The following is a 65,128-nucleotide window of genomic DNA, read 5'->3' as shown; positions in this document are numbered from 1 at the left end:
CAAAAATTTGGATGACATAGGTGTATTTTTTTGCTGCATAATTCGGTGACTTACTTAGTAATTATTTGGGGAGAAATAAGGTGTAATATTGTGTTTGAATTACTACTAATTAGTGAATTAAAAATGGGTAATTGAATACACCATGAAGTCCATTTAGAGGTGATTTGAATGGGGAGTTACCAAACTTTTGAAATGGTTTATGGTTTGACTATATTGTTACTAATATTGCATGTACAATGTTGTTTAAAATATAATACTTTAAATATTTAAGGTTTTTAAACACTTCTACTATACATTTTACTGCATTAACATATTAATTTATAATAACCTCTTGTATGGTCTTGTATGGATTCAAATTTGAGTATTTAAATACTATGTTTAATTTCTTGAATATATTAGACTTAGATTAATTTATCCCCATTTGTTTACATATTTTAATTTAAGCTTTAATTAAATATTACTCTAAAGAACTTATTTACTAACTTAGCTCTAATTAATTAAATAAATCCCAAAGGCCTTCTTTTTCTTTAAATTAAATTATTCTTTGACTTAATTTAAATTTAGGAATATTTTCTTATTATTAATCTTATCTCTAATCTCCAAACTCCAGTCCGACATCGCGTATTTATCCTGAAAAGATAAAAACTAAACATCTACCTTTAAAATAAATAATCATGATTTAAAATTATTAAAATAAATCAAACACTTCATATATTTATATAAAATATTCATTTTTAATTTAAATAGTAGCAATTATGCATGGCTTATACGTAATCTGATTTTCGGGTCTACACTTCTAGTGATTCTTAAGAGGAAGAAAAGGTGACGTAGGAGTTGATAATTTCCTAACATTGAGAAACAAATTTATCTCTATTTATTTACTTATCATTTATACTATTTTAAGGCGTATCGTCGAAACATATTATGTATATTTTAAATATCAAAATATTGCATATCAATTGTTAGATAAAAATGCTTCAACCAAAATGTTTTTTTTTACTTATTCAACTTGCATATATTTTAAATACTTTACAAAATATTCGATCAGTTTATACGAAGGATTATTTTGAGTGTCTTTCGCTTGGTTTTAAACCAAACTCGATTTAATTCATCGATATTCATTTTCAAGAAAATAGTTATTGTAGCTCAATGATTATCCCTAAATATGTCAGTTGAAATAATTGATTATCCAAGTTTTTTCATCATAAAAAAAGATGATATTGTTGGATTGAGAAACACAAGTAATATTGATTTTGATGATAACAAAACTTATTATTATGTTTCTAACATATTTACTTAAGTGTGAAGTTACACATATACATCCACATGCAACAGTGAAAATACTTTTACTTAAAATAACTTTTCATGAACATAAACTTTAACATTTCCTTTGAACATATCATATCATATTTTCTTTCATCATATACGTATAAGTTTTCCTTTTTATTGAATTCAGATCCTCAATTGTGACTTTCGTATTAGCTAGGTCGACGGATCCATCTACGTATTATCACGGTACCGGGCGGCGGGGAAATCAGCAATACTCTCACCCGTCAATTGAGTCTTGGCCTTGCATATCATCGTATCATCATATTAATCACAATCAATTCACCTCCTTCAACTTTTCATATTTCCATCACTTATAAAAATTCATGCATATATAAATCATTTTTCTTTTAAACCAATCATGGAACATGTCTTTTAGCATTAACGTTTCATTATAAAATTTCATAAACATTTAAAATAAATATATTAACATTATTTATAGCATTCAGTGCACTGTCAGGACGTCTAACATTTTTCAAGTGTAAAATGTCTGTTTTACTCGTGAAACCCTAACTTTCCATAATTATACTTAGACCTTAAAACGACAATCCAAATCATTCCAAACTTATCTTATCACCTTAAAATACACTCATAAATATTTCTTAGACGTAATCTTACGTTTCTCAACTAATTTCCCAATTCGTTTTTAAACTTAAACATACATCCCGGATTTTGACTCGTATTGACTCAAAACTTAACCAAACTTCACCAAATTTCAACCAAAGCTTATTAACACATAACTAAACCTTATACAACCCAATTCAAGCCCATTAAAGCCTTTGAACAACCTAGGACAGCTACTGAACACTTTGCCCCTATTTTCAAAACCCTAGTCTATATGGCCATGCAAGCTTTGACCCTAGCCCTCAAGCAACCCGACCAGCACCTAGTTGACCACCCTAGGACCCTAAATTAAAAATTTATAAATAATTATTTAATAAAAATATTTTCCTTTATATGGTCCCCAGTCTCCATTCCTCGACCGTGTCTCAAATAACCTTTAAAACACAGTTTTATGCATTCTAACAGAAGACCATATTTTCAACGTGTAATCATGTGCATCATAATTAATTCATACCGTTAAAACCATTTAATTAGCTATTTTCCATTTTCCTTATATTTGCATGCTGTTGGATTACGTTATCGTATTTTTGGACCTTATAGATAAGTTCGGCAATACAAATGAAACAATATAGTATGTGTTACGAAGCTAAGACGATGATATACAAACTATATTCACAAGTCAAAGTCTGAAGCGAAGTGTAAGATGCTGATAAATGACAATTAAGATACGAGTTTTGTGCAGACTGAAATAAGCAAGTCTGATATCATCATACAACCTACACGAAGAAATGAGCTGGAATGAAAGCAAACCCAATGTGTGAGGATATATTTGAGATATAAATACGGTGTAATGGATTAAATCCTCACACAATCACTTACATTGAAACGTCCACTACTCGTTTTCTTAAAACGTGCTAATTTTTTTTCTCCTTAATCTCGATAATTCGAAATATACATATATATACTTTAAAATACATTGACACCATTTTAAAAATAAAACAACCAACTAACATTTGAAAATCAAAGAAAAATAGTTGGAATCATATAATCGTAAAACGTTTTACCAAACCTAAAAACATTATTTGAAAAGTATAGCTCATACTATAACCTCTCAAAACCACTCATAAACATAATGAAAGTCAGAAAATATCCTTAACATAATCTTGAAATCATAAATCATAACTAGTGTGGAAAACTAGCGTCGGTCCTCGAGTTATGTACACCTTCAGTCCAGCAAAGTCAACCATCAAGACCTCCATTATTATTAATATCATAATCACCTGCATCAATCACACCTAGTGTCTAAAGACTCAACACACCATAATCTTGATAACAAGTATTACATATACAGATCACATGCACCGTAAAAATACTTGTACTTAAAATCATTTTCATGAAGAAGCATAAACCTTAAATAAAAATATTTTCTTAATGATGCATCATCTTTTTCATAAATATTTTCGTAAACATGGTCATATCAACATAAACATATACATATTCATCATAAACATATGCATATTCATATTTATATCCATATACATATTCATATTCGTATCAACATATTCATATTCATATTCGTTTTCGTTGAATTCAGATCGTTAATTGTGACTTTCGTATTTGGCGATGGATTCATCTACATGTAACCACATTACTAGGTGGCGGGGACATCAGCGACACTCTCACCGTCAACTGAGCCTTGGCCTTACATATTAACATGTCATGTAATTGGAAATACGATCGTCGGGCTTCTTCTGGGGCCTTTTACCAGAAACGGGCTCCCTATGAGGGCATTTTCCCTCACGATATCTCCATTCGTATCATCGTATTCGTATCAATAAAAATACGATCGTCGGGCTCTCACTGAGATCTTCGCCCTCACAATATCTCCAATATATCATCGTATTAGTCACAATTACTTCACTTCCTTCAACGTTTCGTATTCTCATCAATTTATAAAATTAAACATCCATATAACGTTTTTCTTTTAAATCAAGCATGCAGCATGTCTTTTAATGTTATCGTTTCATCAAAAATTTCATAAACAATTAAAATAAACATTTGACATAAAAATCCCTAAAAATTTTAAAATAAATATTTTATCATATAAAAATTCAAAAACATTTAAAATAAACATTTTAACATATTAACTCATAAAAATCCGTAAACATTTAAAATTAACATTTTAACATATTAAATCATAAACATTTAAAATAAACATTTTTTAACATATAAAAATTCATTAACATTTAAAATAATCATATTAGCATAACATTCAGGACACTGTCATGACGTTTACTAATTTTCTAAGTGAAAAATTACTGTTTTACCTCTATACGTAAAAATCCTCGAATTTGATTTTTTATTAATTTCATTGACTCTAACATGTTCCAAATAATTATTTAAGCTTAAATTAAATTTTCCATAATTTTATTCCGCATAAAACTAGGCGTTTTAATTAATTCTTTAATTAGCATTTCGTGCGGCGATTAAATCCCGGATAAATCCAAAACTCATTATTTTCTTCCAAATTTTAAACATAACATTTTTATTATTTATTCAACCCTTGTGAGCCATGAACCACACCCGTGACCCATGGTTTCAATTTTAGTCTTATTATTTTTGAAATTGACCCTTATAGGAAACACACCGAGGCATCTCCCAAAATACTCGAGCCACGCTCGAGCCAAACCCAAGCCAACCCACCTAGGAACCCTACTGACCAAGCCCAGCCCATAGAAGTAGCCCTGGTCTGACCAAAAACCCCTTTCTCCTAAGCCCGATTGCGTGCATATGTGTATGAGTGTATCCTAGTTGCACTAGGACTCCTAGTTAGCCTAGGGCTCTACCAGCCGTGCCCCCACCAATCCAACCTATGTAGTGACCCGTTCCAGAATCACCTACTAATCAGAACTTAAGCATGCAAAATTTAACATTAAAACTGAATCAGGTAAACAGCGGAAAAACAGTAATACAACCCAATCGAATCTGAAAGTACAAAAATACTTAAACAACCAGATCGAACTAAATTCAAGAACAAATACTGACAACTACAAGTCAACCTCTGCCAGCTCCCTGTCCACTCCCTCCTGGACCGCCCAACCTGAGACCTGCCCCATCGAATAGGGTGTCCAAAACAGAGATAAACCGAGGACGTGAGCATAAAACGCTCAGCACCGAAAGCATGAGTATACAAGACTATGACATGCATGTATGCAAAATGTACTGGATACCAGGATCTGGGTATAACGAAATACTGCTCAGGTAAATGACGTCAAGGTATGTAGCACTCTGCGCCGTCGCACCAGGAGGTGGCTCCCATACCAAAAATAAACCTGTGGATATACCGGTGACCTGACCACCGTCGGCCAACGGGGTCCAACCATCCACAACAAACGAGGGCTGAGCACCCTCTCAACAGGCTATCTCAAAGATAATCAGGCTCAACATGATTATGCAAATGCCGCATAATAAACCATGCATCATATGACAGATAATAATGCAACATATAAACATGCAACACATAGTAAAGCATACTCAATCCTGCTATCTCGGATAGTACTTTCGTACCTCAAATCAGTAGATCCCAGCAATCAGCCCTAGAATCAAGCCTGCGTCCGTAGTCAGCCCACTGATGCCGCTAGCTCCCAACTAGAGCACAGCTCCGCTACAAGACTAGTAGCTCCCCGCTAGTGCCTAAACCTCGGGAAAAGACTAGAAACCCATCAGAAACGACTAAAACGCTCTGGAACACTCGGAATTGGCGAGTAAAAAGTGAAACCTCGCGCCTCTATTTATAGACAACGATCGGAAGATCCGATCCACTTCGGAAGATCCGATCCGGCACACTTCGGACGATCCGAACTCTGATCGGACGATCCGAACCTTGCATGTCTTCCATGTGTCCAGACACCTGTCTTCGGACGATCCGAACCCTGATCGGACGATCCGAACTCTGCATGTCTTCCACGTGTCCAGACACCTGTCTTCGGACGATTCGAACCCTCTTCGGACGATCCGAACCCGCTTCGGACGATCCGAACTCTGTTCGGTCCTTCCGATCCCACCGAAATATAATTAATCCAATAATTAACTCAAATTAGGCAACGGGATACTACATTCTCCCCCCCTAAAAAGGATTTCGTCCGCGAAATCGAGTCTGAAGAATGACAATTCTGAACAACAATACATTCAACTTAAGAATGAATTACAACTGAAAGCACAACTGAAATTACAATCATAATTGAAAATACTACAACTAGAACAACTCTGGATGCTCTGACCGCATGCGACTCTCTAGTTCCCAAGTAGCTTCTTCAGTACCTCGGCGCTGCCACTGCACTAAGACAAGAGAAATAGTCTTATTCCGCAGTACCTTATCCTTCCGGTCTAAGATCGAATCCGGTCTTTCCACAAAAGACAAATCCGGATTCAGCTGAACTTCTGTCGGATGCAAAACATGAGACTCATCCGCTACGTATCGTCTCAACAAGGACACATGAAACACATTGTGAACACTAGATAGATACGGTGGCAAAGCTAATCTGTAGGCCAAATCTCCCACACATTCTAAGATCTCAAAAGGACCAATGAATCTCGGAGATAGCTTACCCTTGAGTCCAAATCTCAGAATCCTCCGAAAAGGTGATACCTTGAGAAACACTTTCTCGCCTGCATCAAAATGAAGAGGTCTGCGCTTGGTGTTCGCATAACTCGCTTGTCGATCCTGAGCAGTCTTAATCCGCTGTTTGATCACAAGAACTTTGTCCATGGCCTGCTGAATCAATTCTGGACCCTCGACCTGTCGTTCTCCGACTTCTTCCCAGAACAGAGGAGTACGACAACGTCGACCATACAATGCTTCAAACGGAGACATACCAATACTCCTATGAAAACTGTTGTTGTATGCAAACTCTATCAGCGGCAGATGATCCTGCCAAGCTGGCCCGAAATCCATCACACAAGATCTCAACATATCCTCAAGAGTACGAATAGTCCTCTCTGACTGACCGTCAGTCTCTGGGTGATATGCAGTACTCAAACTCAAGGTAGTGCCCAAAGCTTGCTGAAAGCTGCCCCAAAATCTAGATGTAAATCGAGGATCTCTGTCACTAACGATACTCACGGGCACACCATGAAACCGTACAATCTCTTGAATGTACAACCGTGCCATCCGATCGAAAGTGAAATCTCTGTTATACGGAAGAAAATGGGCAGACTTAGTAAGTCGATCCAATACCACCCAGATAGCATCTCTATTCCCCACAGACATAGGCAAGTGAGTCACGAAGTCCATCGTGATATGCTCCCACTTCCACTCCGGAATAGGAAGATTCTGTAACAAACCTCCGGGTCGTCGATACTCAGCCTTCACCTGCTGACAGACTAGGCACTTGGAGACATATTGATAAACATTACGTTTCATACCTTTCCACCAAAATCGAGTCCTCAAATCTTTATACATCTTGTTGCTCCCCGGATGAACACTCAACTTGCTACGATGAGCTTGGGACAAAATCTCCTCCCTCAAAGTGTCATCTTCCGGTACAACAACACGACCAGATAAGCACAAAAGACCCTCGGACTGATAGTGGAATCCAGAAGTATTATCTCTATCAGCCAACCGAGCTAATTTCTGAACCTTAGAATCAGACATCTGAGCATCTCTAATCCGAGAATACAAAACTGGCTCGGACAAAATAGTAGCTATACGGATACTCTCTGTTCCCTTCCGATGCTTACAATTGAATCCCATCGAACAGAAATCCTGAATAATCCCAGATACAGCACAAGTCTGAAGAGCAGATAACCTCACCTTGCGACTAAGAGCATCGGCCGTGAGATTCGCAGATCCTGGATGATACTTGATCTCACAATCGTAATCCTTGAGTAGATCCATCCAACGACGCTGACGCATGTTCAACTCAGCCTGAGTGAACAGATACTTCAAACTCTTATGATCAGTGAAGATCTCAAATCGCTCACCATACAGATAATGGCGCCAGATTTTCAAAGCAAAAACGATCGCTGCTAATTCCAGATCATGAACAGGATAGTTTTCTTCATGAGGCTTTAACTGTCTCGACGCATAAGCAATCACATGCTCATTCTGCATCAGAACACACCCTAGTCCCTGTAAAGAGGCATCGGTGTAAACACTGAAACCACCAGATCCAGACGGTAAAGCCAAAACAGGCGCAGATGTCAAACGTCTGCGAAGTTCCAAGAAACTCTCTTCGCACTCTGATGTCCACTCAAATGAAACATCTTTCCGAGTGAGTTGAGTGAGTGGCTTAGCAATCTGAGAGAAGTTGACAATGAAACGGCGATAATACCCAGCCAATCCCAGAAAACTGCGGATCTCGGCTACTGTCGTCGGACGCGACCAGTTCAATACCGCTTCCACCTTGCTTGGGTCAACTGAAACTCCCTCGCTAGAAATGACATGACCAAGGAATACAACCCTGTCAATCCAAAACTCACATTTACTCAACTTCGCATAAAGCTGATTCTCGCGAAGTGTCTGTAAAATAATCCTTAAGTGTTGTACGTGTTCTTGCTGATCATGCGAATAGATTAAGATATCATCTATAAACACCACAACAAACTTATCCAAGAAATCCCGAAATACCCGATTCATCAGGTCCATAAAAACTGCTGGTGCATTCGTCACCCCAAAAGGCATAACCAGAAACTCATAATGCCCATACCGGGTCCTGAATGCAGTCTTCGATATATCTCCCTGATGAACTCGAAGCTGATGATAACCAGACCTTAAATCAATCTTGGAATACACAGAGGTACCTTGCAGTTGATCAAATAAATCATCAATCCGTGGCAACGGATACTTATTCTTTATCGTCGCACGATTCAACTGTCGATAATCTATGCAGAGCCGCATAGAACCATCCTTCTTTTTGACAAAAAGAACTGGTGCTCCCCACGGGGACACACTGGGTCGAATATACCCCTTGTCAAGAAGATCCTGCAACTGCTGTTTCAATTCTTGCATTTCCGATGGAGCTAAACGATAAGGAGCTCTAGAGATTGGTGCCGTGCCTGGCAAAATCAATGCCGAAATCTACTTCCCGAACGGGAGGAAAACCAGGAATCTCCTCGGGAAAAACATCCGGAAAATCGCAAACCACTGGAATGTCACTGATACCGACACTATCTGCGGACGAATCAATAGCATAGATAAGGTAGCCTTCCCCGCCCGACTCTAAAGCACGACAGGCTTTCAGAGCAGAAACCACAGGCATCGGGGGTCGCGCTCCCTCTCCATAGAAAAACCAACTGTCGCCCTCAACTGGACGAAACTGCACAAACTTCTGATAACAGTCCACAGTAGCTCTAAACACAGTCAGCACATCTATTCCCAGAATGCAATCAAAATCCTCCATCACAAGAATCATCAAATTAGCAGTTAAAACATTACCCTCAAACTCTAGAGGACAACCCAAAACTAGACGTTTAGCTAGCACCGAATGACCCATCGGCGTGGAAACAGATACCACCACGTCCAAAGAAGTGAAAGGTAACTTATGACGCTTAGCAAATCTCGCAGATATGAATGAATGAGATGCACCAGTGTCAATGAGAACGTAAGCAGGTAATCCACATAATAAAAACACACCTGCGATAACTCTCTCGTTCTCCTCAGCCGCCTGATCCTAGTTAAGAGCAAAGACCTGCCCTTGAGTACGCGGTCGGAGGTTAGAACCCTGAGTAGACTGTCCCTGCTGTGGCCTCTGATGAACTGAAGCCTGAGAACCAGATCCTGATCCTCCGCCCGTCTGTGGACAATCTCTCTTCATGTGGCCCATCTCACCGCACTTGTAACAAGCACCCTGCAACCTTGCGACAACGCTCCGTCGGATGATCCTTCCCGCAATGCTGACACGGGCCCTTCTTCTTCCCAAAATGGTGAATTCCTCCAGATCCAGAGGAAGAAGAAGTAGATCCAGCCTTCTTGAATGCTTGGGCGCGGGGACCCAAAGAACTAGTAGGACGAGCAGACTGCATGGCTCGACCTCTCAGCAAACTGCCCTCAGCCTGGCGACAACGATTCACAAGACCCTCATACGATGTCGGATCATCGCAGACAACAACCCGATCATAAATCTCCTGATTGAGGCCCTGAAGAAAATGGTTATACTTGGCCATAGCATTGTCACTGACATGCGGAACATACGGAAGCAACTCAAAGAACTTCTGCTGATACTCATCAACAGACAAACTTCCCTGCTTCAGATTGATCAACTCAATCGCCTTGGTCTGCAGAAGAGCTGGCGGAAAGTAAAGCAGCATGAAAGCGGCTCGGAAATCGGCCCAAAGAACTCGACCCTGTCGCTGAACTATCGGTGCAGAGGTAGACCTCCACCACTTGCGCGCACCACCCTCCAGCAAGAAATCAAGGGTATCAATCTGCTGCTCCGCCGAGCACTGAAAAGTCTTGAAACAGCTCTCCATCCTCTCGAGCCAGTTCTCCGCAACATCCGGAGTCTCACCGCCCGAAAGAGGTTTCGGCCCCATCTGCAAGAACCGATGCATACTAAAACTCCGAGGCTCATCACGACGGTGTTGACGACGTTCTCGATGCTCTCGGCGGCGCTCCCGATCGTCGCGGTCTCCCCAGCGTCCAATGCTGCCATGACTACTAGCATCGTCGTCAAAACCAGACATCGCTAGCTACACAAGTTACTAGAGATTAAACCCAAAAGAACAGTTCCTAATCCCAAAATCTTAATGCATGCTCTGATACCATAAATGTAGTGACCCGTTCCAGAATCACCTACTAATCAGAACTTAAGCATGCAAAATTTAACATTAAAACTGAATCAGGTAAACAGCGGAAAAACAGTAATACAACCCAATCGAATCTGAAAGTACAAAAATACTTAAACAACCAGATCGAACTAAATTCAAGAACAAATACTGACAACTACAAGTCAACCTCTGCCAGCTCCCTGTCCACTCCCTCCTGGACCGCCCAACCTGAGACCTGCCCCATCGAATAGGGTGTCCAAAACAGAGATAAACCGAGGACGTGAGCATAAAACGCTCAGCACCGAAAGCATGAGTATACAAGACTATGACATGCATGTATGCAAAATGTACTGGATACCAGGATCTGGGTATAACGAAATACTGCTCAGGTAAATGACGTCAAGGTATGTAGCACTCTGCGCCGTCGCACCAGGAGGTGGCTCCCATACCAAAAATAAACCTGTGGATATACCGGTGACCTGACCACCGTCGGCCAACGGGGTCCAACCATCCACAACAAACGAGGGCTGAGCACCCTCTCAACAGGCTATCTCAAAGATAATCAGGCTCAACATGATTATGCAAATGCCGCATAATAAACCATGCATCATATGACAGATAATAATGCAACATATAAACATGCAACACATAGTAAAGCATACTCAATCCTGCTATCTCGGATAGTACTTTCGTACCTCAAATCAGTAGATCCCAGCAATCAGCCCTAGAATCAAGCCTGCGTCCGTAGTCAGCCCACTGATGCCGCTAGCTCCCAACTAGAGCACAGCTCCGCTACAAGACTAGTAGCTCCCCGCTAGTGCCTAAACCTCGGGAAAAGACTAGAAACCCATCAGAAACGACTAAAACGCTCTGGAACACTCGGAATTGGCGAGTAAAAAGTGAAACCTCGCGCCTCTATTTATAGACAACGATCGGAAGATTCGATCCACTTCGGAAGATCCGATCCGGCACACTTCGGACGATCCGAACTCTGATCGGACGATCCGAACCTTGCATGTCTTCCATGTGTCCAGACACCTGTCTTCGGACGATCCGAACCCTGATCGGACGATCCGAACTCTGCATGTCTTCCACGTGTCCAGACACCTGTCTTCGGACGATTCGAACCCTCTTCGGACGATCCGAACCCGCTTCGGACGATCCGAACTCTGTTCGGTCCTTCCGATCCCACCGAAATATAATTAATCCAATAATTAACTCAAATTAGGCATCGGGATACTACAACCTAACACTAAGCATCCCTGGACCATGTAAAGACCCAACCAAGCCCAGCCCAGCCCCTGAAACCGAGCACCGAGCCACCTGAATAAAGAAACATCTTGCACGTGACTCCATGGTGCCTCCCTCACGTTTTCTGTGTTTGGCTCAAGCCACGTCGAGCCACCCTGCACCAACTCATGACCAGCCCCTCTAGGAACCCTCTTGGACCCTTAGAACCCATAGGACTCGATCCCAAGCTCAAAAGCCAAAGCCACAACATAAGCTGCAGAAACAGCCGAGAAACCCACCTCCACTAGGACTCTTTTTTTCTTGCTTAGCCACATACCAACGAGCCAGCCCATCATGCACCCTCTTAGGACCCCAAAGACTTGACCTAGCCCAGCCCAAAGCCCCCTGGCTGAGCCATCTGTCCCTACGTAGCTGCTGCAACCTGCGCAACTCCTTTGGCTTGTTCTCGAGTTTCTAGGACTCCTTCTCAGCCCTGATGCACGAGTCCTAGCGTGGCTAGGACTTTCTCCCTGACTCATACCTGGCCCTAGCCTAGCCTTGGTCCCAGCCATGACCCCAGCCAAGCCACAAACCATGAACCCGAGCCCCTTGATCACCTAACATCAACTTTTAGTTCCAGATTGTGTTCTTCCTGTTGTGCAACATAGTGAGGTGTTCTAGGACTCCCTATATTCGTGTCAAACCCTCCCTTATCACTTCCTAATCATGGCAGCCTCTTACGAACATGGAATTCATGGTTTTTGGATCAAAATACATGTTTTAAAAAGCACATAAGATGCATGTATGAAAATAATAAAATGTGTGGTTTGTTTTCATTCAAAACATGATCAAACAAATACTATGGTGTGATAGATGTTTGAAGGAAAGAATATGGCATACCTTTACGTTTTAAACGCACGATTATACGTTGACGAATCGAAGAACGATAGCACGAAGACGATAGCTTGATTTTCCCTTGAAATTTCAAAACTTGCCCTTTGAAATACTGTGTGTGTGCCGTGTCTTGTTGGATTGAAAAGAGTTCTGAATTGGTTGGGGAAGTGGACGTGAGTTGTTAAGTGAGTTATGAGGTGGTTTAAGGCTTTAAATAATTAATTATAACACTAACAAAAGCCTTGGCCCATTAACAAAGTTAATTAGGCCCAAATAGCCCATTAGCGATTAATTAAAATATTTTGTTTAATAAAGTTTGTGAATTATTAACCGGGTTGCCAAAACGTTCGTATTTTTGTTGAAAATCCAACACCGATAAAAATCACGTCCCGGCGTATAAAATCATCTCAAAACTCCTTATTTTCAAAAATAAGAAAAAACATCAAAGATATTTTAAATAATTAAAAACAATTATTTAATAAAAATATTTTCTAATTTTTCAGTCATTGATCTCCATTTCTCGATCGCAACTTGAATAGCCTTTAAAATACATTTTAATGCAACAATGTAGAAAAATATATTTTAAACATGTCAATATTCACTACATATTTAATTTATGTAATTAAAACAATTAATTGAAATACACCAGAAATTTAATAACTTGTATGCATGTGGTTCGTGTGGATCTTCGGATTTCGGGGCATCACAGACATCTATAAATGAGAGTTGAGTTTCAAATTTTAGTTTAGTGAGTTTTCACACAAAGACAATAAAGATTGTATTTGTAGTCTTGACATAAGAGACATTAAACATTATGTGGATTGTGAAGTTGCGTGCTACAATCAAGAATGTATTAGGAGTTTTAATTAGACAATAGATAATTTTTCAGTTGAAATGATTTTGTATAAGGAATTGTATAAATCAAAGTCTTCTAGTTGATTCTTATTAAAGGGAAGAAAGAGTGACATATGAGTTGTTAATATCCAAACACACATAAACAAATCCATCTCTATTTATTTATTGTATTGACTTATCATTTCTACTATTTTTAAGATGTATTTTCAAAACATTTTATGTATATTTCAAATACCAAAATATTGTATACCAAGTGTTTGATAAAAATGCTTCAACCAAAATATTTTTTACTCATTCAACTTACATATATTTTAAATATTTTACAAAATATTTAATCGATTTATACGAAAGATTATTTGAGTGTCTTCCGCTTAGTTTGAAAATCAAACTCGATTTAATTTATCAATGCTCAATATTTCAAGAGTTGAGCTATTTTTACTCAACGATTATCTCAAATCGATCCTGTCATATTGGGAACGTGAAATTTTATTAATTTAAAAAGATTATAATTTATCAAGTATTAAACTATAGATGTTTTACTGTATGAAGTTTTCATGTACAAAGATTGTTGATATAAATGGAAGCCAACACAACATTATATTAGATGCTGAAGAAATCGCTTTTGGAAAAAAAAACAAAAACTTTTGTTAGACGGTCTCATCCATTCGTATTTAGTGAGACGAATATCTTATTTGAGTTATCCATGAAAATTATTATTTTTTATTGTGAATATCGGTAGAGTTGACCTGTTTCACAGAGAAAGATTCGTGAGACTGTCTCACAAGAGACCTACTCAAAAAAGAAAAGAAGAATAATAATTAAGAAAGAGAAGGTTGCAAAACCAAATCCACTCCATTAATTTGGATCATGTATCCCAACCAAACTTTATCCAAATGGGCCATCTGCACAGCACAGATCTGGTTGAATTGGCCATCTGCACCGCACAAAAAAATTCGATCTTTCCCACCAAATGGGCTCCGAGATCCTTGGAATTTCGCCATTTGCATCTTCTAGAACGCTCGTTCTCCATCCGACCTCTCCCATCTCAAGATTTATACCAAGATCAGCATACCAAGTTACCAGTTTCAACAGATATCACTCCACCCATTTTCTATTCACGAAGCCCCTTGGATATTACGTCGTTTCATCTGGTGGGTTTTGTGGCTTGAGCTTTAATCGGTGCAGGAGAGAGTTCAGAGGCGGAGTTGTGGCTATGGCGGCTTCCGGGCCTGTGCAGAAATCCGAGGAGGAGTGGCGTGCAATTCTTTCGCCGGAGCAGTTTCGGATTCTCAGAGAGAAAGGCACCGAGTGAGTTGGATTCCGTGGCTGCTTGGGATAACTGTTGTTTTCCTCCTCCGAACACTGAATATCCCTTCATGAACTGATAATTTGGTGATGATTTTATTACTTTAGTTGTTGGGAATCTGTGAACTTAATAATTTTTCTTTTTGGTGTGAAATGGGATGGAAGTTTTTCACAATCATAATGATAACAAGGAATGGAAGGGAATAAAAGCAATTCAATCCATAAAAAAAATCAAGCTCAAGGTCTGCGTCCATGGCCAAACTTTTGAAGTTGAATTTTGCTTTTGTTCTCTCTTAATTGTCTCAAAACAACTCCCATTTATATTTCTCAGAAGTTATACTACAAGTAAGCAGTAATCTTTATGATTCACATATATATTTATTGCAGTTCTGATAATCCTGAATCGAGTTTATGACAATCATGTCAAAGATCAAATCTTTTTGACCTGTCCTAGTGTATCAACTGGTGTCACTACTGAATCGAGTTTATGACAATCATGTCAAAGATCAAATCTTTTTTGACCTATCTTAGTGTATCAACAGGTGTCACTAGCTTTATTTGGAGTAGAAAGTTTTTTTCTTTGTCAATGGGTGCCCACGTGAGGACGGTCCTGGCAGTAGCTTCAGTTGAGCCTACCACAACATTTCATCTCGTCTCTGCCAATTACCATTCACTGTAGTCAAGGCAGAAAGCTTGAAATCTCCTTAATATTGCTTGGTAACAGTTATATGTTGCAAAGTCAGTCAATCTGCTTATCTGTTGAGAAATGATGACAGCTTCCGAAATTCTTGATTGGTTTAATCATGAGGCTCAAATTTTTATTCCTAGACCTTTTCTTTCAAAGAAAATGCAAGGGAAGGGTGAATTTGGGTGCTAGTGTGCCAGATATTCTAGCACGTTTAAGCGGTGATGAAGCTGGTTTTTGCCTCAGTTAGCTGAAATTCACATTTATTGATGTTTTTAGTGCGTTAGTGGGAGAGAATTCAACACCAATTGTACTTGATTTTACTCAGTTTTTTATTCCCCTCTTGTCTGAACCTGAAGGGAAGCTGACATTAATACTCATCATGAAGTACCATAGCTTCAATCTTGTTTTGCTCATTTCAAGGATATGTTATGAAGTAAAGGGTTGAATTACTATTTTCTGAAGTTTGAACCACATGTCACCGATATCTACGACATTTACTTGTGCACACAAATGCTAACAGGTATCCAGGTACTGGGATTTATGACAAGTTCTATGAAGAGGGTGTATACCAGTGTGCAGGGTGTGGAACAGCTCTGTACAAGTCCACAACCAAATTTAATTCCGGTTGTGGTTGGCCAGCATTCTTCGAGGGTCTCCCTGGAGCCATAAACCGATATGTAGGTTCCTCTTTTTGTCCATTCATTCCATTTTTCCATACCTTTTGTGCATCTTAGTAAAAGCAGGTTACATTTGCATCGTGCGTATGATCAAACAGCCTGATCCTGACGGAAGGAGGGTAGAAATCACATGCGCAGCTTGTGGGGGACACCTCGGGCATGTTTTCAAAGGTGAAGGATTCGGTACACCCACTGATGAGCGTCATTGCGTCAATAGTGTGTCCCTAAAGTTTACTCCAGGAAATTCTGATTCGCCTTCGTAAAGGGCGCATTACGTGCTCGTCCGAACACACTGATAATTGTGCAAACTGAGTAATAAACTAAACTTCTGCTGCTTTGGGACATAACTTTATGTAACTGGATCATGTTAGAGCAAAAAGGTTGTGTGTTTTTGGTTATGCCTTGGTGCATTAGATGGTTGTGATAATTTCATTGATGCAAAATTGTTCTTCCAGACGTTCTCGGGTTTTGATAGGGCGTTGCTCAGTGTTAATGACCCATAATCAACAAACCTTGGTCAAATGTTTTTTCGATTTATGATCTTCGTTTATTAGTATTTATTTATGAAAAATATCACATTTCACGATCTTTGTTAAATATATAATTCTGAATTCTTCCTTTAATTTATCCTTAATTTTCAAGTGTTTTCCGTAAAATCTAGTTAGTTATAATGATATGAAAATTGGAAGTGATGGGTTTCTGTTGGTTTTTATGCTTGATTAAAAGGTAATAATATTAATAATAATAAGAAATTAAAAGTGGGAAATATGGATTATTTATCAAAATTTTATGATAAATTCAATACAGAATTTTATAATATAATAATAAAATTCAATATATTGTTATATTTTTTTAACATTATTAATCAAAATGATAATATGATGTTGGTTGCAATATCGTTTTAGAAAATAAGATAAGATAAGAGAGGACATTTATTTAATTATTTATTATTGTTGTATTAAAAATAAAATTAAAACCTTGACCGCTTTTTCATTAATAAATCTGGAAACTTTGACTAATGGATTATTTCTCTAGGCTAAATAATTTTGTCCGAAAGCAAACGTCTAGTATATCTATTTTTCTTATTTTATTTTTATTTTTTGGCAAAATAACCTTCAAATACCTAAAAAAATAAATGCGAAAAATTGTATATTAAAAATCATAGTCAAATAAAATATTAAATTTTAATATTTATTTGATAATATATCTGTAATATTATTTTGGAAGTGCAATTTGATGCTATATATTTTTTTATTTTCAAAATATCGATATTAAATCATTCATGCGATGAAAATATTATATAATTTGTCTGATATAAAAGCAAGAAATAAAGATTATAATAAAATAAAATGCCCCCCCTTTTTTTAAAAATTCTAAAAAAAAATATGGGTAAATTTTCTTATTCGCACGCCTCTCCTTTGAGAGCCCCGTGACTGTGAGTGGTTCGGCATCATTAATTTGCACATCACTTCACGAAATCATCCAAAACTTCTTTTTTGATCCTACGACCGTTGAGATAAATGTCTGCGCATGCACAAAACGTTCCAAATTTCAATGGCCTAAACGTGTGGCTCTACTCCTACTATTCCTATTTGCACTCTCCGATACATTTTCTTGATGAAATCCCATTTTTGTTTAAGCCAAAAGTCAATCTTTTGTAACAAATTTAGTTTTTTTTAATGGTTTATATGTTTGGCAGCGTAAAATTTCGTTTTCTTGAATGTCAATATGTTGGAAGCAGTGGCGTGTTATTACAACCCCAGGGTAAGCTTCTGGTATGCATTATGAATGGCTGAAAAGTGAAAATTTGGGGAAAAGTGCAGAGCAATCACTTGTGAATGATTATCTTGGATTCTAGTTTAGTTGGTAGCTGGATCTTGATATGTCTTTGTGTTCTCGTCTAATAGATTCATTTTATTTTAGGTACTAAGATAATTTGAAGCATTAAAATGAGGCCTTGAGGGTGTCATTCTTGGATAAGTTACTTGTAGATACCAGTGTTCCATTTTAGGCACTATCTTAATTTGAAGGAATAAATTGAGGTGCTATTCTGGCAATTGAATATTTGTGAAATACCATCTTTGTAGTGCCTATGATTGGGCTAGTTTATTATGTTATCTTCTGGGAAAAATATGGAGTTTGATGGTTTTCTATTAATGATAGTAGAATTTTCAGGGTGGATCTTGCAGGGAATTTAACAAAATTATGTGGTTTGAGCAATATCAAGAAACTTATAAGTTAATGTTTAATCTAATTTTAATTTCAAGGAAATTTGGAAAAAAAAAAACTATCAATGTTATGTAACTCTATCAAGAAATACTTGTTCTTGAAACTTCCTTCAGATTTGGTGTAAAAGAAACCGTAAACAACAACTTTTGACAGCTCCGAACTGTTTGACATTTCATTTTTATATAAATGTTTTTTCCAACTTATTTCTTATCATTGTTTTTGGATGAAGAAAGACAAGCTCATAATACCCTGCATCATTTGTGTGACGCAGGGAAGTGACATCGTTTTCCAGGCCAGAATTAAAAGTATATCTTTTGTCCCACGTCAACGCTCGCAAAATCTCAATGTCTCTTGTTCTTGTAGTCAATTAGCACAGAAGCCATTATTTTCATCAATACATCACAGGATAAATTATAACCTTCTGTACAAAAAACACAATGTTTTCAAGATTACTCCTTTATCATCTTTTCGACGCGGAGAAGGATTTTGCTTTCCTGTATACAGACACATCAAAAAGGTCAAATTCCGGATACACTCATCACTTGATGTTGCCAATGCTGTTGATGTCATCAATGATTTGGGCATGGACACTCTGACATTCCTAGCAGTGACTGTATTGGTGGTTCCTTCTTTCAAAAAAATCAAAGCTAGTCCTGTAAGTTGACTTTCAGCTCGAAATCTTGAAATGGCGATCTTGTATCTTCAGACGTTCACACATTTCATGAAATATGTTGGTCAAAGTTGAAATGCGTCAATTTCTATATAAAGATACAAATTCTTCAAGGTTGAAATTGAACTAGACTCTATGAGGTACAGAAATAAATGCCTGTGACATTTTATGAACACGACATGTCTATAACCCTATTGGCTACACTTGGGTACGTACTTGTGGATTCATACGTACTTGTGGATTCATACCTTTTATGGAAACTATCTGATTCCATAATTTAAAGAACAGTCATAATGCTGAATAAGAGTTGTCATTTTTTGGTGATTAGTAGTTTCATAGTGGAAAAATTAAATTAACAGGGTGCTAATTGTTGTATTTTGCTACAGATACTAGGTTTCTTCTTCGCAGGGATTGTGCTCAATCAACTCGGCCTCATAAGAAATCTCATCGATGTTAAAATTTTATCTGAATGGGGGATTCTCTTCTTGGTGAGTTCAATAATATTTTTTCCCCTTACATAAGAGATTGGTCTGAAAACTATCCCGGTGGCTCGTTTAAATCAGAGAAATCATTTATTTTTCATTATTGGCACTGAAGCTCGGTGAGGGTGTTTGGATCTGTTTCTATACTAATCCATCTTGTTGTCACGATGTTGCTTTATCTATGTTACTGTAGTTATACTTTAACGTGGTGTAATTATTGAACTGAGAATGAATTAGGTTGAGCTGTCTGATTGTCTTTTAACAGAGAGATGAGTTTTCATTCTCGCTGCTCTTTCAGTAGGCTGCCACAACAGTCCACTCATTCTCACTTTTACAATTTGATGATTGTGTGTTAAGAAACTTTTGAAATATGTTTATGCAATTCTGGGAAGTTAGCTTAGGACTAATGGGCTCAGACTAGAGTTACTTTGACTAGGTGTAAAATACTGGATCAAAACTTGTAGCAGTTAAATGGTTAAGCTTGAAAATTTGTTTCGGAGCACAAGGAGGCAACAACAGAGGTTTCAAAGCTTAGAGACACATACAGCTTTTGTTACTTCTAGCTAACGGTGTACAGTTTGTTTGAAAAATTTTGGAACTGTATATATAGACTGTTGGTAGCACAAGTGGAATGTGACAACCGGTTGATTACACTGGAAGGTCACAAATTTTGTTGTATTTTGTTTATGAGTGTTGAATTGTAGAGTATTACTGGTAGTCGACTGGTATTTGAATTTTTTCAAATGTAAAGTTATTATAAATTTTCATTGCTTTATTATATTTTGAAGTCAGTTTTCTAAGCTGTTTAGGCCTTTTACTTTGCATTGTCAAATTTATTATTCCAACTTAAAAATGTTATCTGATGTTTTCAACTAACAGATGTTTCTTGCAGTTATTTGAGATGGGTTTGGAGCTCTCACTTGATCGCTTGAGAGCTCTTGCGAAGTTTGCATTTGGCCTGGGGCTAACTCAGGTATGCTTTCACAGCAATTCTAGCATGATGTTCAGGGTGTGGAAATGTGGTTCTAAACATTCAAATAATTAAAATAATGGACTAGGCTGTAGTTCTTTATTTTCATTTAAGTAGTAACACTTGTTCATGCAAATATATCATAGTGTATGTTTGGACTTTCTAGGGAACATCAGAACATAAGAAGGTTATGGACTTCTTGAGCTTAAAAGTTCCGATGCTTAATGTGAATCTTGTCAAAGAGGCTAGACTCCACCCTGCATATCTGTTTTCCACCTGAATGTTTTAGCTGTGCATCAACTACTGCACATTTAGGTGCAGCCACTTGATTACTTTCTTATCAAATATTGTAAAATATCCACTGTGTCATTGACCTTTCACTTTAGCAACCACTTATTAAAGTCTGCCCTGGTGCCTATCTGCTTGCACTTTATCGTCAATCAGGAACATGTATTCTGCGCCAAGTCCTTCCTCAATCCACAGTTCTGCACACATTTCTGCCCCAGCACATTTTTCCATCATGATGCTCATTCTGTTTTCTTATGTTCATCACGTGCAATGGTAGTTATTTTCTTATCCTTGCTGAAGAGCGATAATTCATTCACTGGCCTGGGATCTGGCTACAATCTATTTTTGTATCCCCAGTTATGATTCTTCACGCGGATGTGGCTACCATGAAGAGTATACTCAGAGACTCACTTAGCGACCAAATGTTCATCCCCAAAGATCCCTTTTCTTGTGTGGGACAATGCTTTTCTCTTTTGACTAATAAAACCTCAATACCATATTTTGGATTTTTTTCACATGATCACATCTCTCACATCCTAACCCTTTCAGCTGTAATATTGGACAAATGCTAATAAAATTTGTATAACTCAGTATTTTTTATGGTTTTTCTCCATTGAAGGTTTTACTATCAACTCTAGCATTCACGGCATTTGAGCTTCCTCCAAATGGTGCTGTCGGAACAAGAATTTTGGAGTTTCTGTTTCACTCGAGGCCTGATTTGGTAAGAATTTTTTTTTCCAGCCAACTGTTCTACTTGACAGTGTGCTGCTGTCTTAAAAGGGTGATCTTGGACTTATCTGTATTTTGCACTTTATATGCTAAATGAAAACAGGGAATTCAATCATGGTCGACAATTTTTTAAACGGTATTTCTAAAAATTACTGATACTGTTGTTTTTCTCCAGCTGTGGCAAGTTGATATTTATCTTATGTCAAATTGGCATTTGGCTGGATGACGTATTGGAAAAGATAAGAAAAAAATAGAGAGACAAAAACTGAATATTTCCTTCAAGGACAGTGGTATGGATAATTAGAGAGCAATTCTAGAACTAATTTTAGGAGCAGTGAGCAATTCTAGAAATATTTAGAATTATAAAATAAGAATAAATTAAAAATTTTCTAATACTCCTGATTTATGCATGTTCCTAATATATGAAAAAAAGAAAAGAAAATGGCTAACAATCCTTTAATTGTCTCATGGAACAAATATTTCTTCTTTAGCATCCTCGAGACCTGCCATGTGCAAGGAAGCAGTTCTTTTATATATTTTGCTTTTGACTCACAGTTTATGATTCCATTCTTCATAATAGTTTTCATATGATATATACTACCTAGAAGCCACCATCTATGTTTATGCAGTTCCTATTTTAATATTCCCAGGTGAATTACTAACTACAGGTGCAACCTGTTACAGTTGTCGTGCATATTGTGATTACTGATCTGTCAACAGTCGATTATTGTATGTCAACAGTCGATTATTGTAACCTCATGCGTTGATGTCTTTTCTATGTATTAGACATACAATGAGAGTTAAGGACTGAGATTTCCTGATGTCTTGATTTATTATTATGTCATGTTTTTATTTGTATATTTGTTATTATTTTTTAAGTCACTGGTTTGTCTTGTCTTCTGTTGGGCCTGCAATAGAGTTGTCAAAAATTGTAGGTCAATATTCGAAGTGTTGATGAAGCTGTGGTAATTGGTGCTGCACTTTCGTTGTCGTCTTCAGCCTTTGTTCTTCAGGTATTTCAGCTTAAAAATTGATTAGAGAAAAGGATCATTTTTTGTATTCAGCCACTTGTACAAGTGCACATTACTCTCTAAAAGATGCCAGATTTTTCTCTAATATTTCATGTCCTTTTTAATCTCCATTTTATACATCTAATCTAAGCTGTTTAACTTATGAGGTGGTAGTGCGTGCATGGAACTTTTATTTGAGTATCTTTAGAACCTTTATCATGCATAAAACTATATTACATGCAAACTAATTCATCATGCAATAATTTGATTCCTGTGTCAAAAAGAAATGTTACGATAGTATGATTGTCAAGTCTTGAGGTACCAGTTAGTAATCATTAGTTCATAAAAAATATGACGTTTATAAACGGCTGTATTGCATGTTTAAAATTCTAGATATTCTTTTATAAAGAACTAATTATCTAAGGTATGATTAAAATACACTAGTACTTGATTAAAATTTAAACCATTAGAACTCATATGTTTGTCAACAATTCCTTGGCCAAAACAATTATTTGTACACATCACCGTTTTGTCTATCATGTAAACACATATGCTTTTTATTGTTTATAATTGATAGTGTGATCTTTACTACACAATAATCATTAATAAGCTATCATAATGGCATTTTGAAACATATTTCCTGGTTCTAAATCCTAACACCAAGATGTAATACAATCATTTTCTTGAAGTAGTTAGCTTTCTTATCAAGGAGTTATTGAGCATGCTAATAGTTTTGTATCATGTGCTAAAACTTATTTTAACTCTCCTCATTTTGAAAACTTTTCAATTTACTTATAATGATGGTGGTGCATTGGGGACTGTGGACTGTAATAAGCTCAAGTTTAATCTGTATGCGTTTTAACTCTCCTCATTTTGAAGACTTTTCGATCGTGTTTCTTTACTAATAATGATGGCGGTGTATTGGGGACTGACTGTAATATGCTCAAGTTTAATCTGTACGCATTTTAGGGGATATGGCTGTATCAGATTGCTTTTGTTCAATATAATTTTTGTCTGTGATTCTCTCAGCATCTGTAATATTAGGAAATGAAGAGACTATTCCGATTTTGATACGACATGGGTTGAATCTTTTTGGATGGTTTAGTACCACCATATATGCCTCTTGGGTGACATTATTCTTTCATGTGATATATAGCTTCTCGCAGAGAAAGGAGAACTTCCAACTAAATTTGGGTCGGCAACACTGGGCATACTTTTATTCCAGGTTCTCTATTTCATTTTCTTTATCCCTTGTTTCATGTATTTTCTAAATATTTCTTATCATGCTCTTGCTTTCCCTTTTTTTCCCCTGAACTGGCTGGGTTGGTCTTACTCAATTCTTCATAACATGTGAAGTCTGTTGCCCTTTTTTTGGTCATACTACGCATATTTGTAGGATATTGCAGTTGTCCCCCTTCTCGTTGTATTGCCGGTGTTGGAAAGCCAGGTAGTTTAAATACTTATTCTTCCAAGCATCCTAACGTTGTTGCTACTCCACTTATACTGGCACTTCAATATGTATAATCTGCAGAATTTCGCGCAAGAAAGTATTTGGCCAATGCTAGCTGAAGCAAGTTTGAAAGCTTTAGGTGGACTAGGTCTGCTTTCTCTAGGAGGAAAATATTTTCTGAGGCGGGTTTTTGAGGTCTGCATTAGTGTTGTTTGAGGAGAATAAATTTTCAGATGCATTTTTGTATATGCTGTGGTTGTTGAATCTTGGTTGTTGATTGCAGGTTGTTGCGGATACTAGAAGTTCAGAAGCTTTCGTTGCTCTCTGCTTGCTGACTGTTTCTGGGACATCACTTATAACACAAAAATTGGGCTTCAGTGACACGGTTTGATTTCGTTCTTTTGTAAACTGTTGGATAAGACTGATATAAACATAGTTGTCAAGTTGAATATTTCAAATTTTGTTTCGGGTATATATGTTAACATTTTGATAGATTCTGAGACAAGGTAGATGTAAACACATTATTTTATTTTGCACCAAATTTTTATAAATAATTCTGAACCTTATAGGTAGATGTGATTATGATTTTGGTGGAGAGGTTTGTGCAATTTGGTCTCGAAGCATGGGAAATAGATGTATTGTTCATATATTCATTTGCAGCTAGGAGCTTTTCTAGCTGGGGCCCTTCTAGCAGAAACAAACTTCCGCACACAAATTGAAGCTGACATTAGGCCATTTAGAGGATTACTTCTTGGGTTATTTTTTGTGACGACTGGGACTTCTATCGACACACAGGTATTTATTTATCTTGTCAGTTTTCACCAGCTTAGATTTTGTCGTTACATTCTCGAGCAAAGGATCGTGTAATAGGTTGATTGATGGGGAAATCTGAAGATTCCAGATTTCCCTTCTTCTTATTAGATTTTCTACCCTTGTGACCAACTGTATAAAATGTGCTGAGGCTCGATTTGAGAGAACCTCAAGATCTCAACACTTTTGTTTGGAAAATATTTGATAACTTTTAGTCAAGGCAAGATGAACATAAATACAAAAGAGTCCTAGATAACCAAACCCTAAAGAAGATAAACATCAAATCTGAAAAGCAAAGCCAATCCTAAATGCCAAGTCCTATCAAAATTCAAAATAAATTGATACGTGAAAATCCAAATCCTTGAGCTTGAAACGGCCATGGTTGTTGCCTCTGGTAAACTTGGATTCCTGGACTTCCTCGCTTTCCTGGATTGTTGCCGTGCTTGTGACATCACCCACCCCTTGACTACGGTGGTTGTCCGCAAACAAAAAGACAGGAAACACTGCACGAATAATGAAGTATCTTCCCAAGAAGCTTCAGCTGGTGATAAACCGTGCCAATGGATCAGCAATTCCATCCTGCCGTTGTGAACATGCTGGTCAAGGATCACCTAAGGAGTAGGAAGGGTCTCGCCTGGATGGAGAGAGGGAAGCGTGGGCTCACTGGACTCAATCCCATGGAAAGGCTTCAGGAACAAAATATGGAAGTTTGGATGCATTTTGGTGGACTCCAGAAGTTCCCGCTTATAAGAGACTGAACCAACACGTGCCAACACCTTATAAGGCCCATAGAACCTGGGAGATAACTTTCGATTAGCTCGGGCGGACAAACTCAGATGGCGGTAAGGCTGAAGTTTCAATAAAACCAAATCATCCAAATCAAAGTGCACCTCCCGGTGGTTGCTGTCGTATTGCACTTTCATATGGTTTTGTGCATGCAACAACTGATACCTTACATCTTGCAGCACCTTATCCCGAAAGAGTAACCATGATCCACAGCCTCGAGGCGAGCGATACCTGGGTAATATGATAGCATTTGAGGTGGCTGTTGGCTGAAGAAGACCTCAAAATGTGAAGCCCACAAAAAGAGTGAAAGCTCGTATTGTAGCAATATTCAACCGAAGCAAGCCACTCCACCCACTTCTTCAGGTAGACATTTCTAAAACTCTATTAACAACCTCTGTTTGCCAATCCGCTTGTGGGTGGTAAGAAGAACTGGAACAAAGCTTGGAACCTTGCAACCGAAAAAACTCCTTCCAAAAAGAACTCATAAAAGTAACATCCCTATCGCTGATGGGATTCGGGCAGCCTGTGCAGTTTATATGCATTGTCAAGGAATATTCTTGCCACCGAAACAGCCGTATAAAGTTGTGATAGAGCAATAAAATGTGCATATTTGGAGAATCGTTCAACGACGACGAAGAGCACATTTTCCCATGAGAAGAGGGAAGACCTTCGACAAAAACACTCGAAATATCCTCTCAAACCTGATGTGGGATAGGTAGGGGTTGCAGGAGCCCCGACGGCTGAAGTTGTTCAACATTATTCCGTTGGCAAACAAGGCAAGTGGCGATGAAGTTCATCACATGCTGCCACGTACCTGCCTAGTTGAAATCATGAGCCACCTCTGTAAAGTTTTGATACCCATCATGGCATGAATTGTGGACAAAAGCTGTAATACGAGTTATCAAAGGCGAAAGCTTTTGCAGAAAAATCCGATTTTTATACAACAAAAGTCCCTCTGTACAAGAGACCGGAAAATTATTGTGGTTCGGCCATAAAGGTCTATATCAACGACACAATGTCCAGAGGGTTATCTATATTAATCCTCTTAATTTAGAATGCATTTGTCACTTAATATCAAATCTGATGCCAAAATATATTCTTTAACAACTACCTTTACCTTTGCATAATCTTTTTCTCAAATGTTATTTTCATCACGCTTTTGTCCTTTAGAAAGCTGATAACATGTTTTACTATTGTACTTGTTTTGTGCAGCTTCTTATCCGAGAATGGCCAAATGTATTTTCACTCTTGGCGGGGTTGATAATAATCAAGACATTGATTATAACAGCAATAGGTCCACGAGTTGGATTAACTCTCCAAGAGAGTGTAAGGATAGGTTTGCTTCTTTCCCAGGGAGGTGAATTTGGATTTGTTGTTTTCTCTTTAGCAAACAGGTTTGTGACTTTTCTTGCTTGAGTGCAATGTTCTTTATTTGGGTTTCCTATTACAGGCTAACTTTTATATACTTTCATAGGCTTGGTGTGCTGCCACTAGAGCTGAATAAACTTCTCATAATTGTTGTTGTTCTGTCTATGGCACTGACCCCTCTACTCAATGAAGTAGGAAGAAAGGCAGCTGATTTTATTGGTGAAAAGTTTGAAAATGAGAGTGTAAGTCTCTGAAACGCGTTGAATTTTATATATAGCAACAATAGAGGATGGGGCTAAATTATAAAATGTATACCTGTTAGGCTGGTTCAGAAATGGAAGGAGAGCAGAAAAATATAGTAATTTGATTAATGAACGAAAATGAAATAAGACATATAAGATAACTTTTCCCAGAGTAAGTCTCTGTGTACTCCCTAGCACTAGCTAGTAATCTAAAATGGAATATTCTCAATCAATAATCAACTTCCTCTCTCCCTTCTCTAATATACTATCTGCTCACCCCTTTCCCACTTAATTCACTCTTGGGCCTTAGTTCTTTTATATAGTATAATGGGCTTTGATTTAATATCATAATCCCTAGCAACACCACAATAATTAACATGGTTCAATTAGCTAGCGAAGTTAATTTGTACCTAAAATAACTATCTTGTGTTGTAAACATCCACACTGGCACAAAGTCTTGATGGAGAACGCTTGGTGGAATGATTAGCTAAAGGAGAGGCCACTTCTTTGTATCTTTCATTATTGCATCTTTAGGCAATCTACAAGGTGTGACATCCTGATCTGTGAATGCTAAGACAGCTTTGTTTTTCTCTGTTACTTCAATTTCTTAAAAAGCAAATCTATCTTAAATATTTAAATAATACTTTTGAGTTATTGACTGAAATATTATGATGATGCAGAAAACCGATGACTCAGTAAATTTTAATGCCAGCGAACCTATTGTTATTGTTGGATTTGGACGAAAAGCTCAGGTACAGCAGTTTATAAACTATTTGTTTAGCTGAACAGCATTAGTCAATTTTGATCGACAATTTCTCCTGTTCAAGGTTCTTGCCAATTTCTTGTCCACGCCATTGGCTTCTGGGATAGATGGTGTTGCAGGATGGCCTTATGTTGCTTTTGATCTTGACCCTTCCATTGTGAAGGTAAGTGTTAAGAAAATCACATGAGAATGAAAAATCAGTTTTTGCAAGGAATCAAAATGTTATGAAGGTTTAGGTGTAGTGCTTGCTTGTCTAGTTGTGTGTAGCATATTATTAATAGTGCTGGTAATATGGTGCTGTGGTCATAAAATCTTACAGCCCCCATGTCTTGAGAGAAAAAGATACCATAGTACATGGTCCTAGTGTTATGTTGTTTGTTTTTCGTTCGCAAGGGCACGATGTCAAGTTTTAGCATATGATAAGTAGAGTATCGTTCCTACAAAGAATGAATAATTGATATTACACTAAATTTATGAAACCAACCTGAACTTAATCCTATTTATAGCTTCGATGATGATAGGATATTCGATTACTAAAATTTTGCAAGAAACATATTATGGATTTGCAAACGAAGATCAACTAGAGAGAGAATTCTAGAGGTGCGATTTCGCTCGACTTTCCACCATGTTTAGTTTCTAACAGCATGTCCACTGCAAACTCTTCTAATTTATTAGCCAAGAATTTACAAAATGATCTATTCTTTTTCTCAAGTGATGAATAGAATTTAGTTATCTAATATCGATTTTAACATTCCTATTAACAATCAAATATTAAATAACATGAACAACACAATAATTCCTTCAAAGGCTTCAATGGAATTATAGACCTTCTGATTTGGTCATTCTTCAGTCCTTCCTTCTCTCTTTTCCTTCCATTTCTCAATGCCTTTCTTTGCCATTTATGCCACAAATATTTAGTTGTTGCCTAGTTTCCTACAAACGATAAAAACGACAACAAAATGCATAACACCGCTCAAGAAATAACAAAAATCTAAGTTAAATACATGCAATAGAAGTACAATAAATTTACTTATCAAATATCACAAACTTAGACTTTTGCTAGTCCGAAGCAAAACAAAATAAAACAAAAACAAAGAAATGGAAAATCAACGAATCAAAATACGAGAAAACAAAATAAAGTCGTGAAATACTGTGAAAGCAACAAGCCTCAGAGATCTAACGTTTAAATCTTCTATCGAGTGTTCATCAGTTTTCGCTCAAAATTTTGTATATGTGTGTGATATGCCAATCCTATACAACCAATCCAACACCCGGATATAATCACACTACTGATGAACTTCACAAACTCTTAAATTATGTGACGTAACTCACGTTTCTAACCATTTTCTTCCAAGTTCAATCCTTGCACAGATGAAAATGATTTTCCGGGTGAACATTGGGTTCAAAGTATCATCCAAATCAAGTCAAGTATACCCAACAATAATTCATTACATCATGACGTGTGTGTGTGTGTGATTTGATCAAGATCCATACTTATTGAGAGTGTCTCTCGAGCATCCATTGAAATAATTTGAAATAATGTAGGAAACGATTATTGGGGGAGGGAGGAATTTAGAGATTGAGGGTGATCTAGTGGTTGGTGATAAGTCGGGTATGTCGGGGATCAAAATCCATGAGGGTGATAAGGACAGTGGGGGGATGATGATATTGTCCGAATATGACAGCGGAAATGGGGATGTTTGGAGATGATGGGAGTACAAAGGGTGGAACTGGGGGACGAATTGAATAAAGATGGAATGCGTGCAAGGGGAGACAAGATGTTTCAATGAAGATTTTCTCTTGGAATATAAAAGGCGGAGGGTCGGCAACGAGGAGGGGATTCATTCGAGATATGCTACGCAAAGAGAAACCTGACTTAGTTATTCTACAAGAAACAAAAAAAAAAGTGGTTGGCAGAAGTTTTATGTCCAGTGTGTGGAAATCAAGGTTCGTTGAATGGGTTCATTTACCCTCAATTGGCAGATCCAGGTGTATTTGGGTTATGTGGGATCCAAGGGTGGTCTACATCAAGGAGAATATGACTGGGGAATTTACGGTTTCGGTATTGTATAGAAAAGGATAAAGAACTAGATAGCTGGTGGTTTACTGCAGCATATGGCCCATGCAAAGCGCAATTGAGACATAAGTTCTGGGTGAATTGGCAGGTTTGAGAGTTTTGTGTGGGGACAGGTGGTGTTTGGGAGGGGATTTTAATGCTGTGAGATATTTGACCGAGAAAATAAATAGTCATTCACAAACAACAAGTATGGCTTGTTTTGATATGCTGATACAAGAATTGGAATTGTGTGACCCCCCCATTATTGAATGAGAAATTTACATGGTCAAATTTGAGGGTGATACCCATTTGCAGCAGATTAGATAGATTCTTCTTTTTGGGAGGGTGGGTGGAATTATTTCCATATCATAGGCAATTTGTTTTGCCGCGCATTACATCGGATCATTTTCCAATTGTTTTGGAGACACATAAACTTAAATGGGGGCCTTGTCCATTCAGATTTGAGAACATATGGCTGAAACATAAGAGTTTTAAGGGAAATTTTTGACATGGTGGAATAGCCCACGACTTCAAGGCTGGGTGGGATATAAATTCACGAGAAAACTGAAGTCTATTAAGGATGAGATTAAATTATGGAACGAGGAGGAGTTTGGGAAGTTTGAGATGAGGGAGGCAGAACTGCGATACATGATTATTCGATTGGATGAAATGGAGAGTGAGGGGAGGGAGAATGCAGAAAGGGGTGGCTGAAAAAAAAGAAATAAAATGGGAGTTGGAAGAATTGGTGTGTCGACGAAACAGAATGTTATATCAAAAAGCAAAGATAAAATGGTTAAAAGAAGGAGATCACAATACCAAATTCTTCCATTCTTTACTAAATCACAGAAAAAGCGAGGCAATAATTAGTAAATTGGAAATGGATGATGGAGTGGTTAGAGGATGAAGGTCAAATAGTTAAAATCATTGTCGATTCCTTCCAAAAACTGTATAGTAACAGAGATGTGAGGGGATTTGGGATTGAAGGAGTGGAATGGAGGTCTATCGACGATGATATGAGGGTTCAGCTTGAACGACCATTCTTGGAAGAAGAGGTTAAGAAGGCGGTGTTCGAGTGTGACAGATGTAAAGCACCGGGGCCCAATGGTTATACTTTGGCACTTTATCAGGATTGTTGGGATATAGTCAAAGACGAGTTAATGAAGGTTTTTGCAGAATTTTATGAAGGGGGATCATAAACGGGATTACTAATGAATCGTATATATGTTTGATACCAAAGAAACATGACTCATTAAAGGTTACAGACTTCAGACCCATTAGCCTCACAACGAGCTTATACAAGATAATAGCAAAAGTGCTGGCTACAAGGATGAAAAAAGTGTTGTCACATACATTGTCAGAATCTCAAAATGCATTTATTGAGGGAAGACAAATATTGGACTGTTGTTTGATTGCGAATGAGTTCGTGGAAGAAGGGAAGAAGAAAAAGAAAAAAAGGTGGGTATTGAAAATTGATTTTGAAAAAGCGTATGACAATGTTGAATGGGATTTCGTTTTAGGGAAAAAGGGCTTCGGGTTGAGATGGAGAGGATGGATAAGAGGATGCATATCTAATGTCTCGTTTTCCATCATGATCAATGGGAGACCGAGAGGGAAATTTAAAGCATATAGAGGGCTTAGACAGGGAGATCCTTTATCACCATTTTTGTTCAATATGGTAGTGGACGTTTTGGGAAGCTTGATGGACAAAGCAAAGGAGGCGAACTTAATCCGAGGGTTTGAAGTGGGCCGAGAAAAGGTGGAAGTATCGCATATCCAGTTTGCGGATGATACATTGTTTTTTGTTAAAAGGGAGGAACACATAAGCTTTTTGGTGCAAGTAGTGAAGTCGTTTTGTGATATGTCAGGATTGAGGATCAATTGGGACAAGAGTGCTTTATTGGGTTTAAATCAAGAAGTTGAAAAGGAAGAGATAGCTCAGAGGATTGGTTGTCGCGGAGATCATTGGCCAATAAAATACGTGTCCTTTTGGGAATTTATCATGATTAAGATAACTAGAAAATTGGCAACTTAGAAAAAGGCTTTATTGTCCAAAGAGGGAAGAGTAACATTGATAGCTGCTGTATTGAATGCTTTGCCTGTATACTTCTTGTCCCTCTTCATGGTACCAAAAGGAGTAGCGGGGCCGGTGGAGAAAATAACGAGAGATTTTCTATGAAATGGAAATGAGGGTGAACAACATTGTCATATGGTTGGGTGAGAAAGGGTTTGTAGACCGAAAGACAAATGTGGCTTAGGTATCGAGAATATTTGTTTGAGAAATAAAGCGTTATCAGGAAAATGGTGGTGGAGGTTTAACGCTGAAAATGAGCCGTTGTGGAAAATAATAATAAAGAGTAAGTATGGGTTACAAGAAAATGGATGAGATGCGGGATCGGCTGCGAATGTCACGTTCAGATGTCCGTGGAAGTTCATCTCTAGATCTTACCCGACTTATCACCGACTACTGAGATTAGTGGTTGGAGGGGGTACAAAAGTCAGGTTTTGGGAGGATTTTTGGTGGGTGGATTTACCTTTCCGGGAATTGTTTCCTTCTTTATTTCAGATTTCTTCGGCTCATAATTTGCCTATATCTTATTTTGTTGCATTTGATACGTCGTCACTTGGTTTCTCTTGGGATTTGGATTTCCGAAGATCTCTCCGAGAGGAGGAGATCATTCAGTTGTCTTTGTTTTTAGGCATTTTGGAGAGGGTAAGATTGGTGGAAGGGGTCGAGGATTTTCGAGAGTGGGAGGGGATCCGTCCGGGAAGTTCACAGTCAAATCTTTTTTCCAATCGTTCTTTTCCGCAAATAATCGTGCCCAAGATTTCAAAATTTCCCATATAATTTGGAAAACTCCAATTCCGACAAAGATACAAATTTTCTCGTGGACGGCAATCCTAGGAAAATTACCGACATCCGAGATGATGCAAAAGAGATGGCCTAAATGTGCTTTCTGCCCCAACTAGTGCGTGTTGTGTCGTAAGGATTTGGAAACATAAGATCATATGCTCATTCATTGTAAGTTCACTAACGAATTGTGGGCTAGGGCTTTGGAAGAAATGAGACTGGTTTGGGTTGTGCCAAAAACAACACAAGATTTGTTTAATACGGATCTTGGACAAATGCTCGGCAAAAGAGGTAAAAATTTTTGGGGAGTGGTGATCCATGGAATTTGTTGGAAATCTGGTTAGAGAGAAATAGAAGAATTTTTGAAGAAGTGGAAGACAACACAGAGGAATGTTGGGAGAAAATCAAGATCAAAATAGCAAACTGGATTGGATCTAGTAAAGAGTTTCAGGGCTTATCGATACTTGATCTTCTACAAGATTGGACTTATGTGTATTGTTAATTGAATGCTTTTCTCTTCCTTGGTAGTGGACCACTAGTCCACTTCATGTAATGGAAACAATCACATATTAATAATATTATTATGTTTCTTATCGAAAAAAAAAAATAATCACAGGCCCAAACAATTTCAATAAATGCCTAAATCATGTCCGTGCTCATAAAAAACTACCTAGTATCAAGAGGCAGTCAGGCGGCACTATAGACAGCCTCATTGGTACATTTAATCCGTGGTAGAACAACTCGGTTTGCTCCCAGTCTTCAAAATTATGGGTTGGACATCTCCGTAGTAGTTCATTGTTGAGCTCCCAGGCTTCATATAACTGCTCCGAGTCTTGCTGCCAAAAAGTTGTGATCTCTATCTTCAATTGGGCGGACTTGGGTGGTGGGAAATATTTGGTCAGAAATTTCGAGGCGATATCCTCCCAAGTTGTGATGCTACTCAGATGCAAAGATTGTAGCCAGCTTCGTGCACTGTCCATAAGAGAAACTGGAACAGTTGTTATCTGATGGTGTCTTCAGTAACACCATGTATTTTGACAGTATCGGCGATCTCCAAGAAGGTATGCAGATGTAGATTAGGATCCTCAGAAGCCGAACACCGAAATTGATTTTGTTGTACAATATTTATCAATGCCGGTTCATCTCGAAATTGACCGCAGTGATGGTCTGACGAGCAATTGGAGTAATTAGTGTTGATAACTGGCCTAAAATGATCTCTGATTGGCACCAGGTTGTTATTTTCTTCCCCGTTCCCATTGTTCTTGTTCTTAGCCACTTGCCTCAATTCTTCTCCTCGCTTTTCTCAACGCTTTGACAATATTTTCTATCTCGGGATCGAAGAGTAGAAAATCAAAGCTTTGGTTTTCTGGCATAAACTGTATACACAGAGATGAATAAAATTAAAACGAGAAAATAGAAAAAAAAATTTGCTCTAGATCAAAATTAAGAGATGAATAAAATTAAAACGAGATAATAGAAAAAAAAATTTGCTCTAGATCAAAATTAAGACAAATTAGTAACAATTTAGTATAAATCAGATGAAATTCATTTCATGGCAACAGTGCCAAAAACTTGTTGCGTGATTTTAATTGCAAGCGCATAATGACAATTTTAGGATAAGTAAGTAGAGTATCGTTCCCACGAGAATAAATAATTGATATTTCACTAAATATATGAAACTAATTTGAGCTTAATCGTATTAGAGCTTCAATGATGATAGGATATTCGATTACTAAATTTTGCAAGAAACAGATTATGGATTTGCAAGTGAAGATCAATTAGAGAGAATTCTAGAGGTGCGATTTGCTCGACTTTCCACCATGTTCAATTTCTAACAGCATGTCCACCGCAAACTCTTCTAATTTATTAGCCAATAATTCATAAAATGGTCTATTCTCTTTCCCAAGTGATGAATAGAGTTTAATTATCTAATATCCATTCTAATATTCATATACAACACAATTTATTCCTTCAAAGGCTTCAATGGAATTATTGGCCTTCCGAACATTATAATAGCCACTGATGTATTTTCCTCTATCTTGTTCAAATTCTTCTTTCCCGAGTGATGAATCTAAACACAAATAATTCAACTTATGGTTAGTAAATTGAAAACATTAAATGAGGAAAACACAACTAAAATATACAATGAATTCCAATAACTATGTCAAAAGATCATAAACATGGTTTTCAGTCTCATTACGTCGTCCCTCTAGATGAGACAATTAGTTCATGATAAAATTCAAAAAATAACCAAACATGGTCTTGAAACAATTCACCAAAATGAAATCAATGATAAGGGAAGAAATAAAACAAAGATAGAAGAAGTGTTCTCCATCTTCGAATAGATGCAATCTCTGTCCTTGTGCCCAAATCTTCAGCCCTTCCTTCCTCTTTTCCTTCCATTTTTCAATGCCTTTCTTTGCCATTTATGCCACAAATATTTAGTTGTCGCCTAGTTTCCTACAAACGACAACAAAACGCATAACACCGCTCAAGAAATAACAAAAATCCAAGTTAAATACTTGCAACAGAAGTGCAGTAAACTGCAGTTATCATGTTACAACTACCGAAATCAACAAGAACGGAGAATAGAAGATTTAAGGCATAAGCTGAAATATAATTGCATATGTTGATAATATTTCTCAGATTTACCTCTCTACAAGGATTAAAACCCCTACCCTAGCAAAAGCTAGTTCAACTCTCAAAATATAGAATAATCGATGCCCAAACTCTAGCCAACTCCCTTCTTTTATATAATTTCCATTTCCTCTTCCCCAATTCACCGTTTCTAGAACTCTCTTCTACTTGATTCTTGACTAATCAGATACACTAAACTTAGGTTCCTAACTCCTAGCGATAATTTTAATGGAATCAGATCTTAGTTGTTCTTTTCTTGGGAAATGTTTCGAATTAATACTTGAAAAGTTGATTATGTTTGAATTTGCAGCATTTTCCCCTGAATCTTAAACATATTTGCTCCGTGTTCAAGACAAATTTATCTCATGATCTGGTTAAAAGTTTCTTTTTTGTTTTTACCATAATAGGCATCTAGAAAACTTGGTTTTCCAGTCCTTTATGGCGATGGCTCCTGTCCAGCAGTTTTGCAGTCTGCTGGTATCGGTTCCCCCAAAGCTGTGATGGTCATGTATACAGGGAAGAAGAAAACATCCGAGGCTGTTCAGAGGATTCGTCTCGCCTTCCCTGGGGTAAATTAGTCTGTATTTCAAACCATCCATTTTATTCTTACTCAAAAAAAAAAGCAACAATGGGAGTAGGTAGGCCAGAGCCAAAATATCGTACATATAAGCCAAAATATTTTAGGAAGTGGGAGGGGGAATTGGGGTTGATCTTGAATTTGGAACTACCGAAGGAACAGAATAGCCAATTTACTTGGTCATGTGTGGAAGGTGAAAAATAATCCATATTCTTAATTCTCTGTGGCTTGCTAATTAGTTATCTATTAATCATGAAGATTGGCATGTCACACAGAAATTTACTCGAAGGCGTTACCCAAGCTTATAGGTTTTGTTACGTTCTTAACATTTGGCATCACAGGTTCCTATATTTGCTTGGGCTCGGGACATGATGCACCTCTTAGATTTGAAGAAAGCGGGTGCAACTGATGCAATTCTTGAAAATGCAGAGGTATCCTGACCTCAATATTTAATAAGGAACGATTTAGAATGATAAAGTGTTCAGACTGGTTTTATTGATTTTTGCAGTCAAGTTTACAGCTGGGCTCTAAGCTTTTGAAGGGACTCGGTGTTATGTCTGATGATGTTAGCTTTCTGAGCCAGCTTGTACGAGATTCGATGGAATTACAAGCTCAAGACGCATTAGAAAGGACTAATGATCCAAAGGTGAATGTCATGAAGCCATTGCAGGTACTTAATCCCTTGAACACACATCACAGCTATCTTGCATATGCTCAAACTTCTAGAAGAAGTGGTTCTAACATGATATCAGAGGGCGGAGGTTTCAATTTCAGAACTAGTGTGCAAATCCCTTTTCTATTCGGTTGAATTTGTTTTTGGATCATTTTTCTAGGTTTTTCGAACAACTGATTGAAATCCATGCATATGCCGTAAATATTAAGTTCGAACATACATTCCCTGGTCTCCGACTTGTATGCTAAGGAGCATTTTAAGTGTAAAAGTTTACGGATCATCTCTCATAGCTTGAGCTTTTGGGAAATCTGGTTCTAAAAACACTCCTATTTTTTTTTAAATATTTTCCCCTTAAAACTTTGCAAGGATGGCAGCTTCTGATGTATTATTGTACTATTACTTTTGTATACAAGCTTAATCCACGAATTTTCAACGAGACTTGATTGTTTTTGAAAGGTGAGAGTGGTGGACTCAATGGGAGCACCTCTCTATTCTAATGAAGATGAACCACAGAGAGTTAAACGAACAAATGAAGACATCACGTTGGACTAACCCACGACTACAAATCAGTCTTAACAGCGAGCTTGACTTGAATGATGAAGAAGCTAAAGGCGTCTTGTACTGTGAAATTGATGCAGAAAACAATACGCAATCTCACGTCGACGGAGTTTACATGAAGAACCCAGTAGGTTTTACCAGTGAGGATACTTAGTGGTTTCTGAGGCATGTCTAAACGTGAAATCATTGATGTTCCCGTTCGAGGTGTGTTAACCAGTAATTAGGAGGAGGCTGGAAACACCAAATTTTGCTGAATTCAGTTATTTTTGTTTACCAAAATACATGGAAATCCTGCCTTAATCCAACGAAGTATTTTGATTCTGTTCATATCTGTTTAGGCAAAAACTTGTGTGAGACGGTCTCACGGGTCATATTTGTGAGACGAATCTCTTATTTGGGTCATCCATAAAAAAATATTACTTTTTATGCTAAGAGTATTACTTTTTATTGTAAATATAGGTAGGGTTGACCCGTCTCACGGATTAAGATCCGTGAGACGGTCTCACATGAGACCTACTCATCTGTTTATTACAACTCTTCTGGACCCATAACAAAAATAATCAATTCTTTTGTTTTCGTTGATATGTATATATATATATATATATATATACACATATGCGAATCATCCACATGTCAAACATTATTTATCCTGTGGCAGTAGGTCATCCATCAACAAAAAAAATATCCAACATAAAGTTTTAATTCTTTTCCGAAGTGCCAGTGGAGTAAAAGAATATAATCTGTCTAAACTACAAATTCAAGAAAATATGTTGCGATAACATCTACAGTAGAAACTACAAAAACAATCGTATCAGAAAACTATAGCTTCTTTAGAGAGAAATAAGCATCCCATCCATCAGAAGAGTTAAATCAGTCATCACCAGAAACAGTCTTTTGCTTCTTCCATTTGTATGCTGGTTCCAAAATCTTGATGGTCGAAGATCGTGTTTCTTCAGGGAAAAAGTAGGTAGTGTGTAAGGTCCGAGGATTTGAATACCGTAATTTGAAATGAATTGGGTATATTTATCGTAATCTGAAAATTAATCTGAAATGATTTATTGACTAATGAAAGGGATATAAACGGGACACGTCGATATTAGATTTTGAAATGAGGAGTATTGCTTGTGCGTGACCAGAAGGTCTCGCGCATATGCGCGGAAAGTGTGCGCGCATATGCGCGAGCCATGAGAGAAGCCAAGGAGGAAGTCCAGAGGAGTTGGCGCACATGCGCGATAAGAACGGGCGCACATGCGCGCAACTGGCAGATATGCGCCGGATGGAGGTGCGCATATGCGCGAAGGGAGATACGCCTGCGCGAGACTTGGGCGCGCATATGCGCGAGTCATGCAAAACGTAAAGAAGCCACGTTTGTATGTAGGCGTGAGATGTATATATATATATACATACAAACGTTGATAGATTCATTCGGAGGAAATTGAGAAAAGCTTCTGTATATATATGTTGAAAATCCTTACGCCTTTTTGCGAGCAATCCGTCCGTCTGATTTTAAATCTGAGGACAGTATCGTGTTCCTAGCGATGACAGCTACAACTGGACGTAAGTTTTGTTACGTTTAGACACGATTTGAAATTATGATATTGTCAGAATGAGATAGAATTCATATATGATGTTCTTGTCATGTTAGACATCATAGAATCGAAGTCAGATTGAAGAACAGACTGGTTATGTAATTGTTATGATTTTTGGAATCAATTTGACTGAGATTTCATATCAGATTTGTATTGTTATTGAGATTATGACTGGTATCGGTATTGATTATGAGTTTTGGTATTAAATCTGTGATGTTCGGACTGACGGGGTTATCGAGACTGTATTGTTATACCGTCGAAACATCAGTTAATTGATATTGATCAGATTCAGTAGTGATTTTGATTATATCGGGATATCGTCGATATGGATTAGATTGTATCTCAATTGACATTGATCAGATTATGTGTTTTGAATTGAGTATTGATCAGAACAGGTTCTGAATTGAGTTGTTTATTGATCTTATATCTGTTCGGTATTGTTATTACCAGATTGGGAATGGACCGAGATAGAGTCGAGATTTCTTCTTCTTCTTCTTCTTCTGAGTGAGAAGATAAAGTTATAAATTAATGTTGAGTTGGGATTGCACAACTCGAGTGAGGTTTGGCTCGAGTTTCCCTAAATCACATACTTTACTTTATCGCATTGATATTTGCATTGATTGGACTGATGTACTTGTGTTCTTGAATTATAGCTAGCAGGTATCAGATGATTATTCTTGTGACAGAAGTGCCTGATAGTGGCGGGATCGCCACGGGCACATTGCACGATGTCACAAGATAGTATAGAAATCTTGTAGACGAAAGTGCCTGATAGTGGCGGGATCGCCACGGGCACATTGCACGATGTCTCAAGATAGGATCTTAGCGATAGAGCTACAGTCCATGACGGTTAGGTCAGGACACCGGATGTTTGGTTATATCGAGTAAATAGATTGGAATTTCTTCTATTACGGAATTCGATATAGGAACACCATATTTGGTTATATCGAGTAAATAGAATCACTGTTCCTTCTATTACGGAATTCGATATAGGAACAACACATCTGGAAATCGGGATCCCTAGGCTAGGATTGAGTCTAGTCTAAAACGTAGAGTCACGAGGCTGGGTGACAGTTATATTGATTTATATTTATTGATGTTGATTTATGTTCCTGAATATGGTTCTTGTCTCTTGATATTCCTGATATTAGTACATGTTTAGAATAGGAGTTATTCTTGATATTGATTATGTTCCTGATCAGGGTACATATTTAGAACATGATTTAGTATGGTATTGATTCAGGTTCTAATTTTGATACATGTTAGGAATATCTGTTACATGCTTTTATATTGTTTTTATGATTCCATGTATACATGGTTTATACTGAGAATATAATTCTCACCGGAGTTACGGCTGTTGTCTTGTTTGTATGTGTGCATGGCAACAGGTGGGATAGGATCAGGGTCAAGAAGAGAACGAGGCTGGACTAGATAGCGTGGAGATCCGGGCTTCAGAAGCAACTTAGGATTCAGTACTGATATGTAGTTGAACCTAGTTGAATTATTGTAGATTATACAATAATTTTATGTTATGTTTAATATGTAATTTGAATTTAATTACATTACGTTTCCGATTTGTATAAAAAAAAAAATTTAGACCCTGTTTATTATAATTGTTTGAAATATTCCTAAAGACGATTAAGGAATGAATTAGCGTCCGGGTCCCCACATAGTGTTTGCACCAAAAAATAAAATTAGGCTTAATATTTAAAAAGCTCATGCCCTAGAAATAATTGACCAAAAAAGTGAACAAGAAAAGCCCAATAGTTATTCAAGACTATCAACATTGCAGTTTGCAGACCCGATCGTGGACACAAGATCATGGACCAGATCGAGGACAGTGAATGGAGTGGAGAGAACTGCCCAAACCGTGAACGAGATAAAAAGAATCGACAGAGCACAAATGAAACAAACAATCTCTTGTACAAATTCTAACAAACTCTCTGTATAATTCTCATAGCTTTAATCAATCTTTTTCATAGTTTTCATTCCAGATTTCAGTAGTTCAAGTCATATTCTTTCATATTTCAATAACGTTCTTTATTTTATATTAATATTTTGTAAATTCTTACAATTTATTGAAAATATAAATCATGTTGGGAGTTTATCTCTTGAATTCCATTAGTTTTTCTTTAGCTTTCTTTGTTTATGACGTTGTATTTGTTTAAAAAATTATAATGAAGGTCAAGTTTAGCATATACGATCATTGTGTTTTTAGAAGTTAGATTTTTATCATTTTTACACAAATTGATACATCTTTGCATCTGACACGCCGACAAATCGAAATATTGTGCAAACAGGTAGTCCACATACTCCTTGTAAGCTACGGGCCCATCCTCGCTTCTACATGCCTTCGCTTCTTGAGTTTCCTTGGAAGCTTGACACACACCAAATCAACATTCTCGAGCTCACCAACGCCGCTTTCCATGTTCAACCACTCCTCCAAAAGCGTAGCTCTTTCCTTTGTCAATCCACGCTCAGAAGTTCTAAAATAGCTAAGGGTTCTTTCAAAATAGCTAGAGCATGCCGAAGACATTTTCTCTTTTGTTCAGTATCGCTTTCATGTGCATTTGAGTCCTGCGAGTACTTCTCAGATGCCTCAAACTTAGCTTAACTAATCCACACATTCAAGTGTTTTGTGTGGTTCAAAAGCCTCTCATAAAGGGCTCTAGCTCTTTCATACTCGGACTCTAATATTTCAAAGTCTATGTAAGCCTTCCACAACACTTCTGGCATATCTTGTGCAGGCTGGTTGATCGCGAGCTCAAAAAGAGCTCTGGCTTGCTCGATTTCGGCCAAGTACCTCTCCAACTCGGCAAATTTGCTCCAGACATAAGATTTCTCTGATAACCACTCCAAATACTTCTCATACAGCTTCCGAGAACGTTATATGTACCAAGCCGCAACTCCATCTCAATGTACTACTTAAAAATCTTATCTTTGGGGGCCCTACCAATTGCTGACCCTTAGATTTGCTATGCCCAATCAATGTTTAAATGGCATATTTGCAACTGTGGAGCCATCAACCAAATCTTGGCAAAAGAAAATTTGTCGCGAGGAATGTCTCGAGGCACAAGCTGTACGCCTCTCTAGTGCGATCCACAATCTGGCACTAAAAGAAAAATGCCCTACGACAACGGTTAAAAACCGTTGTCGTAGCTTTCTAAAACTGTTGTTAAAGCCCCTGTTGTTAAAGGCTTCGCTCAAAGCTCAAAGACAACGGTTTTTCACCTTTGTTGTAGGTACAATTTGCGATGATTTTTAAATATTTGCTACGGATTTATAGAAACCCGTCGCTAAAATTAACGACGGTTGGATGAATTCCGCTAAAATTAACGACGGGCAGAATGAATTCCGTCGCTCACATTAGCGATGATTTTTCCATGATTTCCGTCGCTAATATTTTAGGTAAAAAAAAAATCTTACCATACAAACAATATTCTTGATCTTAACTCATATTTAAAAATTTACCCTAAATTAAAGCGAAACATTTAATCCTAAATAGAAACTAAAATTGTGTAAGAGATAAAAAATTTTAAGTGTTGTGAGGTGGGTGTGAAAAATGGATGGAAAATGCTGATATTTATAGAGTAAATTGACAACGGTTTTAGCGAAATCGTCGCTAAAATGTTTCAAACAACACTTCTATCTACAACGAATTTACAAAACCGTTGTCGATTGTCCAAAAAAACACGCTAATAGAAACGCTCAAAGACAACGGTTTTATAGAACCGTTGTCATTGACCCTAAAAACTGTTGTATTTGACCTCCAAAAGACAACGGTTTTTAATAAAATCGTTGTCGTGGGTGTGTTGTTAATTAAAAAATTTCTTGTAGTGTGGGCATCAAGATCTTCGTATAAAACATAACTGATCTTGTTGGGAGGAATGTTTGAAACGGCCCCCTCATATACATTATCAATCCTGTTTTTATCTCTGACGCTCTCCTCCAACCTTATATAATCAAACCAAACGTCATAATCAAGCGGGTTTTTCCAAACCTCATCTTCATACCGCGACCTCCTCTTGCTAACAATGCCATCAGCAATGCTTCCTGATGTGACCGGGTGAATTGGGTATGAGATGGGTGGAGAATTTCACTGGGTCAGACTAGGATTGTCCACGAAAGGGTTTTTCCTTACTCTTGAAATATCTACACAATCAAGAAATAACAAAGATCGTTAATGGGGAGCCGGATCGTTTTCCGGATTGACCACTCCGATGCTGAAGTCAATATTTTGAGGAGAGTAAAATTTCTTTTGCAAGAGAATGTGTATATGAATGCCTTAGTAATAAACAAACCTTTGTATTTATAGGAGGAAAACCAATGATGATTTTGCTTTCAGTATCTAGTTACTACTCATGATGGGATAGCAGCCCATGCTTTTGTTTTACTAACATTGTTAAGTCTGACAGGTCATGCTTACTTCGATTGAGTCATTTCACTCTTTCATATGCCAAAATATCTCTTAATGATGATCAAGTCATGGTGTCTCATACCTACAATCTAAGACAGGACACCTGTATCGGAATGCCCGGGCTCTATCCTCCTGGGCTCGCAGATGGACTCCGCCTTCGCTACTCCAATCTCCTGGCTGCTCGGGCTCCAATCTTCTGGGATCTCAAATGAGCTCGGCCTTTGCTTGACACGGAGCAAGACGGATCCGATCTCTTGCTTACCCGGGCTCTAAACCGGTGATGACCCGAGAAAATATGGGATATTTCCCGGGGTATCACCACTCCCTCCCTCAAATAGTCGAGCTAGAGTTCTACTCGCTGTCCCGAGAGATAAGAAGTGCGTTTGTGTGGGAAACTTATGGGACATAAGGCTGACGTGAGTATGATGTAAGCCCTAGTAGTCTAAAGGTCGGATGTCGCTTTGAATTCCGCGCTTGCCTGTCTATATTCATCGTACAATTTCCAAGGAGAATCATGACCGTCCCTTTAACTTTATATCAACGATTTAGATCAATTTCCTCCGCCTATATAAAACAACAGACTCTCCCCAACTTTTACACTCTCGCACTCTTTTCATCTTCTCTCGAATTTCCGGCGTGATGTGCTTCTCCTCCAGTGATTGCTAATTTTTCCGTCAGGTCTCAACAACTCGTAAGTCTTTCTACCTTTTTTTTCCTAGAAAATGTCGTACTTCTTCTACTTTTAGAGCGCATGCGCGCGGCTCGCCTGAGTACGAGTCTGTAGCGGCACGCTTTGATTCACCATCCCCTTCTGTGAAGAAACCAACTTTCCTCTGCCTCTCCAAAAACCAAAAATGCAAAAAACCAAACCTCCAACCTCTGGCCCCTCTCGGGATTCTAAGAAGGAGAAAGGTAAAGCCCAGGCTCCTAGCACACCTCATTCTGATGCCCCGAGTGCTCCCTGTTTTCCACCATGGAGACTACTATTCGTCCTAGGGCTGAAGAAGATCTTAGGTTCCTATGATCTATTCCTTCTTCCTTTCAAATTCGGCTTCCCTGTCCCTTAGATCAGGTTGATAAGCCCCCAGAGGGTTTCTTTACTTTCTTTATAGACCAAGTACGCAGTGGTCTCAGATTTCCCATCCCTACCTTTTTCATCGAAGTGGCCCAATTCTTCGGGATCCCGATAAACCTACTTCACCACATCTCTTTTCTCATAATGGCTGCAACTTACATTTTTTTAAGATGCACAACCTCCTTAATATCCCCATTGTCTTTCATTATTTCTTTGCATTTGGTGACAATGCCTTTTATTTGTCTGCCCGTCTAAAAAGTCGGTTTCTTGATGATATCTCATCTTCTCTAAAGGGATGGAAAGGCATGTTCTTCTACATCACCCTTCCCTCTCCTCCTCAGTGCTTGACTGGCTTTCTTACCAGCATTCCAACCCAGCCTGATCTTCCCCAGGCTTATAAATTTGAGGACTTGTTGGCTTACGGGTTGAGTGCTCGGGCAGAGGACCCTTTAGACAGGGTGATTGAGGCAATGGCTACTGGCTCGGGCGCTAAATCCGGAAATTTCCTTTTCTGCTCTGCTTTTTTCCCTGTCCTACTTTATACTTTACATTTATTCTAACATTCATGTTCTCTTTTTCCCTCTTTTTTTTGTCAGATACCTCAGAGATGCAAGAGGCCTTTGCCAACAGATGGGCTGCTGAAAAGGCGGCTGAGGAGAAAAAGCGTGCATCCCGAAAAGCTGCAACTGGGAAGAAAACTTTGGCTTAGCCAACTGTTGTTGAAGCTCAAGCACATGCCGTAGCTGAGGCGGCCACCCTAGGAGTTTCGGCTCGGGAAACTGATCAAACAGAAAGAGAGATGATTCCTCCTAACTCATCGGGTGATTCAATGAAAATATTCCAACCCAAAGATGATACTCCTTAGTGATGCTGAGGAAAGAGTTCAAGGCTCTTCCCAGGCAACCCGATATGCTCCTCCCTCCCAACCTATCTTCCTACCGAGCTCCACCACACCAACCCGCAAAGAGTTCGAGGCAACCTCTTCCTGGACGGGGTTTCTTTGGAGCGGGTGAAACTTGTCAAGAGCTTACTGTATCTTACCAAAGATGTTCATCTACGGGCCCTATTCCCAAAAAGAAATTATTCGAGGGGATTTCTCGGACCCTCTCGGTAAGTGTTCTATAAACTTTAATTTTCCTCCCCTCCTCTCCTTTTTCCTTTCTTTTATTTTTATATATATCACTATTTCTTGTAGGGCCTTCAAATGCTAGTTGTTGCCTTCGAAGAAGTATCTTCACTGGCTAAGAAGGAAACCAACCAAGCTCAGGTTGCTACTGAGCTTCACCAAAATATGCAGGTATAGCTAGAGCGAGGCCGAATTTTAAATGAAGAAGTAGTAACCAAGCTGCAGACTGTTTCAAGTGAATTACCATCAGCTGGAGAAGGCCCTGGTGAATCTCCAAAGGGTCCAAGCAGAGGTTGTGGAATCCAAAGCCCGGGCTAACACGGTAAGGAACATGCTATCTACCTCTCAGGTGCAGGTTCAGTTTTTATCGGATGGATTGAATGCTGAGAAGGCTCGAGCGGATAAGGCTAAATCTAGTTTGGCTGCCTAATGCCGCTTGGAGGAGGAGTGGCGGGCTTCTTTTCTCCAATCTCCTGAGTTTAGAACGACAGTTGAGGAAAAATCTTATTCCTTCTTCTGGATAGGCTTTGACAAGTGCGCAAAACAATTCAAAGAAGCGGGGCTTCTTCCGGAGGATAGGGAAGGCTTCCCTAACTTTGACCGCGCCATTGCATCCCTTCCCAAGGAGGCTGATGAAACCGGAGAAGCAGGCAATAATGAGCAGCCAGACCGTGCAATGTAGAATAGGATTGTATTCATATTTCTCTTTTCATGATGTATGTACTTCCAACCTTCGGGCTTTTATTAATGAAACTATTTTTTTCTGTTTTTTGGTTTGTCAATATATCAATTGATAAATACCTCGATAGTTCTGTAAGAATGCAAGAAATTTCCAAGTGTCAATGGATAACCGGCTCTCTATCAACATTTCGCCTTCAAGTATAACATTAAAACCTTGAAAAAATTTCTAAGTCTTGAAAAATAATCGGGATGTCTTGCCCTTTGTGTTTAATAGATTACTGAAGCCTCATGCCTCCCAGATTTAATAAATTACCGGGGATTCGTGCCTCCTGGGTTTAATAAATTACCCGATACCTAATGCTTCCCGAGTTTAGATAAATTACCGGTGCCTCATACCTCCCGGGTTTAGATAAATTACCGGGGCTTAGGGCCTTCCGGGTTTAGATAACATACTTCGTACATTCTTGAGAAAAAATTTCATTTATCTTCAGATAATAAATACGCTTTTAAGCATAATATTTATTCAAATGAAAATCATTCCAGGGTCTTTTCAAGATCAACCATGGACATCTTCTAAATACAATGCTCCTGAACTGAGTCTTTTTATTACTTTGTAAGGCCCTTCCCACCGGGCCTCTAACTTTCCTACCTCTCCAGCTGAGTTAGCTTTCTTAAAACAAGATCTCCCACTTGAAATTCTCGGGATCGAACGTTCTGATTATAAGCTCGCATGACCCGCCTTCGATAAGCTTCCATTTGAATGGTTGCTCTTGCTCTTTTTTCTTCTACCAAGTCTAGTTCTTGGGCCCGAGCTTCATCATTTTCTTCCGGGTAGCTATGAACCCTGGCAAATATTACCGATCTCTATTGGTAGCACTACTTTAGATCCATAAACCAGGTTATAAGGGGTTTATCTTTTAGAGTAGGTGCCCGTCGAGCCAAGTGTTGGCCGAGTGTTCACAATGAAACTCTATGTATAAGCAATCTTTATTTTAATAATATTTGAAATTATTATTTTGGCACATCTTTATCTGTATACCCATGCTAGTTGCATAGATAAAGCCCTTGAATATACAAATAGTAGAAAGAATATGAGATGCTCATATGATGAGTATCATGAAACTCATATTTGGAATACTGTATATTCTAAACGGTTCCTAGTCGATTCAGCCTCCACTAAGAAGGATATAGGCCGCTCGAGTTAGAGACTAGTATCTGCGATGTGAGTACCATGTTTCATTTGTAGGGGACATTGTGATGTCCGAGCATGTAGATAGGTGCTCCTGGTAGAGTGCACTGAACAACCCTCCATTAAAGGACTTTCCAAGTGGTTCTCACTTATCGAGTGGAAACGTCCTAGTTTATGGTTGTACACCATTAGTCCTTATGACCCGGGACAACATTGAGACTCTATGTGCTAGAATTACACTTTGACTTGTTTACCGACTCTCATGGGGTCATCAGGTGGCAAGGTTGGGTGTTCTGTCGAAACACATAGGAGTCGATGCATAGTAGTCGGGGATTCACCGCTTACCTTCGGGTATGGATATCCTATGTGTTATCATGTGTATGTAGGTTGAAATCTCTGGCAAGAGTATGGTGGTAATTATGAAAGGGGTTTCATAGATTACACCATCGATGCAACTACGACATGACACATAGTATCGATTCATTGACAACTCTCGATAAACCAATGGTCGTCGAATCGGTCGGGATATATGAGTTGAAGGGACCTACTGTACGCTAACCATAATTGAATGGTTCTTGCAGGCACTATCATTTGATACCTAGGGAATCATGTAAGCGATGATGCTAGGCATTTAACATGGTTGGTTGGGTACTATCAGACTTGAGTTCTGACATTCTTTTTATCAAGGAGTTGATAAGTAAGAATGGAGCAATTGGGGTATGCTCATATAAGGACATGTTTAGTCCGAATCACATGGAGATGTGAACCCACGGCTAGTTGTATCAATGAACCATTGAGGGCCACACAAGTACTAGCTTTCTAGATCCCGTTGAGAAGTAAAAATAGTTCAATGTGTTGAACGGCTTATAAAGGAGTTTATAAGTGTAAAGAAAAATAGAAGTATGGCTTCTATGAGAGAAATGTAAATTTTAATTTATGGAAGTGTTCCTAAATTAAAATTTGTCCAAGTGAATAATGTATTTAAAAATTGTGATTTTCATAAACATTATTATGGACTAAATTAAATTAATTCAAGTGTTGAATTAATTAAACACTAGTGGACCTAGTAGAGTCCAAATAATTAAATTAATTCAATTGTTGAATTAATTAAATCATATTGAGTCTTGTAGAGCTCAATTTAAATTAATTATTTAACTAGTGGGACTTGGGTAAATTCAAGTAATGTTTAATTAGTCTCAAATATGTTTGAGATAATTAAATTTAGTCCATGGTTTTTAATTTGTTAAAACCATATAATATGCATGCATGGGAGGTGAAAGGTTGGGAGACTACTTTTTGAGTTTTCAAGGCATGGCATGCAACTTTTTGGAACACCTTTTCCCACAACCAAGTCTAGTCTTCCTTCTCTCCTCCCACATACACAATGGCCGAAATTTGAAAGCCTTTTCTCTCCAAGTTTTTCTCTCATTTTCTTCTTCAAGTGTTGAGGAATGAATAATTCTTCTCTTTGAAAAATCTTCATATTTTTCTAGTGCAAAATATGAAGGAATCTACCTAGTTGGTGGTGGGCCTAATTTTGATGAAAGGAGTCCAAGGAGAGCTTGTAGATTACTTCATGCCATTCAAGAGCTTTGTTGTTTAACAACAAAGTTGGAGCCATACATCAATCCTTGTGATTGATAGGTAAAATTCTAAACACACTATGAATGTCATTTTGTGTTTTATTGTATTTGTTGCACAAAATATTGAGGTGGCCGAAAATTTACATGAAAAATTTGATTTTTTAAACTTCCGTTGCGCTTCCGGTCACCGTAACCGATCCCCTTTAAAGTGGTATCCGAGCTATGGTTACGATTTTGTGTAGCAACTACAAGATATTATATTGAGATTGATTTTTAACCGCACGAGGATGAAATTTTGCAACAAAATTCAAGGTTTGATGGAGCATATTTCGGGCAGCATGTTGCTGCCCGTTTCGGGTAGCCCGGGCAGCCCAAGGGGCTGCCCATTTCGGGCAGCTAGGGCAGCCCGAGGGGCTGCCCGAACAGCCCCATCAATTTAATAAAAAAAATATATATATTTTTTTGTTGCCGGAATCCGGCGACGGAGCTCCGGCGACGGTGATGACGGCTAGGGTTTCCAAAAGTGTTTTGGATTATCAAAGTGTCATGGGCCTTGAGTTGTTGGGCCATTGGATGGCTAACATATTTGTGAATTTTAAATGGGCCAAAACGTTTTTGGTGAAAAATGAATTTTTGGGCCCTTAAGTTTAAAATTACAAAAGTTGCAAATATTTTCTCATGAAATAATATTTTAAGTTGGACTTTAAATATTTATAGTAAATGGTGATTTACAAGAAATTCGGTTATAAATAAATTAATTTGAAAGTAGACAAAGGTGTTTGTATACTTTGTTAATTTACTTTATAATCGTGGCGGTTAGTGATTGGATCAAGATATATAATATTGGATCTATTAATTATTGTGATAATTAATTGATGGTGTATGATATGTGATATTATGCATGAAGGATGATCAAAAGCCCAAGCCCAATTTGCTAGGTGTATGCTAGGATATTTTGTGTTGAATGATTGTAATAATTATCAATTTATAAAGTGGGCTTGGTTTATGGCCCGTTCCCACCCCATGAGATGTATCCCTATTTGCCATGGATATTTATTTGTAAATATTAGTATAGTGGATGATCAAGATTGGAAGATGGTTGCCATGATGATTATGAAGATCGAAGACATGTAAATATTGGAAGCTTATGTAATAGTTGCATTTGCATCCCGTGCATTTCCCTAGGATTGGACCTAGGCCCGTGTTTAGCTCACACGGTCCGTTAGTATTGGGGCGATTGATCATCCTTGTTTGTTTACTGTTTATAATATATGCATGATATGTTATAAATAATGAGTATGTGCGTTATTATTATGATAATAACAAAGTTGCATGAATCCGGCAAACATACTATCAAACATGGCGAGCTTTTAAATAAAATTATTGATGAGACCTTTCAAAATTAAAAACCCTCATTTTGAATAAGATTCAAAATTAATATCAAGCCCGAAAAGGAAAATTATAAATTTGTTTATAATTTCCTTATCTTCCATCGACAATGGGTGCATAATGAACGCTACCCGTACTCGGGGCTCGGCTCATATTATTGGGGGAGCTTTGGGTGCCGGAAAGCTGTGACATCCATTGACATGGTGATGTGAACTACGTGGAACTCCCATGATTTCGGCTCATATTATTGGGGGAACTCATGGCGACCGTCCATTAAGGTTCAACATCGATGGGTAAGGCTTGACACGTGAAGATGAACGACGTCATATTATTGGGTCCTAATCAAACGTGAGACAAAAGTTTACGTAGAGGGTTGCATTGTGATGCAATTGGAAACTACCTTTTAGGAATTGTGATTGGCTGATATTATTAGGGATCATAATTCGCTAATTGGACCTTACGTACCTACTGAGGAAAGGAGTTTCCCGTTTTCACTAGAGGGTAGTAAAAGATGTCAAAACAGTGGGAGCAAATATTTATGAAGTAAAAGTCCAAACTTCATATCTTACTAAATATTTTAAAATAGTCATCAACATTTATCTGTTTTTACTTTTCAGTACAAATTGACAATGTCTTCGATTCGCAATCTGATATCCGTAATACTCGACAAACACATATTAACTGGACCTAATTACCTCACTTGGCTAAGAAACCTGAAAATCGTCTTGAATTCGGAAAGGGTAGCATATACACTGACTGAGTCGCCCCCTGTTGAGGCTCCGACTGACTGCAATCCTGAGGAATTGCAGGCTTACAAGGAATGGTGTGACCATGACTTGATAGCCAGGTGTTATATGCTGACTTCTATGAATGATGAGCTGCAGAGGCGTTTTGAGGATGCAAAGAATGCTGCTGACATTCATAAGCACCTCAAAGAGCTCTTTGGTGAGCAGACTCGGCCTCTTAAGCATGTTACCTTCAAGGAGCTGATCACTATGCGCATGCGAGATGGGGCCTCGGTCCGTGAGCATGGCCTGAAGTTGATTGGGCTCGTGGATAAGCTCGTTGGCATGGATATGATCTTGCCTTCGGAGTTGACCACCGACGTGTTGCTTTTATCACTGCCTAGATCATTTGATCCTTTTGTGGTGAACTTCAACATGAACAAGATGGAGCCGACCCTTGAGGAGTTGGTGAATATGCTTGTTACGTTTGAATCAACCATCAAGAAAGAGAAGTTGGTTCTTTATGTGGGTTCTTTATCTGGTACGAAGATTGATCCACATGGGAATGGAAAGAAGCGTTCTTTCCAACGTCCCAAGAAGAACGTGCCCTTGATGAGGCAATCTCCGAATCCCATTGAGGCAGCCAGACTAGTTAAGGCTGACAAGACTGATGATGTATGTCATCACTGCAAGAAGCCTGGACATTGGAGGCGAAATTGCAAGGAATATCTGGCCAAGAAGAGTTCTGGAAATGGTATGTTCTAAATTGAAGTAAACATTTCAATTAACTCTACTTCTTGGGTATTGGATACCGGATGTTGATCACATCTCTGTAATGTGTTGCAGGTGATGGGAAGAAGTAGGAGACTAAGGGAAGGTGATACCTTCTTGAGGATAGGCAATGGAGCAAGAGTTGCTGCCAAGACCTTAAGAAATGTTTACTTATTGTTGAACAATTATTTTGAGTTAATTTTTAAGAGATGTTTTGTTTGTACCATTTTTGTGAAAAACATTGTTTCCATTTCTATGCTGATAAAAATGGATATTCTTGTTTATTTTGCAAAGGTGTTTGCAACATTTACATGAATGAATGTTTGATTGGTACTGGTGAACTTGAAAACGATCTCTATAACTTAAATTCCATTAAATGTCCATTCAAAGGCATACACCATATGAGATATGGATGGGTAAGCCTCCTAAGTATTCTTATCTTAGAATATGGGGGTGCCCTGCTTATGAAGCAGGTAGTGGGAGATAAATTGGATAGTCGGTCCATTTTATGTTACTTTGTGGAATATCCAAAGAATTAAGTTGGATATTATTTCTATCATCCCCAAGAAACAAAAGTGTTTGTTTCTAGGAATGCAACCTTTTTGGAAAAGGAATTTCTATTGGATAGAAAATGGGAGATGATAGAACTCGAAGAGGTTCGAGAGACACCCACAATTATATAACCCACACCCGAAGAGCCAAGAGAGGAGATACAAGCTCCTAAAAGATCCGAGAAAGTCTCGAGACCACCTATGAGGTATGGTCAGCTTCTTGAAGAGGGCCATGATGAGCCTAACCATGGATGTGATCCAAGGGCTTTCAAGGAAGCGTTATCTGATGCCGATTCATCCAAATGGCTTGAAGCTATGGAATCTGAGATGAATTCCATGCATTCGAACCAAGTGTGGGATCTTATAGACCCACCTGAGGGAACGGTTCCCATAGGGACTTGGGGCGGATGGGAAGGTATTGACCTTCAAGGCACGATTGGTGGCAAAAGAATATACTCAAATACAAGGAGTTGACTTTGAGGAAACCTTTTGACCAGTTGCAATGTTCAAGTCTATAAGGATATTTCCAGCCATAGCTGCATGGTATGACTATGAGATATGGCAGATGGATGTTAAGACAGCCTTTCTTAATGTTGATATTAAGGAAGTGATTTACATGTCTCAACCTGAAAGGTTTACATCTATCGGAAGTGAGCATATGGTATGCAAACTTCAGAGATCTATTTATGGTCTAAAGCAGGCATCTAGGAGTTGGAACCTCAGATTCGATAGTACAATCAAAGAGTTTGGTTTTGCTAAGAATCCTGAGGAACCCTGTGTGTATAAGAAGGTCAGTGGGATTGTTGTGACATTCCTGGTGTTTATGTTGATGACATTCTAATCATTGAGAATGATGTAGGAATGTTGCAATCAACTAAGATATGGTTAGCGAGTAAGTTCTCGATGCAGGACTTGGGTGAAGCATCTTTTGTATTGGGATACAGATCTATAGAGATAGATCGAAAAGATTGCTTGGTCTCACCCAGTCCACATACATTGATACCATCGTGAAGCGATTCTCGATGGATAAGTCCAAGAGAGGACATCTACCAATGTGTCATGGCGTGTCCCTATCCAAGTCTGTCTTTCAAGACAGATGCAGAGATAGCGGCGATGACAAAGCATTCCTTATGCATCTATGATTGGTAGCATCATGTATGGGATGATATCTACACGTCCTGACGTGGCTTTCGCACTAAGTATAGTGAGTAGATATCAATCGAACCCTAGTCTTCCACACCTGAAAGTTGTGAAAGACATCCTCAAGTATTTGAGAAGGACCAATAAATTGTTCTTGGTCTATGGGGTGGAGAACTGAAATTGGAAGGCTATACCGACTCTAGCTTCCAAAGCGATATCGATGAATCGAAGTCAACCTCTAGGTTTGTATTCATGCTCAATGGTGCTGCTGTCTCTTGGAAGAGTTCCAAGCAAGACAATACTGCGGATTCCAGCACAGAGGCCGAATACATTGCTGCATCAGATGCAGCAAGGGAGGCTGTTTGGATAAGGAATTTCGTCTAAGAGTTGGACGTCATTCCTAATGGAGTTGCTCCTATCCCGGTGTTGTGTGACAACAGGGGAGCTTTAGCTCAAGCAAGGGAGCCAAGGTCTCATCAGAAGTCCAAACATGTATTGAGAAAGTACCACATCCTCGGACAGATTGTGGAAAGTAGAGAAGTGTCTTTTGACATAGTCGGCTCCGCAGATAATGTTGTTGATCCACTAGCTAAGCCTTTACCTGGGCCATTATTCGACATGCATCGCGAATCAATGGGTTTGAAGCATACGGGTAATTGGCTCTAGTGCAAGTGGGAGATTGTTAGAGTATGTGCCCGTCGAGCCAAGTGTTGGCCGAGTGTTCACAATGAAACTCTATGTATAAGCAATCTTTATTTTAATAATATTTGAAATTATTATTTGGGCACATCTTTATCTGTATACCCATGCTAGTTGCATAGATAAAGCCCTTGAATATACAAATAGTAGAAAGAATATGAGATGCTCATATGATGAGTATCATGAAACTCATATTTGGAATACTGTATATTCTAAACGGTTCCTAGTCGATTCAGCCGCCACTAAGAAGGATATAGGCCGCTCGAGTTAGAGACTAGTATCTGAGATGTGAGTACCATGTTTCATTGGTAGGGGACATTGTGATGTCCGAGCATGCAGATAGGTGCTCCTGGTAGAGTGCACTGAACAACCCTCCATTAAAGGACTTTCCAAGTGGTTCTCACTTATCGAGTGGAAACGTCCTAGTTTATGGTTGTACACCATTAGTCCTTATGACCCGGGACAACATTGAGACTCTATGTGCTAGAATTACACTTTGACTTGTTTACCGACTCTCATGGGATCATCAGGTGGCAAGGTTGGGTGTTCTGTCGAAACACTTAGGAGTCGATGCATTGTAGTCGGGGATTCACCGCTTACCTTCGGGTATGGATATCCTATGTGTTATCATGTGTATGTAGGTTGAAATCTCTGGCAAGAGTATGGTGGTAATTATGAAAGGGGTTTCATAGATTACACCATCGATGCAACTACGACATGACACATAGTATCGATTCATTGACAACTCTCGATAAACCAATGGTTGTCGAATCGGTTGGGATATATGAGTTGAAGGGACCGTACTGTACGCTAACCATAATTGAATGGTTCTTGCAGACTCTATCATTTGATACCTAGGGAATCATGTAAGCGATGCAGCTAGGCGTTTAACATGGTTGGTTGGGTACTATCAGACTTGAGTTCTGACATTCTTTTTATCAAGGAGTTGATAAGTAAGAATGGAGCAATTGGGGTATGCTCATATAAGGACATGTTTAGTCCGAATCACATGGAGATGTGAACCCACGGCTAGTTGTATCAATGAACCATTGAGGGCCACACAAGTACTAGCTTTCTAGATCCCGTTGAGAAGTAAAAATAGTTCAATGTGTTGAACGGCTTATAAAGGAGTTTATAAGTGTAAAGAAAAATAGAAGTATGACTTCTATGAGAGAAATGTAAATTTTAATTTATGGAAGTGTTCCTAAATTAAAATTTGGCCAAGTGAATAATGTATTTGAAAATTGTGATTTTCATAAACATTATTATGGACTAAATTAAATTAATTCAAGTGTTGAATTAATTAAACACTAGTGGACCTAGTAGAGTCCAAATAATTAAATTAATTCAATTGTTGAATTAATTAAATCATATTGAGTCTTGTAGAGCTCAATTTAAATTAATTATTTAACTAGTGGGACTTGGGTAAATTCAAGTAATGTTTAATTAGTCTCAAATATGTTTGAGATAATTAAATTTAGTCCATGGTTTTTAATTTGTTAAAACCATATAATATGCATGCATGGGAGGTGAAAGGTTGGGAGACTACTTTTTGAGTTTTCAAGGCATGGCATGCAACTTTTTGGAACACCTTTTCCCACAACCAAGTCTAGTCTTCCTTCTCTCCTCCCACATACACAATGGCCGAAATTTGAAAGCCTTTTCTCTCCAAGTTTTTCTCTCATTTTCTTCTTCAAGTGTTGAGGAATGAATAATTCTTCTCTTTGAAAAATCTTCATATTTTTCTAGTGCAAAATATGAAGGGATCTACCTAGTTGGTGGTGGGCCTAATTTTGATGAAAGGAGTCCAAGGAGAGCTTGTAGATTACTTCATGCCATTCAAGAGCTTTGTTGTTTAACAACAAAGTTGGAGCCATACATCAATCCTTGTGATTGATAGGTAAAATTCTAAACACACTATGAATGTCATTTTGTGTTTTATTGTATTTGTTGCACAAAATATTGAGGTGGCCGAAAATTTACATGAAAAATTTGATTTTTTAAACTTCCGTTGCGCTTCCGGTCACCGTAGCCGATCCCCTTTATTATCTAGTAGCAGTCCGAGGGGTAGTTCGATAAACCCAGCGAACAGTAAGTACTTCTTCCACCCAATCTTTCCCTATGCCTTGCAATCTATCCTTCAGAGCTTGCACAATTACCCTGTTAGTGACCTCTGTCTGTCCATTGGATTGTGGGTAGGCTACCGAGGTGAAAGAATGAGTAATTTTCGTTTTGTTTGCAACAAGCAATGATTTTTCGCCCTGGGAATTGTGGGTCATCGTCTGATATCAACTTCATAGGTAGCCCAAATCTACAAATTATGTTTTTCCATAAAAAATTCACTACCTCTTCTTCAGTAATTCTAGCTAGAGGTCCAGATTCCACCCATTTAGAAAAGTATTCCACGGCTATCATCACGAATTTCTTATGAGATCGGGCAGCTGGGAAAGACCCCACAATATCCAGACCCCATTGATCAAAAGGGCATGATGCTCGAACTAGTTGAAAAGGCGAAGCTGGGATATGACATAAATGACCATGATGTTGACACCCTTCACAAGACTGTACTACTTCTTGGGCATCTGTACTTATAGTAGGCCACCAGAATCCGGCTAATAGTGCTTTCTGGGCAAGTGATGTAGCTCCAAGATGATCCCCGCAGCATCTTTCATGAATCTCTTTCAATACATAATGTTTCTTCCTCGGCCAGACATTTGAGCAAAGGCCCATGGAATGATCGCTGGTATAACTCTCCATTCGGGACATTGAATCAAGAACACTGCTTCTTAATTTTTTGGGCTTGCTGAACATCTTTCGGCGATCGTCTTTTGATATGAACTTGAGCAATGGTTTCCTCCATGAATTTTCCTGGGAAATTATCAGGCTGGTATATATGGACAACACCAGCTTGGTATGATGAATGACCTCCTTGTCCCCTTCTCCTGTCATGGATGATTCCATTTCGGCCAGTGCATTAGCTTCAAAATTTTCTTCTCTCGAGATTTGTTCTGCATTCCAATCAGTGAAATTTTTTGACAATTCTTGAATATTTTTCAAATATTCCTTCAGTTTTCCTTATCAAAATTTATAAGAGCTTTTGAGATGCTGAATGACCAGTTGAGAATATGAGTACATGATGATTCGGGTGCCTCCAGCTTCCCTGGTGGAATTCTTCCCGATCACCACTAATTCATACTCGGCCTCATTATTTGAAGCCGAAAATCCAATCTTACGGCCAATTTCACTTTCTCTCCTATGGGGGAAACTATGACGACTCCTACCCCGAGTTCTTCCTTGCTGGCAGCACCGTCAACAAACACACTCCAGACTTCTTCTTGCCCGGATTGTATCATTTCAATTATGAAGTCTAACAAGGCTTGAGCTTTTATGGTTGTTCTTGGATTGTAAGTGATATCATATTTCCCGAGCTCTATCGTCCATTTTATCAACCTCCCCGAGATGTTTGGGTTGGTCATGATTTTTCCCAGCGAGTTTTTGGTGAGGACATCAATAGAATGAGATAGGAAGTAGGGTCTCAGCTTTCTCGCGGTTATGACCAATGATAGGGCTATTTTTTCTAGTTCTGTATATCTCAACTCGAGGCCTCTGAGAGCATGACTTACATAATATACTAGCTTTTGTTCAGTGCCCTTTTCTTGGATGAGGACCGAGCTAACGGCGTAGTCGATGGTAGACAGATGCACCAACAACTTTTCTCCCGGTCCGAGCTTAACCAAGATAGGTGGCCCGGCTAGATGGCTTTTTAGATCTCGAAAGGTTTGTTTACTTGATCATTTCCCATCCAAACCTCTGTGCTTTCCGAAGTATCTGAAAGAAAGGATAGCTTCGATGTGCTGATCTTGATATGAAACGGGACATAGACGCAATCTTACCTGTCAGCTTTTGCACATCCTTGATGGTTCTAGGGGAAACTATCTGTAAGATAGCCCTTACCTTCTCTGGATTAACTTCGATTCCTCTCTCAGTTACTATAAAGCCAGGTACTTCCTAACCCAAAAGTGCACTTTAATAGATTTAGCTGGACCCCATACTTTCTAAAGGTAGAGAAAGTTTCTTCCAGATTCTGATATGAAGTCTGACTTTTATTTGGACTTTATCATAATGTCATCCACATAGACCTCAACATTCCTCCCAGCTTGCTTCTCAAAAACCTTATCCATTAATCATTAGTAAGTGGCCACGGCATTCTTCAGACCAAAATACATTATTGTATAACGAAATTTCCACCTGAAGTTATGAAACTGAACTTGTCTTGATCTTCTTGGGCCAGGGGTATCTGATGGAACCCCTGGTAAGCATCCATGAAACACAGCAGCTCATACCCGGACGTGGAATCAACTAGTTGGTCAATCCGAGGTAAAAGATAGCAGTCTTTGGGGCAAGTTTTGTTAAAGTCCCAGAAATATACACACATCCTCCACTTTCCTGTAGCTTTCTGGACTAGAACCACGTTTGATAACTAAGTTAGGAATTGGATTTCCCTGACTTGTCCAGCTTTCAGCAACTCTCCTACTTGTTCTGCTATCACCATATCCTTCTCTGTTGCAAAGTGTTTCTTCTTCTGTTTTATTGGCCGGGAGTTTGAACATGTATTTAACTTGTGCTCTACTACCCAAGAGGAGTTCCTGATTAACTCTTCGGGCAACCAGGCGAATATATCCACATTTTTCTGCAAACAAAATATTAATTGAGATTGGGCGGATGGATGGTTCTAGATCCCTGGAAATTTTGGTACATTTTTCGGGGATCACCGGGGATTAAGGTAATTTATTCTTGCTCTTCTTCGACCACTGCCTGTACTTATTCTATGGAATGTACTTCTCCTATACCTTGTTGGAATTAAAGGTTTCGGATTTTGACAAATAAAGTATCGAAGTTTGCAGAACTGATCAGTTAAATTGAAACCATACCACTGAAGTTATTCGAACTGAAGCTATCTAAATTGAAGTCATCCAAACTGAAGATTAATGAGTTAAATAATCGGATGCAATCAAACTGAATCAGTAAATTCAACTGAACTATCAGTTAGGACTGAACAGGAATTGAACTATCAGTTAGAACTGAACAGGACACATTAAGTCAGTTCAACCGATCAGTCGAATAGTCAGTTTGACACGTCAACAGTTAAACCAGCTTTAAACCGACAAATCATACTAAACAGACTACAACTAACAGAAGGAGAGCCACATTGCAGACTGCAACATCGTACTATTGTTAGAAGAATGTTGACACACTCAGAAAGGACAAATCAATTGATGTATTAATTAATGCATTCAGTGTTATCATTGGAAGCAAAGGCTATAAATAGCCGAGGAGTTCAGTGAGAAGCTGATTGATTTTTGAATTGAGAATTCTTCAAAAAGAGAACAAGTGAAAGATCAGTTGTACAAGATCAGTTACGTTATTTACAAAAAGCTCACACTTCATAGATATACTCATAGCATTCAGGCTATCATTTGAGCAAAATCACTAGCACTTTACATTGAAATATTCGATCTTTTGAGATAAGTTGTGCTATGAATGATACTCAGTTTGTGTGCTAATAAGTTGTAAGAAACTAAGAGTTTTAGTTTGACAGTGTTTAAGTCCAAACTGAAGTGGATTATTACAGTTTCTGTAATCAATCAAATTATTTTAGTGAAAACCTATCCTTGTGATTGAAGGGGTGACGTAGGAGCGTTTTAAGTCTCCGAACATCCATAAAAATATTTGCGTCCAGCAGTTCATTTATTCTTTGAGTATTCAATCTACCAGTTAGTTTATTGTCGCACTTCAAACTAGTTAACTGACTGATATCGACAGCAAGATTATTGAATTCAGTTTATCACTAAACCGATTCATATTTTGAAAATAGCCAAAAATCTTTAAGTGTTTATTCAACCCCCTTTCTAAATACTTTGACCCATCAAACCGATCCTAAAAATGGTATCAGAGCACCAACCAAAGACACTTTCACAAGAATATATCCAAGGAGGAACCAAATGCTTGCTACAACAGTGGCAAGACTGGATATTTTATTGTTGACTATCCTAAGCTAAAGAAGGATAGTAGACGTTCAGCATAAAAAATGGAAGAAATCATTTGAGCAGATGAAGAGAGCTAAGGATGATAAGAGATCATTCAAAAAGAAGCATTAAGCTCTATTAGCCGAAGAAAGCAAGTCCAAGTGGGCAGAAACTGATAGTGATGAATTAAAATCTGAGAGCTTGAGCAGCTCCAGCGATGAAGAAGAATTAAAATGCCTGATGACTAATGATACAGAACTGGAATCAAGCAGCGAGCAGGTATTTGATTTCGGTTCAATTGATTTTACACGGGAAGAACTCATTTCCACACTACACGACTTAATGGGTATCACAAACTTGTTCTCTCGTTTGATAAGACCAAAGCAAGAAAACTGATCTCCAAGACAATAAAACTGAAACTGATAAATGAATTGAACTGTTGAGTCTAAAAAATGAGATTGCTGAGGTATAAGCTGACATGAGTGAAAACCAATCTGTGATTTAACAGGTGAAACTTGAGAATTCAAGACAAAATGATCTGATTCAAGCTTGGAATAAGTCATTAGTCACATTGACTGAAATGCAAGATTTACAAAAATCAGTTACTGACAAAACTGGTTTAGGCTTTAATAGCCAAGATGAATATTCAACCAGTGAAACCAAGCCAGAACTAAACATGTGCAAAGGGAAGTATATTCACTTTGTAAAATCAGTTATGGTACATGAACAATCAGAGCCAAGTAAACCAGTTGAACAAACGATTGACAATAAGAACAAGGCTAAGAGGTATGGAACCAGATATAGTTATTCGAGTTCAAATGATTCACAAAGCTGTTCACCTAAACGATTCAGCTATGAAAATCAGAACTCTAGGAATGTTTATTACAATCATATATTGTTCAGAAAGATATCAGACGAACAACCAGGTTAACAAGGTTAAAACGCATATTGTTTCATCTACACACAACACATCAAGCACACACAGATCGAGAAAAACTATCTCGAACACAACAACTAGAAAGTCAGTTGGACTGGTCCAAGTCTGGGTTCCTAAAGGAATAATCAGTTTGGGACTTAAATAGATGTGATACCAAAATTATTCATTATGTGTTACTGCAGATGATAGGTACATTAACTAAAGACTCAATCTGGTACCTGGACAGCGGATTCTCTAGACACATGATAAGGGATGCTGATTTGGTATCCCAACTGGTCAAATACTCTGTTCCAAAAATAAGTTTTGGAGATGAATCGAAAGGTAGAACCATGGGTAATAGTAATCTTATCCATGGTAACATTATTATTAATGATGTTCTACTCATTGATAATTTAAAATATAATCTGATTAGCTAATGTCAGTTGTGTGATAATAATGTCTCAGTTTAGTTCAACAAGCACACCTGCACAGTTAAGAACACAACTGATAATATCATCATGATAGGAAATTGGTGTGGTAACACCTATAAAGTAAGTTGGACTGATCAACCTAATGAACCAATCTATCCAAGAACTGGTTATGACATAAAAGATTGAATCACATGAATTTCAAATCCAACGCTCATCTAAGTGGTCATGATCTTGTAACTGGCGATTTAATTTTCAAAAGATAAAATATGTTCAGCATGTCAGTTAGGTAAATAAGTAAGACCTTCTTTTAAAAACAAGGGGAGTAGTTGTAAGGTCCAAAATTAAGAAGACGTAATCCAACTGCATGCGCATCTAGGAAATATGGAAAATGAGTAAATAATTGATTTTAATTGCTAATTGATTATGTGACATACATGCTTATATGTTAAATATGATTTTATTGTCATCATGCATAAAATTATATTTTTAAGGAATATTCAAGTTGTGATCGAGGAACGGAGACCGATGGTTGAAAAACGGAAAATGTTTTTATTAAATAATTGTTTTTAATTATTTAAAATATAGTTCATGGTTTTTCATATTTTTGAAAATAAGGGGTTTTGAGGTGATTTTATACGTCGGGACGTAAATTTTATCGGTGTAGGTTTTCCATTAAAAATGCGAGCTTTTTGGCAACCCGGCTAATAAATTCATAAATTTATTTAAACAAAAACTTTGAAAATATTGTATTAAATTCTAATTAAGACTAATGGGCTTAATTTAGATGTTTAATAGGCTTAAAAGCCTTGTTAGTATCTGTAGGACCGAGTGCTTACCGCTTTACCAAAAGCTATAGCTAATGGTAATGGTGCAACTCAAATCTTTTAAACCGCACAGCAGCACAAGCACCATGGTTCGATCTCTCTATCAAGCAAGGACAATTATTGCACCCAACAATCTCCCTCCCAATAATTGCACTCCTTACAATCAATGGGAATCGAACCCATTACCTTGGCTCTGATACCAATTGTAGGACCGAGTGCTTACCGCTTTACCAAAAGCTATAGCTAATGGTAATGGTGCAACTCAAATATTTTAAACCGCACAGCAGCACAAGCACCATGGTTTGATCGATCTACCAAGCAAGGACAATTATTGCACCCAACAGTATCTAATTAGCTATTTAATATACTAGTCACCTAAAACCATACCCTCTTTTACACGCCTCCCACCTTTTAAAATTCATAAAACTCTCCCCAAAACTCACAGCATACACGGCACACTCTCACCTCATAGTTGAAGGTATTTTCGAAGGATTCAAGGAGAAACAAGCCAATGTTTCGCTCTGTTCTTCGTCGTCGACGGTTTTCGTGCGTATAAAACGCAAAGGCACGCCATATATATTCTTTTCTCGTCTATCACATCGTATTATCGTTTTAAATATCGTGTGTATGAAAAGCATAAAGTTTCTATGATTATTTTCCGAATATTGCATAGACACAAGGGGAAACTTGAGTTTTTGATGCAAATTCATGATTTTATGATGTAAAGGGGATGCCATGATCATAGGTCTTGCACATGTGATGTTTATACATGAGTTTGTGTCCTAACACACACACCCTAATCACCAAAGTCGAAGGAAAACAAGCAAAGCAAGCTGGAAGCAATTTCATCTGTCATAGGGTCATAGGGATCGGTTTCCTTGTAGTGAGGGTTTTGGGCTGGGTTCGGTTTGACCATGGCCTGGCTAGGGACTTGATTGAATCAAGGGCTAGGGACTTGGTTGAGTCAAGGGAAGAGTCCCAGCCATGCTAGGACTCGAGCTAGTGGGCTGGGAGGAGTCCTTGACAACAAGGATTCCTACCTGCGTGTGTCTTCAATCCTGCGCAGATGTGTGCAGGCTTGCAAGGGTAGAAGGGCTCGGCCAAGGGGGCTTATTCTGGGCTGGGGTGCGTCCTTAGGGTCCTAGGTGACTGCAAAATATGTTGGTGCAGGGGCTAGGTCGGTTGGCTAAGTCCTAGAGAAGCAAGGAGAGTCCTACACCAAGGTGGAGTTCTCGGCCATGCAGGGGTTAGGTCTAGGGCTTTGGTTTTTGAATTCGTGAGGTTTCTAAGTGATCTAAGGGTTCAGTATGGTACTCTAGGATGTTTGTCAGGTTTTGGATCAACTTGGTTCGGGGGTGACTCGAGAAAATGAAAAGATGGCTCGGAGTCGAAGTTTATGTGTCATAATAGGGTTCCTAAAATAACATTGATTGAAAATCAGCTCATGGGGGTCGAGTCGTGGTTCATAAGGGATAAAATATTATAAAAAGACTAAATTTTGAATTTGAGAATTTTATATTAAATTTTGGGATTTTTCGGGATTAAAACACCGTCAAAACAATAAATAAAGATAAATGAAAAAGTCTAATCTTTAAGCTAAATAAAATTATGGGAAAATAAATTTAGGCTTAAATAATTATTTGGGACATGTAAGAGTCAAGGAATTCAAAAAAATTCAAAATCCATGAATTTTACGTCTAGGGGTAAAACGGTCTTTTTACACCTAAAATTAGTAAACGTCGTGGCGGTGGTCTAAATGTTGTTTTTATGTTGTTATGATTATATTTAATGGTTTAAGGAATTTATCATGTTGAATAATGAGTTTTAAATGTCTATTTGATTTTTAAGATGAAAGGAAGACATTTATATGACATGTTGCATGCTTCGTTTCAAAAACAAAAATGTTATGTTATGCATGATTTTTTTAAAGTGATGCAAATGTAAATCGTTGAAGGAAGTGAAGTAATTGTAACTAATTCGATAATGTTGGAGATATCGTGAGGGCGACGGTCCCAGTGGGAGCTCGACAATCGTATTTCCATTATTACGAATATGAGGATATTAGGTTATGAGGTAATGGTAAGAATGAGAATATCGTGAGGGGAAAAGGCCCCAGAGGGAACCAATTTATGTGAAAAGGCCCAGAGAGAACCCCGACGATCGTATTTATATTCGAAAGAGGATATGCCAAGGCTCAGTTGGCCGGTGAGAGTGTCGCTGATGTTCCCGCCGCCCAGTACTATGGTTACATGTAGATGGATCCATCGACTTTTGAGGTTTAAGGAAAGTCACAATGAACGAACTGAATTCAACAAAGGAAAAGGAAAATGTTTATGATCATGTTAAAAATTTTATGTCATGTTGAGGAAAAAGGAAAGTTTAAAGTTTATGTTTGCATGTCATGAAAATGTTATTTTTACGTAAAAGTATTTTCACTGTTGCATGCGATTTTATACGTATTATTTGTTATAAAGATTATGGTGTGTTGAGTCTTTAGACTCACTAGGTTTGATGGATGCAGGTGAGTTTGAGGGAGGACTTGATG

General features: G+C 38.2%; 2 protein-coding genes and 1 pseudogene across 3 annotated transcripts; 2 read left to right on the top strand and 1 right to left on the bottom strand.

Moving 5' to 3' along the window:
* Positions 1–14,532: 14,532 nt before the first annotated feature.
* On the top strand, positions 14,533–16,816 carry LOC140829011 (peptide methionine sulfoxide reductase B5-like). Its single transcript, XM_073191950.1, has 3 exons — positions 14,533–14,943; positions 16,149–16,305; positions 16,404–16,816. Exons 1-3 carry the CDS (start codon positions 14,606–14,608, stop codon positions 16,566–16,568), a joined length of 660 nt encoding a protein of 219 aa, XP_073048051.1. The 5' UTR covers positions 14,533–14,605; the 3' UTR covers positions 16,569–16,816.
* A 936-nt stretch (positions 16,817–17,752) lies between these two features.
* LOC140829000 (K(+) efflux antiporter 3, chloroplastic-like) lies at positions 17,753–37,778 on the top strand. Of its 2 annotated transcripts, none has more exons than XM_073191938.1 (19): positions 17,753–18,080; positions 18,806–19,189; positions 19,591–19,692; positions 20,579–20,659; positions 21,564–21,665; positions 22,609–22,686; positions 23,840–23,908; positions 24,080–24,130; positions 24,215–24,328; positions 24,417–24,518; positions 24,794–24,928; positions 26,942–27,123; positions 27,204–27,339; positions 28,020–28,091; positions 28,167–28,265; positions 36,051–36,212; positions 36,562–36,651; positions 36,729–36,866; positions 37,350–37,778. In XM_073191938.1, the coding sequence occupies exons 1-19, from the start codon at positions 17,985–17,987 to the stop codon at positions 37,443–37,445; spliced, it is 2,289 nt and encodes a 762-aa protein (XP_073048039.1). In that variant the 5' UTR covers positions 17,753–17,984; the 3' UTR covers positions 37,446–37,778. The 2 variants fall into 2 exon arrangements, with proteins under 2 accessions (XP_073048039.1, XP_073048031.1); XM_073191930.1 differs by having other exon boundaries at positions 17,754–18,080; positions 36,729–36,890.
* A 219-nt stretch (positions 37,779–37,997) lies between these two features.
* LOC140805517 (pre-mRNA-splicing factor CLF1-like) lies at positions 37,998–44,432 on the bottom strand (annotated as a pseudogene).
* Between the last annotated feature and the right edge of the window lie 20,696 nt (positions 44,433–65,128).

This window comes from Primulina eburnea, chromosome 1 (genome assembly GCF_022965805.1).
Source record: "Primulina eburnea isolate SZY01 chromosome 1, ASM2296580v1, whole genome shotgun sequence".
NCBI lineage: Eukaryota > Viridiplantae > Streptophyta > Magnoliopsida > Lamiales > Gesneriaceae > Primulina > Primulina eburnea.
This window is presented reverse-complemented; position numbering and strand designations above follow the sequence as displayed.

Bases quoted from the DNA above. Each gene is read 5' to 3' on its own strand.
- LOC140829000 (XM_073191930.1), top strand. From the start codon at position 17,985: ATGGTTTATATGTTTGGCAGCGTAAAATTTCGTTTTCTTGAATGTCAA. The intron at 19,190-19,590 runs GTAAGTTGACTT...ATTTTGCTACAG, and splicing joins AAAAAATCAAAGCTAGTCCT to ATACTAGGTTTCTTCTTCGC. The intron at 21,666-22,608 runs GTAAGAATTTTT...CAAAAATTGTAG, and splicing joins TTCACTCGAGGCCTGATTTG to GTCAATATTCGAAGTGTTGA.
- LOC140829011 (XM_073191950.1), top strand. From the start codon at position 14,606: ATGGGCTCCGAGATCCTTGGAATTTCGCCATTTGCATCTTCTAGAACG. The intron at 14,944-16,148 runs GTGAGTTGGATT...AAATGCTAACAG, and splicing joins CTCAGAGAGAAAGGCACCGA to GTATCCAGGTACTGGGATTT. The intron at 16,306-16,403 runs GTAGGTTCCTCT...ATGATCAAACAG, and splicing joins CTGGAGCCATAAACCGATAT to CCTGATCCTGACGGAAGGAG.